At 46.7% G+C, this 71,074-nt stretch overlaps 4 protein-coding genes and 1 pseudogene across 4 annotated transcripts; 4 read left to right on the forward strand and 1 right to left on the reverse strand.

Annotated features, from left to right (window-relative positions):
* Nucleotides 1-6,597: 6,597 nt before the first annotated feature.
* LOC133892550 (uncharacterized) lies at nucleotides 6,598-10,515 on the forward strand (annotated as a pseudogene).
* Nucleotides 10,516-30,970: 20,455 nt separating this feature from the next.
* Nucleotides 30,971-35,056, forward strand: LOC133893193 (vacuolar protein sorting-associated protein 24 homolog 1-like). The gene is made up of 6 exons (XM_062334166.1): nucleotides 30,971-31,301; nucleotides 31,655-31,731; nucleotides 33,164-33,266; nucleotides 33,934-34,055; nucleotides 34,213-34,404; nucleotides 34,719-35,056. Exons 1-6 carry the CDS (start codon nucleotides 31,190-31,192, stop codon nucleotides 34,800-34,802), a joined length of 690 nt encoding a protein of 229 aa, XP_062190150.1. The 5' UTR covers nucleotides 30,971-31,189; the 3' UTR covers nucleotides 34,803-35,056.
* A 4,756-nt stretch (nucleotides 35,057-39,812) lies between these two features.
* LOC133892135 (uncharacterized) lies at nucleotides 39,813-40,205 on the forward strand. The gene has a single exon (XM_062332865.1). It carries the CDS (start codon nucleotides 39,813-39,815, stop codon nucleotides 40,203-40,205), a length of 393 nt encoding a protein of 130 aa, XP_062188849.1.
* Nucleotides 40,206-61,905: 21,700 nt separating this feature from the next.
* Nucleotides 61,906-65,551, forward strand: LOC133893571 (serine carboxypeptidase-like). Its single transcript, XM_062334627.1, has 9 exons — nucleotides 61,906-62,361; nucleotides 62,475-62,643; nucleotides 62,797-62,916; nucleotides 63,213-63,356; nucleotides 63,440-63,590; nucleotides 63,792-63,880; nucleotides 63,959-64,217; nucleotides 64,699-64,832; nucleotides 65,147-65,551. Exons 1-9 carry the CDS (start codon nucleotides 61,988-61,990, stop codon nucleotides 65,273-65,275), a joined length of 1,569 nt encoding a protein of 522 aa, XP_062190611.1. The 5' UTR covers nucleotides 61,906-61,987; the 3' UTR covers nucleotides 65,276-65,551.
* Nucleotides 65,552-65,822: 271 nt separating this feature from the next.
* Nucleotides 65,823-70,214, reverse strand: LOC133893572 (mannose-P-dolichol utilization defect 1 protein homolog 2-like). Its single transcript, XM_062334628.1, has 8 exons — nucleotides 69,935-70,214; nucleotides 68,153-68,306; nucleotides 67,956-68,028; nucleotides 67,730-67,796; nucleotides 67,588-67,647; nucleotides 67,073-67,133; nucleotides 66,731-66,772; nucleotides 65,823-66,299 (listed from the first exon to the last, which is right to left on the reverse strand). The coding sequence occupies exons 1-8, from the start codon at nucleotides 70,094-70,096 to the stop codon at nucleotides 66,196-66,198; spliced, it is 723 nt and encodes a 240-aa protein (XP_062190612.1). The 5' UTR covers nucleotides 70,097-70,214; the 3' UTR covers nucleotides 65,823-66,195.
* Nucleotides 70,215-71,074: the final 860 nt, after the last annotated feature.

Consider the following 71,074-nt stretch of genomic DNA (forward strand, 5'->3'; position numbering starts at 1 on the left):
TCTAGGAATACTTCAAGCATTACTTAGGCCACTATATGGCCATATATTACCGCTGTGCTCACAAAAAAGTATCTCGTCCCAACGATCACGTCTTGGCTATGCGCCACCATTATGCCTATTATGGTGTGCCACCTAGGCCCCAGCCCTCCCGGTGCAAATTTGCTATAGAGCGTGCATGCGTAGCAATGCTCGACTTCCAACAACTGGAACGAGTTGGGTACTCGACTTCCAACAACTGGAACACCACGGATAGCACCCCTTGTTGTGACAGATGAAGACGAAATCCTTCCCACGCCTATAAATGGGGCTGGATGAAGCCAGCGAGCGATGAGTTTTTTTATTTTTATATTTTTTCGATTAAAAATTTAAATAAATAGATTTCTCGTCGAAATAATTGCACAAATAGGCACCTGCAGCCCCCCTGAGAGAGCGGTTAAGCCTCCTTATTGCCCCCTGAGAGGGCAGGTGGCCTAACCTCCCCCTCAGAGGGCGGCTAGAGCCTGCCCGCTCGCGCCGACCCCTTACCGCCTCCTGAGAGGGCGGTTAGGGCCCTTGTCACCCTCTCAGGGGGCGGTAAGGAGGCTGCCTGCCCACCTCCCCCTTCTCTATAAAAGGGCCAAAATTGAGGAAAAATCCTCATTTTAATCCGAAAAAAGAGAAAGCTCTGAAAAGGGAGGAGAGGAGAAGAGAGGAGAGGAGAGGAGAGGAGAGGAGAGGAGAGGAAGAGAGCGCGGCGAAGCCCTGCTGCATTTGATCCGTGGATTTGAAGATCACTTTCCGGTAAGTTCTTGTATACTTTTATTAGTACAATAGCACTGTATGACATAGGATTTAGACATGTATGACCTAGGGTTTAGGAAATGCTGTATTTAGTAGAAAATTGTCAATATTACTTACGACATAACATGATAGCAATTAAATACAAAATATTATTTGTAGTATAGTAGTTTTGAATATGTAGATTGTACATAGTAATAATTGTAGGGTAGTATTGTGTGACATAGGAATTAGCACTGTATGATAACGTTATGACCTAGGATTTAGGGTTTAGAAAATGCTAATATACTGTGAATATTAATTTCGACATGGTAGGATAGCTATTAAATATAGATTGTATAGAGTAATATTTGTAGGTAAGTTTGGTTTAGGGTATTATTGAAGAACCTATTGTTAGGCATGAATCGGTGTTGGTAAATTTTTTAGTTCCGATACTCAGAAATATAGTTTGTCGGTCTTAACATTGGTTATATTTGTGGATGTTTCCAGAGATGGCAGATAAATTAATTTTTCAGATATATTATGGTGAGGGTGAAATTAGGTACGGTCATAACGGTGTAGATCTGTCTGGATTTCGTCATGTCATGAAGGGTCTTAGTAAAGCTAATGAGAGGACCATTGCGGGTGTGTGCAAGTGGCTGATGCGGTTTTTCCAACTGGATCCGCAGCAACATGATCTTAAGCTGAAAGCTGTCCTCAGCTGTGCTAGTCAGGGATACTTTGGTGAGATTGTTCCGATCAAAACCACATCAACTTGGAGGCAGTATATAGATATATCTTGTGAACGTAGCCTACCTCTGATTTTGTTAGCTGAGGCGTACCTGAAAGATCAAACAGAGGTGAACTCTGCGGAAGCAGTAGCAGGATCAAGTGAGGCAGTGGAAGATGAATCAGATCTGGCAAATGTCGAGACCAGGGCAGATGTTGGGAATATTCCTGAGATGCAACCGATGGGTGTAGTCGATGAGGGGGAGCATATCCCTAGAATAATTGAGAGATGGAGTTAGAGGATCAAGAGCTGGAGCAAGTCGTTGCCGATGGGGATTCATCTGACAAGGAGGATAATGCTCCAGTGCCTGCAGAGTGGAGGGATCATGAATTTTCAAAGCTGGTGGTTAGCGAGGCTGATGGCACACCGTGGCAGTATCATGAGAACGAGGTGTCTCAGGATGCTATGTACCCTACAAAGGAGACTGTTATTGATGCAGTTAAATTCTGGTCGCTGTCTCTTCGGAGGTAGTTCAAGGTTGTTAAATCTAGTAAAAGGGAGTATGATATGAAGTGTTTGGTGTCTCAATGTCTGATCAACGTCATGCATCAGCGCTTTGGCCCGGTTGAGTGGACAGACGACGCACCCCTTTACGTGCCTGAGTTCTTGTCCGATCCACGAGGGCCAATGAAGAAGTGGATTCTACAGTTCCAAGTACCATACAATGCAACCTCTCATTTACTATTCGAGTATCTAGTTATGTTCCTTATTACCACATGTCATACTTGCAGCCAGCGTACATGCACCCGCAGGCCAACGCATACTCGGTGTCCAGGCATTTGGAGGCCTATTTGCTTTAGTTGTTTGGCTGGATTATGTTCACCAGCGGCTAAGGCTACCTGGTTGCGAGGACCCTTGTGCCATACGCCAGGTTGATAGCAGATGCTGTTGGTGAGGAGGCACCACAGTTCACTTGGGCATCTGCTGTCCTTGCTGCAATGTATCGGGCGCTGTGCGACGCGTGCACGAAGAAGGAGCCACTTGACACTTTTGCTGGGTGCTCACTTCTTCTGCAGCTGTGGTCCTACGAGCGGTTCGCCATAGGCCGACCAGTGGTGGACCGCTCCCCGTACCCTGAGGAATGGTATGGCAAGCCCGAGGAGGACGCGCCTACCATGACCTCGCTTTAGTGTCGACGCCGGGTATGTACTTTTTTTTAACACTTTAACTAGCACCTGTTATTTCTTATAAATTCTAACGATGTTTGTCACACAGCCACACTGGGCGCATGAGCAGCTTCGCAGCGCTTATGAGCATTTTTGGTGGCAGTTCGACCGGCTTCGTCCGGACGACGTGATATGGCAGCCATACAGCTTTTTGGCTGTCCAAGGCCATGCGGGTTTGGGTCTGTCGCCGTTGTGTACCCGAGACGAGTAGTACTGGCTTACGAAGACACCGCTTACCTTCGACACCTACGTCGAGGAGTACTCACCCCGCGTCATGTGGCAATTTCGTCCACATTCGCACTGTTTCAGTGCACGTCTACAAGTTAATATAAAGAATTCAATAATTCATAACATTCGTCTTACTATCAATTATATTTAACATGGTTCACTTGCAGATATACATGCAAGGGCCAGCCGGCTAGCAACCTCTGGGCAGATCGTTTGGCCCCGTACGTCTCACCATAGGCCCAAGGCCTTCAAGATGTCATGGAGGAGGCGCGTCCCTTCGATGCGCAGAGCTTTGAGGACTACCTACGGTGGTACGTGCCACGTACACGCATACGAGTCACCTACACCCCAGAGTGTGTCCGGCCCCACGTCGTGTCAACTACAGAGGTGTACCCGGTCCATTGGGACGAAGACGCTACATTGGTGGTATGTGTAATTTACATGTCATTTTAGTACTCCATACTGGCGTAACAATGACTGTAAATTGAAATTGTTATTTCTTGTTTGTTTCCAAAGGTTGGTATCATTTATGATATCCATAGAAGCGCAGCTGGTACCATGGACCGCCTTAGGCAAGGGGTGCACCTCAGTGTGTCGGATATCGCGGGGTTCGTCAAGCGGGTTTTTGACAAAGCTTACCTCATGACGGTCCACCACAGACATCGCAGGAGCGCCTCCCAGGTCTAGTGGGGTCCACACAGAGTTGTCCAGGAGGTCTGATGTGCACCGTTGTTCATCGCTATCGGCACCCACACAACCCCTTTTACCACGCCATGCAGGCTCGAACCAAATAGGTACGGATTTTTTATTTGCACAGCGTTTAAATATATTCGTTCCTTACTGGTGCATTGATTTTAAACAAATATTAGGTGCACCTACACACGTCTCGATGCAACCACGTAGACCGAGCCCTGTGACTCCACCCTCAAGTACTGGGCAACACCACATCCCCGTATTCAATATATTCAGCAATACATCTAATATTGTCCACAGGTTATTTCGGTGATGAGGCCGGCTCGTCTTCAGCTGCCCCGCGACCGATCTCACCACCACCGTTCGAGCCCTACTACGACACGCCCGCCTGACCATCTTCTGCTGCACCGGCATACCACACAGGTACAATAGTGCATTTTGTACAACTACTTTCATTTCCACATTTCCATATATAATACAATTATTTGTTCGTAGGCCCCTCCAGCAGGTACACATGGACGCCAACGGATCCTTCGCAGTCTTCGTACCCTAGTCAGAAGGATGAGGCTAGCCCGGACCCCGCATACGACCTCGTTCGGGACTTCTTCGGGGGCACACCAGACTACGACATCCTCCAGCGGTCCCAGGTACCCAGTACTCGACTTCGGACATAGGCCACACAGTACGAGGCCTCGACACCGGTGCTCCCTACTAGATCTACCAGGCAGGTCGGTCCACCCGACCCCCTCACCTACTCCATGGGCCACGTGAGGGTCAACTAGCGGCAGCGGCAGCGGGACCATGATAGGGGGAACGACCGACGGTAGCGGGGGAGACAACAGTAGGATTGTACATTTGTTTTTGTAACTTACATATGCATATTCGATTCGCGATGTATTCTTACGTATTCGGACACGTATAATCTTTATGGTCCACTTACCATATCGTAACTGCATTTCTTATTCCAATGTGATCGCACGCTAGTTGCATTTCTTAATCCAATATGACCATACGCTATTTTCTATCGTCCTCGCCCATGTATGAACCGTTCACGACAGACCTAGAAAAGTATATCTTATAAAGCTACTTATACACGAAGTAACCGCTTGATAATTCTGTCGGGAGTCTAACTTTACTCACGAAGTGACCACACTACTGAACTTCAACCATTAAACGACATCACCTCTTTCCTGGCGTAATCTGTAGAAATGATATGACCGCTCAACTTTAACTATGAAATGACAACACATGTCTCCTTGCGCAGGCTTTAGACAAGAAGTGACAACACGAGACAACTTTTACCAAAAATAAATGACAACACATATACCAATACACATGGAATCTCTGTCCAGCATCAATGCCATAACTTTCTCATTCTTCAAGATGGAATCCAATGCTCCTGCCACCCTTTAAGCTCTTCCACTCACTCCTTTCTTCAAGAGGGAATCCAATGCTCCTGCCTTCCCCCACCATAAATAGCCCAACCTCTATACATTGATGCGTCACTCATTTCTCAGATATCTCAAGTGCAATATCTTCCTCAGCTCTACCAAACCCACCAAAGAAACATTGGGGGATTTTCATCCCTCAAAGGATCAAACCACCGATGTGCTTCTGTGGTGACCGTTGCAGGCTTCGCGAGTCACAGGATATCTCATACACCTATGGGCTATGCTTCTTTATGTGTATCAACTACCAATATGACAAGCATCAGCATGAAACATATGAGTATCCACTGGTATAGCAACAAATATCAACCACATCTTTACCGATTTCACACCCTGTTTTACTATCCTCTCATCTTGTTCTATTTGTTTAGTCCCCTCCACCGATCTGTGATTTTATTTAATGGCTCGACATTGAGCAAAATGAGGAACAGAAGCAGTGGGTCGATATGACCATGAGGTGGAGAAGGAAAGCTTACGCACATCGAGAGTATGAGCAACAACAAGAGGATCTTCGCCTGAAGCGGCAAGAAGAAGAGCGCATGTGAAAGGAAATGCACGACCATACCATGGCTCAAGTTCGGGAGGCTGAGAGGGTAAGGAAGCGGGAGAGAGCCTGTTGCGCTAAGGCGGCAGGTCCCGATGCCCTACGAAGTGAAAAATATCCTAGATACACTTAGTAGAGAGTATCTAATGTAACCCGATATGTTTTCGCTCCTTAAGGCATGTTATGATTAGGAGCGGCGCACTAATAAGTAGATTTTTGTGCGAACTGTATATGTCGCCTTTTTTTTTCTCGTCGTATCGTCATGGTTACAGTCTCATGTAATATTTTTCACCATATGTTTAATCTTATGTTTGTCGCCGTTCGCAACCTCATACCCGTGTAATATACTGCGAGTACTTCACATATACAATTTGTTCACAAATGTTGATTTTTTATCCTCCGAATAATACATAATCTACTCTAAATTCTCGTTTCCTTAGTATACCATCTTTAGTACTCTTCAATCATTTTAATTACAAATTTTACAAAATCCCTATTTTAAATTTTGAGCAAAATAATATGTCATAACCGCCAGTTAAGAGGGTGGTAAGGTTGCTAACCGCCCTCCTACTGGGCGGCAAGGTTGCTACCCATCCCCTCTTGTTGCTCTCTGAGGAGGCGGTAAGGAGCCCTAACCGCCCTCTCAGGGTTCTTCAGACGCCTATTTGTACAATTATTTCGACGAAAAATCTATTTATTTAAATTTTTAATAATAAAATATATAAAAAAACTCGCGAGCGATTTCCACTCGGCGGAGACGTGAGCCCAACTACGAGCTGCGCCGCTCCTCGTGTCTCGCTCCTCCCGGTGTGCCCCACCGAGCCGGGTGGCATCAACGGCTGTCGTACCGTCGCACGGATCTCGAAGAGCCGCGAGCGCTGGTCAGCGGAGTTAGTTCCGAGGGGCCGGTCCACGCCCACGGACGACGACCCACGACCTAACACATTCCACCTTCCGTCTTTCCGGCCAGATGTCACAACAAATTCCTTCCACCTCTTCTCTCCTCTCCCGTTCTCGCGTCGTAATTCCTTTCTCCCTCTTTCCCTACAGAGGAGCGGCCGGGCGAGCGAGTAAAAGGCGATTTGGCTGCTTCTCCCCTTCCGGATCGCCAGGTTCGATGCCGAGCTCCTCTGTTTTCGTATGTATTCTGGTCTGATTTTTCCTTCGATTGTTGGGTTGAGTGGTTACTGGGTTGTTCCAACAAATGGGTCCGATCCGTTGGCGGGCGGACTATTGGAATCTTTGGCGCGATTCCGAGGCGAAGGGTGGTGCCCGTGGTTGCTCCTGCTCATCTTTGGTGTGGTGCAGCTTAGGCTAGTTCTAATCCTGCTACCTATTCTACTGTTTAACTTTTACTGAGTTGGTAGGTTCTCTGGCAAAGTTAGCCTTCACGGGATTCGTGAGTGGCAATCTTGACTGCTAGACAGTTTTGATAGATTCGGTGCAACCGGAGGTGGGGTGGACATGCTTACCGCGGTGGATTAGTTTTGGCTTTGGTGTCTGAGGGTTAGAGAAGGATGGATGGAACTGTCAAATTTATCATGTAGCTGCTCTTTGTTTCTTTTTCTCTTTTTTGGGTGGGTTGGGGGTGTTAAAATGACTGCTAGAACTCAGTGGGAGAAAAGGAATGTAGGATTTGAGCAATGAATGACGAATATGTTGTCGAAGTGAGAATGAATTTTGCTTAAGAGTGTAGTGGTCATTTTCTGGGAATGCAGATATTCGTCCTTGACGACCTGTTATTAAATTAGATTATGCAGCAGCGTCATACTAGCGCATAAGTCGGCACATACTTGATCTGCATTATGTGGTTCATAACTGTGGTTACTGCCTAAAACCTCATCCGAATCAGTGGATCAAGTTCGGCATTTCTTTTGTTGATTTTGTTTCTTTTAAGACCCTGCAGCTTCCTTTCATTCTTTAGCCTAACGAATTCACAGTTCCAATTGCTTCACAATTTATATCGCATGTTGCTTCTTATCGTCCTGTATTGATTTGGAATGTCGTGGCACTACAGGGGGAGTTGATTAGTCTTCGGAGCAATTGGGATACTTGTAGTTTTTCATATTCATCTAATTCTCGTCCTTATTGTTCTTATTGATCATATATTTGTTGAAATTGTGGGCTATAAGCTTTGCATGGTTGCATGGCATATACATTTAGAGTTTGATTTGATTTCTGTTTCGCATGGCCTTGGCTATCTTACTACTATGCGCTTGTATTTCATATGTAGTGTTATGTTATCTCTATTCTATCAACGCCTTCATATTATCAGGGTTAGGCAATTTCGCTATCTATTTGTCTACTATCCGCATCTTATTCTTACTTTACTATTATGAATTTGGAAGTGGAAAAGCCAATGCGACTTGGCATCATCGTCTAGTGAAATACTTTGATGCTGAAACAAGCATCCCAATAAGTGTATGATGTGGGTGTCTTGCGGATGGTGTCCATGAGAATGTTAAGTGGCTTTGATTCTCAATATAGATATTATCCATCTGATGAATTGTCCTGCATTGTCTACTCTTCGTGCTTTTCATATGAAAATGCAGAAAATGGTATCTCAAAACAGAACCCACTTTTTATTTCTTCAATATCAGTACCTTCTTTAAGGTAGGGTTCTGAAATATTCTCTTTTTTTTTTCAGAAACAAATGTGCTGTGCAATGGATATCTGAAGCATGAAAAGTTAAACCATCTCACTTTATTTAACGGTCTCATGGCACACTGAATGGCTGATCTGTTTGCATGACATCCTTTTTGAGCTTATATGGGGTAGGTGTCTCTTCATATATACCAAAAAAAGATTTAGTATGATTCCATCACATCATAAATCTTATTTTTGCAACACAAATTATAATTATAGAACATCCTCTTTTTGGTCTATGAAGCTTTTAAATGCCATCTTTTGAGCAAATCCCACCTCAAGCATATCTGATGTTTAATTTATGCAGAACAGTGGCTGTATTGGTAATTTAAGCAAATCTCAGTCACTTCCAGATTCTAAACTGAAAGGATCTTTAAGAAAGAAGTCTCAGTATTCATCTATTGGAAAAAGAAGGTGATGGCTAAAGGGCCTAGAAACAATGGAGAACAATGTTAGCATATCAGTTTCTCTTGAGGGGAATATCTCGTCAATTCCCAACTCAATTGTCAACGATTCTAAAATGTCAATGGAAAACGGGATAGATACAACACTCATTAACCATGGTATGATTTTATTCCGAATTCTTGGTATTTTTAGTTGCTCTGTGAATAAATTTTATCGATGTTTGAATGCTTACTGCATAAGTAGATTGAGAAAGGTGGCCTCATTATGTGGTAAATGTGTTTGCAGTCTTTTAATCCATTAGATTGTAAAGAATCTCCATTATGTAGTCTGGTGAAATCAAATGGCTAATTGTGCTTGTACCAAGGCCAAAGTAGTACACACATTATTTTACCCCTTCTCTTTGAACGGAAAGAACTGTACATATAAGGTTTTTTTTTTTCCTTGGATGTTAATGTAAAACACATGATGTAAAGGGATTTAATTTGCAGTGTTAAGTCAGTTTTACAGAATGTTAGAATAGGCTACTCTGACCAAACTTCTAAGGCGAGGATCTCCTTGAGTTCTACCTTCTCGTTTACTTTAATTTTTGTGAGGGAAAGCTTTTGTTATCTGTGAATTTCTGCAATTAGCTTTTCAGGTGATAACACAATCTTTTTAGCTAATACCCTTGCCATTTGCTGACCATCTATAAAATCTCTTTCTGAAGCTGCTGAAGCATGGGCTGAGATGAGAAGGCAATGGGTTGGACATCAGGCAGAAGTTCCCAAAAAGGCTTCTCGGGAGCCAGTAATAAGGTTTCTCATCTCTTTCATTTGCCTGAACCATAATTTTCTTTAGAACTTGATATCCAGAGTACAGGAATCTATAGATAGCTGGTCTCATTGGCTTGGGCAGGTATTTGGTAAATTGGCTAGTTTGAAGATAGATCTCAAGGTTTTTTAGTTCCAAGTTAATGCTAATAATTCTGCAAAATTTCGTAATAACCCCTGCAAATTAATGCATTGATTTACTATACTTTTCTACCAAAATTAGAAAAGAGGTATTGTACCTAATTTCCTAGCTAGTTTCAGACTGAATAGGAATTAACCTTGTATCCTCTTCATGTTCAGCACCTGATGTACTTGTTCTGGTGGATACTTTAACAAGCTGTCGGGCATCTAACACAATTAGCACTTTTAGTTTACACTGAAGGAAACATACCGCTAGCTAGATTCTTCTTGATCCATGGTAGGCAGCAAGCTATACTTCTAAGAATCGGTTAGATTTCCCCTTATTTTGCTGGGTTCAGAATTCTCAGCTCTATTGTGTCTTTTCAACATCGCAGTTGGTGCACAACATATGATGATCTCTTGTCGAGTAGCGAGCATTTTCCACAGCCAATACCTCTAGCTGTAAGACCCCTGAGCTAAAAGCTTCTTTTTTCTTGGATCATTTATGTTGTTAGCTTTTGACTTGCAGAATTCTTGTAGGAGATGGTTGATTTTCTGGTCGACATATGGCATGAAGAAGGGCTCTACGATTAGCTGAACTTCAGCTTTCTTTTCACCTTGCTGTTGGAAAATGTGGCCACCTCCCCCCCCCCCCCCACCCCCCAAACAGAAAAAAAGATGTAATCACCCGAACAAGCAAAGAAACTACAGATTAGCCCGGATTAGTCTCAACATTAGGAAGTGGAAAACCGTTAATTGTAGAAGGTAGTGGCCTGGTATTATCCCTGAAATTTTGTCATCAGCTGTCAGCTTTGTTTCTTCTTGCTGAAGGACTCGATGACCTGTCATACCGAAATGAATGGTTGTTTAAGAATCGAAAGGGGAAAGGGCGTTGTCATCTTCTGTAATATGATCATTGTGTTGTTATTGACAAGTTGATGTTTTGTCAATGTTGGTCATCTAACATTTCACAATATTAGTAACCAAAAAGGTATGCCTGCAATATATTGGAAAACGTTGATTCCCTATGTCGTGCACTTGTAAGGTGGCTTCATCACAGCATTTGGATGTCTAAAGATCAATGTGGTTAACTGAAAATTGAAATGCCTTAGAAAATTAATTCACTTGCAACTTTATTGGTTCTCTACCCTTAAAAACCAGTACCTTTTGATGTTCTTTTGGTAGTGTGCTTTTTGCTTTTGGCATTCGGATTTCCTGTTGTTAAGAAAAATTCGAAACATCTAAGTCACATACAGAAAAAAGGAAAACAGTAAGGAACTAGGAATCACTATTGAGCTGAAGTTGCAAAATTTCACAAAAGATTTTCATCGTGAAAAAATCTCGAGATTCTTACACAAGATATTGGAAATTGCGTAAAATATTCATGAGACTCCTGTAGGGTAATTTTATGCAATCAACTTTCAAATTATTATTTTTAATTTATGGCATTTTTTTTAGATGGCTTTGACTAGATGACAAAAGCATAAGAGAGATGCACACTACCAGAAGAGTGAAAAGAAAAAACAAACATATATTTTAAGAGAGAGACTAGTTTTCAAGCGTTAAAGCGTGCATATGTTAGATGGACATCACACACATTATGATTGTCGTCAGATTGCGATTGCTTCTTCGCCCGAACGCCTGTTCAAGCCATCCAGAAGATGGGTTGACCTTATCCCTTCCAATGCCGTATTCAGCATGGGAGATGAACACACCGACCTCGCCCTTGCGCTCCTCTTCTGGTCCCAGACCCACCATCATGACGCTCCAACCCTCTCACCCACTATGCGCTGCTCCGCCTTCTCACCCGCTCTCGTCACTTCGACGCCCCAGAGGCCACGCTCCAGTCCATGTCCCTCGGGGACGCGCTATCGCGTCCATGCGCACCTGCCTCAGTGTGCTCGCCGCTGCCTACGCCGATGCTAGAATGGACGGAAGGCTGCCGAGATGTGTGAGCTCTCCAGGGAGTGGTACGACAAGCTCCTTGAGGGCTGAGGCAGCCCACTGCAACCGCCTGCTCAGGCTTCTTCTGTAGCACCGCCGCTAGGAGGAGCGCCTACAAGTTGTATGATGAAATGCTTGCTGAGGAGCAGCATGGATAATTACAATATGTGTGGCTGGTCTGAGGGTTGTGCTTGGAAGGGTGGGTGGAGGAGGAGAGGAAGCTAATTGAGGCGAGGAGGGGAGGGCTGATTGAGCACTGTACGTGCTTTTTGGCATTTGTACCAATTTGCTTCTATTGCTTCAATTTTTACTAGCAAAGTACATTAAACTGTTTTTCGAATTTTGTTTGTAGATGTACCAATTTGCCTATATCCTGAACCAAATTTGCTTAGCAAAATACATTAAATTGCTTTTCAATTTTTATTTGCAGTAATCCTAATTTGGTTTCCGAATCAACTATTTGCATTCAAATGTTATGTTGATTTCTTTTCTTCAACTAATTTGTTCATCCTGTGATCTTGATTTGCTCAAATGTTTTGATATGATTTGCACCCAAATTTTAAACCAATTTGCTCCTCCTGATATCTTAATTTGCCTTTTCAAATCATCCTTATTTGCTCTTTTAGAACCCTTTATTTTTTTCTTAATATCCTGATTTTGCTCCTAAAAATTCAACTGATTTGCTCTTGGATTGTGAATTTGCACATCCAAAATATGTACACATTTTGCTCTTATTTTTGCAGCATTTTGTCCTTGCAATTTACACGATAACTTTTCCTCTGAATTTTGTGCTTGAATTTTCTCCTAATTTGCTTTTCGAAGTTGTATTGACTTGCCCTTAAACATGCATAAAATTGGTATCACAAATCACAGTCTTTTCCATTTTCTCATTACCCCGTCTATTCGAATGCTTGAGCAAGCGAGAGAGGGACCGAAATGGTTGCTTGGGGGCAGCGAGGCTGGAGATTGTTTTTTGCCTGTTTTGTTCGAGCAGGTGAAAACTTGCCAAAAAAATAAAAAGTTTGCGTGCCGAAAGAAAAGATAAACTTGGAAGAAGTAACCACGCCTTAGAGCATCGAAAAATTGTTCACTAAAAGATAATGTTTGGCTTGTCTGTTTGTTTTAATTGCATCAGAGATGTCCTATTTATGTAGATATTTTGTTTATTGCATTACATATACCTTTTTCTATTGGAACCTAAATGCGTTGTTCTTTAGGAACTTTTTGAGCTAGATATTTGCAAATGTGTTGCGCTGGAGCCTTTGTTTGGAAGTGTCAGAATATATAGAGTTAGCCCATGATATTCAAGGATAATTCTCAATAAATCTCAAATGATGTCATGTGAACGTAAGGTGCAGTTCTTTAGTTTAATGGAGGTGAAGAGAGGCCAACTTAATGATATGTCATCCCTCATTAGCTCATGTGTATGAGAGGATAAGAAGGACATATATGCGCTCGCTTTTGAGATTTTGCACCGAGAGATGACGAATAAGGTACTTAGGAAGTGCTTAGCTCGACTACTCGTGACCTGCCTGCTTTACGTCTTCATCGTCTTCTTCATCATTGTCTATTGCCTCATCATCACGACTTCCTCTGCATCTCTTGTTGTTGCTACCTCCTCTGAAGGAGATCCATCTCCTGCCGCCACTACCTCCTCGAAGGAAATTGGTATGTTCACTGCAATTAAATCTCTTAGGGCCTGATTGGTTGCTCATATGAGAGCAACATGGTCCAACAGATGCATATAATCTCAGGGAGAAGCATGTTTGGTTGCTTACATGTACTGTTCTTGCTTGACTTGGCGGATGCAAATGTAAGTCCGTAGCTTGGCCCGAAAGGGAAGCTCAATTCCCTCCGCAACCTAGCACGACGGATGCAGGCTACTGCATCCACTCATGTAGGCGGTCCACTTGTTAGTGTCATAAAATTATTTTCATGCGAGCAATCAATCACAGGCTCAACTCTTGCATCCGCTCATACGACCTTAGATTCGGTCAATCAAATACAAACTCAACTTAGCCTGTCTACACAGATACAACCTGTCAACGATTGGTGAACTGTTGTCACATCCCAAATCCTTAATTACGCAATTAAGCATAATCACACTTCTTAAGCATTATGTGTAATTTTGTGTAATTTTATTTCAGAACGCTAATGCAATTTGTCTAAAGTCAATTGAATGAGATAAATGAATTCGGGAGAGAAGATAATAAAATTCGCAGTTAAAACGGACCCATTCTTTAACATGTGGGCCCACCACCCTAACCACCTAGAGGGGTAGCAGCCACCTGCTCCCTCTCTCTCTCCCTCACTCCCCCACGCCTTCCTCTCCCTCTCCAGCTAGCCAAAGCAAGGGAGGAGCTTCCCCTCTCACTCTCTCTCAAGCATTCTCTCCCTCTCCCCAAAATCCGACCTCAAGAGAAGGATTTGAGGTATGCATGTGGTATCCACATGATCACAAGCTCATAAGCAACTCATCTATCCAATTCGTTTTCGTTTTCAAGGAGGAATCGAGTTGTTCTTGAGTTTTTGGAGTAAAATGTAGTTTTAGGTGAATTTGAGCTATGAAGTCATGTTGCTAGGTTGATGAGTGAGTTTCTGACTCCTTGAAATATCCCTAGCATGTTTCTCTTAGGCTTGGAGAGGCTCGCAAATCAAATCGACCCTAAAATCCCCTCGAAAACGGCTGTTTTGGACAGCCCGGATACTCCGGGTAAACCCGGATACTCCAGGTTCAACAGGAGAAAGCTCATTGCATTGTATTAGAAAATCGTTAGGGTTTAGGGTGCAAGTTGGGTCTAAAATCCTTTGGATAGGGTATATACATGTTTATATAACATAGATCTGTCATGCGAGTCGAACGCCTGAGGAAATTTTTTGAGAATGTCTAAGTCTACCCCACTTGGATAATCCAGGTAAGCCCGGAGGTTCTGGGTTAAACCGACGGATTTAACCGAGCACCCTCGCCCGGAGCCTCACCCGGAGTGTCCGGTATAACCTGGATAGTCCAGACCAACCTGGAGGTTCTGGGTTAAATCGAAAATGGCTAATAAAGAACCCTCCCCTGGAGGTTGGCCCGGAGGCTCCGGAACCCGGATACTCCGAGTCAACCCAGATACTCCGGCTCCTGATATTTTTTCGACTTCATTTAGATTGCTTAGTGTGAAATTAATCCGTGTGTCTTGCACATCTAACATGTTATGCATATTATGGCATGCATTGTTGCACTTCAATCATACTTATCATTGCATGCATTCTTCTCTATTGAGCGGAGAACTAGCGTGTGACCTGGTAGTGATTGAAGACGACGCCCATCTCCCCAAATTTTGCGAGTGTTGTGCGGGTAGCATAAGACAAACTCCAGAGCAGTAAGGCAAGCATCTAAGCATATTTACCCCAATACTTTGGATCTCGTATGGTATAAATTGATAAATATGCCTTATGTATGTATGCATGAGTTTGAGTCGATCTCGGAATACGATGGGTAGAACCTATGTAGATGCATGATCTTTTTCTTCAATTCTTGTTGATCCATATCCTTATAGCACGGGCATAATCGTGTTAATGCCTAACTTAAAATGTGATACGAGTTGCTTAGTATTGCATAGGTTTAACGTAGAAGTCGAGTGGTGAAATATTTCATCGTTCGTGAGCATAGGCTTAATAATTACTTACACAATGATATTGATGATGAGTTGATGAGTGGTGAGCATGATACGAGATGTGAGCAGTGTTAGGGGTATCATCTACCCTGGAGGAGGTTCCTGGGGTATTTCGGGGAAGGAGCCCGGATATCGTAGACCGCTTTGCATCGGTTAAGCACCGATCGTTGGCCGCTATTGGCTTAAGCACTTATTGTACTCACCACATGCCGATCCAATGGTAAGGCTAGCCGAATACCTTTGTAGCTGTGAATATTTGGGCCTAAACATCGACGGTGTGAGCGGGAGGGCTTAGAAGATATATCTAGTTTGCTCCGGTAGTAGTTCTAGATACCTCCACGCCGAGCGATGCATGTATCAAATGGTTGGGGCTTATTGGGAAAGGTTGTCATGAGTACCCCCTTGTGTGCACTTTAGCGGGTGACACAAGCCGAATGGTCCTCGTGTGATGTGGGTAAAGAAGTATCCCCTGTAGGGTGTAAAAATATTTTGAAATACCACGCCCTTGATCATGAGCATGTCTTCTGTCCTTGCGCACCATCGTAAAGTTCCTTTGTAGATTGTGGTTGGTTATGTTGGTTATGGTGGAGATGGTTCGTGTTACATATATGTTCGTGTACCCCCTTATGGTTCCAGTTACAATTATGTACAATTGGTCTTTGCAGGGTATAGTGTTTTGTTGTTAGTTAAGTTTAGGTGCTCACACATGTATGTGTCAAGTTGCTTTCGCATGTAAATTTTACTTAATCATATAGTCGTTTTCTTGCTAACATCCAAATGAATGATCCTTGGAGTTGGGCTAAATTATAAGTTTCCTATTATGGATTAAGTCTTACGAGTACCTTCGTACTCAGCTGCTCTACAGGTTTTGCAAGTGAGGAGGAGTTGGTCTTTGGCTACTTCACGTCTACCGAGGGTGGTGGTGGGCATGAGTAGTGCATCCTACTCTGTTGGTGTGCTTTTGTGATGGTACTTAAGGGCATGTGGCTCAATCCTGCTTTTGTTGTGTAGTTTTAGTCTTCCGTTGCATAGTTTCTTTTACAGGTTAGGAGTTGAGTAGGTTTTAGTCTCCTCCTAACTCTCTTTTGCTGTAAATTGTAATAACTTGGTAAATCCTTAAGAATTTGTAATGTAATTTAATTACTTACTTTTTCTTAAGCTGTGTTGTGATGTTATATGTTGTAAAGGCATGTGTTCTGATTCTGGAAGTAAACACGTGCTGGGACTACCAGAATGGTATTCTGGTTAATCATTGATATTGTGATTGTGAATAATGATTCTCCTAGTGATTAACTAGAATACTGTTTGGACGGTTCCCCTACAACTGGTATCAGAGCCTGGCTTAAGGAAGTAGCCTAAAGATGCATAGAACGTAGGTTAGCAAGTGTGTTTAACCCATTAAAGCAACCCACTAATTTTTCTTTTATGCCTCCTCATGATTATAAGAATGAACTTGCTATACTATGCCCCTAAGTATAACGAATGTTTGAGTGATGCACATTTGCTTGTTTGCTTATGCATTGTGTCTTTTCCTTTTATGCATTGTATAATTATGTTGCATTGACACATCCCGATAGCGGTCAGTATCGGGGGCTCAACTGGTGCGGGGTAGGGGCCCGGTGTGTCCCGTACGGCGATGGTATGGGAAGTGAATACGTGGGCAACCACGTATGAAACGTCTCTTATGCGGCGAGTGGCACAAGCACCATTCACGTGAACGCATTTTCTTTACGCGCGAAGGGTGATGATTGATGATTTTTATGTATGCATGCTTGTGATGATTATGGGGAGAGATGCATCCGGGAAAGAAACATGAAGATAAGAGTCGAGCATACTTGCATGTTCCTTGTTTTCTTGCACCATGTAGCAAAAATGGCCTTATTAGGTCATGATTGTGATTTTGGTGATTAATAACAACATAGTCAACGGGACTAACATGTTTGTCAAGAATATATGTTAGTAGGTCTCATGGATGCAATACATGAAGAAGCCACTACAGCCGGGACAAAGTTTGATTGAATTGGAAAAAGTCCTAGAGAAATTGTTCTCACCAGAAGGTCCGGCATTGGAAGAATTGCACTCATCGGAGCATTATGTCCAGAGGAAGTTTGCCTGGATGATCCGGTGATAAGGAATGTACATGTCAGAGCAATTCTGTCAAAAGAAGTTCTACACACTGGAAGATCCGATGATGAAGACAGTGCACACCGGAGGCTTTACCGGAGTATTTAACAGAGTGTGTGGAAAACCCAAAAAAGAAGAAGTTCTACACATCAGAAAGTCCGGTGATGAAGACAGTGTACACCAGAGTATTTTATGCAGAGAAGAAGTTTGGCACGGTCTGGCTCAGGATAACTTACCGGATAGTTCGGTGATGAAGATGATGTATACACCGGAGTATCCGGTGTTCAGAATAACTCTAAGTGGAGTTCCAACAGCTAGTTTCTGATAATGTACACACGGGATGGTCCGGTGTTTGTACCTCTGTTAACACCGGATCATCCGATGTTCATAGAATATTTGAGTCGTTGGGATAACGGCTAGTCCGCGGGGTTGAGGTTATAAATACCCCTCCACTCATTCATTTGGAGTAGCTGTAGTCCAGAGAAACCCTTGTACACCTAAAAAGACATTCAAGCCATCCAAGAGCATAAAGCGTTTATCCAAGGCAATTAAGCACACTATTAGCGAGTGATTAGTGCTTATAGGCTTAGAGAGAAGAGTTGCTAAGTGCTGCAACTTAGAGTGTGGATCAAGAAGTGATCCAAGTTTGTATCTCTTGGTATGCCGGCACCTTGGAGTCTTTGTGACTCACTGGTAACTTGTTGACCCTCCGACTTGGTGTGGAGCGGTGACAAGAGGATTGTGCGTGGATGCGGAGGCCCTTGTCCTTGTGACTAAAGCTCCAAAGTGAAGATAACGTACAAGTGACCGGAAGAGAGATTAGTGGTGAGACCTCGCCTTGCTAGCTTGGTGGCTCATCATGTTTGAGGCATTGTCTTGGTAACTTGGTATCTCAAGAGCTGTGACCGAAAGAGACTTGGAGATCGGGAGCATATCCTTTGTGGAGCTCTAACGTGGACTAGGGGTGGTTTGTGTGCCACTGATACCACGAGATAAAAATCCCTTGTGCCGAGTTTGTCTCTCTACCTCATTTATGTTTCCTCATTTACTTACTTGCAATTTACCTTGCAATTCTCTTAAGCGGTAGAGTAGACATACTAGATAAGCCTAGAGCACATTTAGATAGAAATTGAGATAGGCTTATCTTGTGAAAGTTCTCGAGCCAATAGTTTTAAGTATCCTAATTCACCCCTCTCTTAGGACGTCCTCGATCCCCTTCACACCATACCCTTGAGCATACATTTTTTCTTGTCAAGATCTAAGTCTAAGTTTTTGCTCAAATTCTTGCGAACTCTCCACACCTGATAGGGAAGTCTAAGTTTTTTCTCAAATTCTTGCGAACTCTCCGCACCTGATAGGGCCTAGAGTTAATGCATCACTTGCTATTGTTATCTGACTAATACTACTTCGATATGTTAGAATTTGACTTTTACCTTTGTGTCTTATCGTCACCATAGGATGAGAACCCACGGCACTTTGGGAGAACTTCCTGAGGCCTCGAATGAGAGCAACCCTCCGCCGCCTCCACCGTTGAGTATGGCGGATGTGCTGATGCAGATTGAGTAGAACTGCCAAGCCCAAACAACGATCCTCAAGGCCCTCGTGCACAACACAGCCCTTCATGGAGGAGGTGGGGCAGGGCGCCACGATGACTTCACGGATTTCCTTCGAACTCAGCATCCCACCTTCACGCGGGCTGAGGATCCCCTCGACGCCGATCACTGGCTAAGGACGATCGAGCAGAAGCTCACCCTTCTTTGATGCGAGGACCACGAGAAGGTGCTCTTCGGTGCCCATCAACTCCAAGGCGCGGTGGGTGCATGATGGTCCAACCTCTTGGCCATGCACCCCGCCAATCACCAGGTGTCTTGGGCGGAGTTTCGCTAGGCATTCCGCGACTTCCATATCCCTAAGGGCCTCATGGAGATCAAGAGGCATGAGTTCGTGGACCTCAAGCAAGGAGGTAGATCGGTGATGGAGTATGTGCAGGTGTTCAACTACCTTGCATAATATGCTCAAGATGAGGTTAACACCGACGAGTGAAAGCAATACCGCTTTGTGAACGACCTCAACTCTAAGATGCAAGACTGGCTGTCGGCGCATGAGTTCACCGACTTCAATAAGCTAGTGAGCACCTCCCTCACGGTGGAGTTCAAGTTGAAGAATCACCAAGAGGAGAAGAAGCGCAAGAGGGTTCTGCGCCTTCCGTGGCGGGAGTTCTCAATGCGCTTTCACGGAGAGTCAATCTCCACCATCTCACATGTCGGCCTTGATAGCTCCACAACCGATGTGGGTGGTGCGGTGCCCGTCTTTCTCCGCCCCTCAAGGGCAGCCCACAATCTGGCAGGGGAGTGTGACAGGTGGCCCTGGCGACCTGTGCTACAACTGTGGCCGTGTCGGCCACTATGCATGTGATTGCCCGTACCCGAAGCCTGGAGTCGGCTTTGCATGTCCCCAAGCGTGACTGAGCATGCCACACCACCACTGATGAAGTTCACGAGGGTGACAACGTGCTGATGGATACGTTGAGTATGTTTTTTAATTCTGTCATCATTTCTGCAGTTGTTCTTTTTGATTCTAGGGCTTCGCACTCTTTCATAACAACAAGTTATACTCGGCGATACAGATTGAAAGTTAGTGCCACCCCTACACCTTATCTCATAGATGCCCCCGAAGCTAAGGTTCTTGTTAATCACTGTGTGCCCAGAGCATCTGTTATTATCAACGAGATTCCCTTCGATGCAAATTTATTGGTAATGGAATCCAAAGGGATAGACATCATTTTGGGAATGCATTGGCTCACCAAGAATGAGGTAGTCCAGGATTGTGCTCATCGGACCATCACCCTTAATGGTCTGTCAGGCACAAGAGTTCAATTGGAGCTCAAGGGCACTGATCCTTGTGTTTATGCCCTGAAGTTTGTCACCACCATGGATCTCATGAATATCCTGACGGTGTGTGAATTTCCTGATATCTTCCTAGAAGAATTGCTAGGAATGCCGCCCGACCGAGCAGTGGAATTCTCGATTGATCTTTTGCCCGGAACGGCCTCGATTTTGAAGAGGTCCTACAAGATGCCACCTAATGAATTGGCAGAACTGAAGAAGTAGTTGAAGGAGTTGCTAGAGAAGGGGTTTATACATCCGAGCTCCTCAGCTTGGGGATGCTCGGCACTCTTCATGAAGAAGAAGGATGGTACCCTGCGGATGTGTGTGGATTACCACCCGCTTAATGAGGTCACGATCAAGAATAAGTATCCGCTTCCTAGGATTGATATTATGCTTGATCAGTTGACCGGTGCCTGAGTTTTCTTGAAAATTGACTTGAGGCTGGGTTACCATCAAATCAAGGTCCGACCGGAGGATCTTCCAAAGATGGCTTTCTTGACCTGTTATGGGTTGTATGAGTTCACCGTCATATCATTCGGCATGACTAATGCTCCGGCTTTCTTCATGTACTTAATGAACACTGTGTTCATGGAGGAACTTGACAAGTTTGTTGTGGTCTTCATCGACAACATTCTTGTATACTCCAGGACTGAGGAAGAACATGCATAGCACCTCCGTGTTGTTCTTGGCCACCTTCGAGATCACCAACTCTATGCCAAATTCAACAAATGTGAGTTTTGGCTCAAGGAAGTTACTTTTCCGGGATATGTATTGTCTGGATATGGTGTCGTAGTGGACCCAAGTAAGGTGCAGGATGTGCTCAATTGAGTTCTGTTGAAGATTAGTTCCTGACAATATGTCTGTAAATTGACTAGGTACCTTCGAGTGCAGAGATTAATCACGAGACAAGACAATCGATGTATACAGGTTCGGGCCTCCGATTGGAGTAATACCCTACGTCATGTGGGGATGTTGTTGCCGTATATTGATGATCTCGAGTACAAGCACTGCGGCTAAAACTATTACAGAGAGTAGATCGGATCTAATCTAACCTAAGGCTAAAGTCGCATTATCTTCTCTGCTAGGGTCTTGATTCTTTCCTCGAATTCTCTTGCGTGTTTCGTGTTGTTGTCTCTCTTGTTGTTCCTCCCCAACCTTTGCGCCTTATATAGAGGTGAGGTACCTACTCCTATCCAGTCGTAGTCGATAGGGAGTTGTCTTTCTTGACATCCAAGTAGATAAATCTATTTTGAATACTGATCGTATTGGGTTGGGTAACCAATCTAAACCTTCCTGATATGTACTTTCTTGATTCTGGATATATCAAGTATCGTTGATTTGGTTCCGTGATATCTGAATCTTCCTAATATGTGTTGCACATACCATGTCTGTGTGTGATGTACTCCTTATGCGTATATACCCCATAGTTAGATATTTGACAGTTCAACCCAAGAATGTCACCGACATCCAAAGTTTTCTCGGACTTGAGGGCTATTACCTCCAATTCATTGAGAATTTCTCCAAGATTGCCAAGCCAATGACTGAGCTGTTGAAGCAAGAAAGTGTATTTGAGTGATCAAATGACTGTGAGTCAGCTTTCCAGACCTTGAAGAAACTGCTCACGACTGCTCCCGTTCTTGCTCAGCCTAATGTGGGCAAGAGCTTCGATGTCTATTGCGAGCATAGATACAGGAAGAAGAGGCTGCAGCTAAGGTGGAGAAAGAGGAGGCTCCATTAAAGACGGCAAGATCACAACTTCTTCTTCACCTTCATCTTCGAGCGACACCGATAATGATAGCTGAGGAGGGAGTCCAAAGCTTCCACTTCATCCTCATCCTCCATGACGCGGATGATAGTGGCGGTGGCCGAGGAGGGGGAAGAGGAAGGAGACACTTCCTTGATTGTTTTCTTTCCTCCTCATACTTGGCTTCGAGTATATCTTAGGGCTTCTTTAAACCTTCTTCATTCTCTTTATCATATCTATAACAAGAGCTCAAAATCTCATTAAATGAAAAACTTCCTAGTTCAACTGCAATACCTGTATATAACTATGGGTCTTTTCAGATACATGGAACATAAAATGAGTTCTTGCCCTTTAAAATGTGTCTTCCAATTAGTTTGGGAAATATCGTAATCACTTGTCACGATATTTCTCGTGAATTGCCTTAGGTTAGACTTGAGAAAAAAGCATCGTAGATTTTGAGCACTCGTGGACTCAATAAGGTACTTCACGACCCCGAAGTGGTGTCAAATGGTCATCCCTTATCGTCACAAAATGTTCTTGCGATACGCACACGAATATTTGTGGTCCAAGTATGTATGAAGCCACCAGCTGGTTATCAGGGAGAATTTCTCGAATATATAATCCAGAATCCCGAGTGCGTGCATGGGCGTGAGTTCCTGAATAGTGGTTTACCTCAGTTTAAGACATTGGAGTGAGATAAAAAAAATGATATATATTGATCTATTTAGTAATATGACAACTAATATTACACAATATATCAGAAGTACTTACATATATAACTGATGAAGCTGGTCAATATTTCAAGAGTTTTTAAGAACTTGACCATCTTCCATAGCTAACCTATACGACCCTGGATGATTAGATTCAACCACTCTATAAAGACCCTTCCACTTCAGAGATAGCTTGTTGTTGTTTTTTTTTGGCCTTGGATGAGTTGTAGAATCAGATCTCTGGGTTTGAAGGATCTCTTTTGGATGTTCTGGTCATGGTAGCACCGGAGAGCTTGCTGGTATTGTGCTGATCTCATCAGCCCCTTGCATCCTTTTTCCTCCAGAACATTGAGGTCATTCTGCCCTCTCGAGATTTTATCCTTGTCAGCGTATAGTTCAGCTCAGGGGGATTTGACCTTTAGTTCACAGGGTAGCATTACTTCAGCCCCATAAACTAGGAAGAAAGGTGTTTCACCCATTGTTCGGCTGGATGTCGTCCGGAGTGCCCAAAGTACGTTAGGCAATTTGGAAGCCTAGGCTTTGGCATAGGCAGATAAGCGGGTCTTGATTCCTTGGGGCACTGGACCGTTGGTGCACTTGATCTATCCATTGCTTCATGGATGGACCACAGAGGCATAGAAGATCATGGTGCCTAGTCCTTCATAGTAATCGATGAATGTCGTGCTAGAGAATTGAGTGCCGTTGTCGGTGACGACGCTTTTCATGATGAACTTCTTAGCTACAACCGATGTGATCTTGCTGACTGGCTCAACTTCAATCCACTTGGTGAATGCGTCGATTGCGATGAATAGGAACTTGAAGCTACCGTGCGCTACCAGTAAGGGCCTTAGAATATACAGCCCCCACGTCGTAAATGGCCACGACTGGATCGACTGTAAGGCTTGAGCGGTTGATGTACACGTCTATTGCGGAATTGACAGCTGGTACATTTTTTTTTACCAACTTCCTAGCATCATAAATAGTTGTAGGCCAATATAAACCTTGTCTAAATGCTTTCCCAATCAGGGTTCAGAAGGAAGCATGGATTCTGCATATCCCTCCATGGATTTTTTTCAAGTAGTTTTCTACCTTGCTTCTGAGAGATGCACCTCATGAGTACTCCATGAGTCTCATCAATACAGGACACCATCCACCAGGGTATACATCCTAGATCGACGAAAAATCTGCTCGGATAGTGTCGGAGGGTGAACTCCTCAAGCGGGGATCCGGAGGGACCCCCTTTGAGATTCGACCGGGGGGATGATTCTGAATCCGTTTTGCGGGTGAAATAAATGGGCGTAAATGCGATGCAGGTGGAGTGGAATGGTCGGATGCAGGAGGCAGTAAATGCTCAGGGAATTTTTAGACAGGTTCGGATCGCACTGAGCGTAACACCCTACTCCTGTGTGTATACTATAAATGCTCTGAGAGTCTCTCTAAATGTTTGCTGGGTTACAAGAATATTTGTCTACCCTAGAGCTTCGTGCTCCTAGTTCTTCGGTGCTCGTCATCTGTTGTCTTGATCTCCAGTCGGTTCGAACATGTCTCTGGTTGAACTGAACTTGACTTCGTCCCTTTCTCCGGGGAGCCCGCCCCGTCTTTATACCCGCCGGGGCGATAGCGTGCCCAGAAAGGATGGCGCTAGTTCCGAGGTGCCATAAATGGAAAGCAACCATCATGGACTGCTGCGCGAGGTGACGGGGCGGGTTGAAAACGCGCCCCGTCCGATCTTGTTCGTCATCATACCGTTTTTCAACGGGCGCCGCGGGGAGGGCCCACTGGGCAGCGACCGAGCAGCCAGGCGTGCCCGTCCGATCAGAGTGGGCCTGACACAGCAGGGCGGCAGGCGGGGTGCTTTGGGCTTCGTGATGTTATCCCGAGGTGCACCGGAAGTCCCGTGATGGGACCCATGCATTAAATGTCCCCACGCCTCCCTGCTAGGCCGTGGCAGGGACTGACAGCACGCGTGGGGGGAGTAGTTGGAGGTGACAGGCCACACGCCCTCTTAAATGCAGCATCGGGCCTCTCACTAGTTGACACCTCACCGCTGGGCCTCTGTGGGGACCACCGGCGAAGGACTTCTCAGGCCCTCGGGGAACCGAGTGCTCGGGGGCCACTGTTCACAACCCCAAGCACTCTCTCTCGGAACTGGCTGTTCGGGTCCTCGGGGAACTGAGTGCTCGGGGGCCACTGTTCACGGCCCCGAGCACTCTCTCCCGGAACTGACTTCCCTTGGGTCCTAGGGGACTCGGGTGCTCGGGGGCCACTGTTCGCAGCCCCGAGCACCCTCTTCCCAGGACTTGGCTTTTCTTGTCGTCGGGGGACTTGAGTGCTCGGGGGCTACTATTCACAGCCATAAGCACTCTCTTCTCGGCACTTGGTCTTCTCGGGTCATCGGGGAACTCAGGTACTTGGGGACCACTGTTCATAGCCCCGAGCATCCTCTTTCGGAACTTGGTCTTCTCGGACCTCGGGGAGGTAAACCCTCGAGGGAGGGCGCCACGTGGCACTCTGCTGTCCTGGCCTCGGGACTCGGGGACCCCTGGTTCTTGTGTCATCGACAGATAGTTCATCGTCTTTAGGCACAAATCAATCTTGAAGGTACTTGTATATTGGGTCTATCCATGAAACTTTGCTTTTGAACTAAGCCATGAGTTCCCTCGCGACTCCTTTTGGGGCATCGATCCCTAGAGAACCCCCGAGCTAGTTATAGATCTTGTAGACTACCACTACTTTAGCTGTGGCATCTGATGATTTCACATACAACTTTGAGAGTTTCTTTATGGAAATCCCGATTTGACTTGGAGAATGTGAGGATGCTAGGTGGGCAAGACTATCGGTGATGCAATTATCCTTCCTTGGGATATACTTGACCTCAAATTCGACAAATTTCTTTTCCAGCTTCCTCGCATCCGAGGTAGTTTGTCATATTTTATCCAAGGTTTGATACTCCTTAATGATTTGCTTCACCACCAACTGTGAATCCCCTTTCATGAGAAGGCAAAGAATTCTAAGAGTAGATGCTACTCGGAGACCGGCGAGTAGGCCCTCATATTTGACCATGTTATTCATGGCTGGGAAGTCAAGCTGCAAAGTGTATTGCAGGCTTTCTCTTGTGAGACAGATAAGTATGATTCTAGCCCCACCGTCTTGAAGCGTAAGTGATCCGTCAAAGAAAAAAGTCCATACATCTGGTAAGTTCTTTCCATTCAGCAACAAAGTCAACGAGTACTTGTGACATGATCACTATCCAAGGTACGAAGCAAACGTCGAATTCCTCGAGCTCAACGACGCACTTGGTGAATCGGCTGATTGTGTCTCTGTTGTGGAGGATTTCCCCGAGTGGAAATATTGATGGTATGGTGATCTTGTGAGCTTTGAAATAGTATCACAACTTGTGAGATGTCATCAACATAGTGTATAGTAGCTTTTGCACCTGAGGGCAGCACTCTTTCAGACCATGGAGTACTTCACTGACATAGTACACCAGTCGCTGGCTTTTCTCTTGCTTGTCGGACACTTCCCTTTCCACCACCTACTTCGCTCATGGTATGTGGTCCGACCGCTTTGTATAACAGGAGATCATCATTTGGGTTGTAAAAGCGACTAGCACAAGGGGGGACGAAAGATACCTCCTTAGATTTTTGAATGCTTCGTTTTCTCCTTTTGACCATTCAAACTTGTCGTGTTGGCTCAGCAATTTGAAGAAAGGAAGTTCTCGATCTTCAAGTTAGGATATAAAACGACTGAGAGTTGTCATGCACCTAGTTAATCTCTAGACTTCTCGTACTAACCTAGGGGTTGCAGTTCTTCGATTGCTTTGATCTTCTAGGGATTAACTTCAATCCCCTATTACGACACCAGGTACCTGAGTAACTTTCCCGTGTCAACTCTGAACACGCATTTCTCTGGATCCAACATGACTCGATTCTTGCACAAGTTGTTGAAGGTTTCTTGCAGGTCGGAGTGGAGATCTTGCTTCTTTTTAGTTTTGATGACAAGATCTTCGACGTAGGCCTTGGCATTTCGACCAATCTGGTCATGGAGGGTTATCTGCAAGCCTTGTTGGTATGTAGCGCAAGCATTCTTCAATCTAAAGGCTATCTTGATATAATAGTAGATTTCGAAAAGAATAATAAAGGAGGTTTTCTCCTCATATTATCGATGCATGCTAATTTGGTGATAATTGGAATAAGCATCTAGAAGGCTTAGATAGTCGCATCCGAAGGTGGAATCGACTATTTGATCTTTACGTGGTAGAGGGAAGGCTTTCTTAGGGTAGGTTTTGTTGAGGTTGATGAATTTTACGCACATTCACCACTGACATTTGTTGTTTTGACCATGATGAAGTTGGCGAGCAACTCAGGATGGTCCACGTCTCGGATGAATCCTGCCTTAGTAAGCCTTTCGATCTCCTCTTTGATGGCCTCCTTCTGGTTGAACGTGAACTACCGGAGCTTCTACTTGATTAGTTTTGCATCAGGTCAGATAGCTAATTTGTACTCGATCACCTCCCTAAGGATCCCTGGCATGTCAGACGATTTCCATGCGAACACATCATCGTTTGCCTGGAGGAAGTTAACGAGCACAAGTTCCTATTTGGGATCAAGGTTGGAGCTCTGCTGGACGATCTTGGATGGCTCTGCTAGATCCAAAGGAACGGTTTTGACTTCGCCGTGGGACTTTATGACCGCTTTAGGTTCTGAGTTCTTCGTTTCCTTGTCGGGTTGGTGTTATATTGCCATATTGAGACTCCACTTGTCGCAGCGGAGGCCTACTTTCAGGTAGCCTCGGACAATGATGACTCTCCCAGGTCCCGAGATCTTCACACACTGGTAAGTGTAGTGCACAATAGCCATGAATTTGGCAAGGGTTTGTCGTCCCAAGATGGCATTATATACTGACTCAAAGTCGAACACATCAAACAACATCTTCTCTATAGGGAAGTTATCATGCTTTCCAAAGGTAACAAGGAGCAATATCTTGCCAATGGGAGTGGCTAAGGATCCGGGTACTACACCATGGAAGGCTTGCATAACTGGCTTGATGGCAAATCAGGAGATCTCCATTGCTTTGATTGCACTTGTGAAGAGAATGTTGAGGGAACTCCTTACGTCGATAAGCACTTGGGTGAACCTACAATTGTTGATCGTAGGCTCGACCACTATCGGAAAGCGGCTGGCCGTATGAAGTTTTCAGGACAGTCCTCCTGGCGGAAGGAGATCTCGACATTCGACTACTTGATGGCTTGACGACCCTTATGGATAGCAACCAAGATTTCTCGGACCACCGTCAAGTATTACAGCTTGGATTCATAGGACGCAGAACCATCATACATGTGGTTGATAATCCTTTCTTCATGATAGTAGGACATCGTGTCCGAGTCGTCCTCACTAGTGTTGGAGCTGGAGTCCCTACTTTGGGTTACAACCTGAGTCTTCTTTCCCTTGGTCGCTTTCTCGATCTCGGCTTTGACCATCTTCTTCCAGAGGCGATACTCGTGGAGGCTATGGTTGTCAGTCTAGTAGAGATCGCACCAAGGTTTCCCATCTTGTTCGCCAATGCTCAACGTGCAGCTCTTGCTCCGGGACGAGCCAGAGCGCTTGTCGGGATGAGTGTCGGATAGATCTTCAAAAACTTTGTTAGCTTTGACCTTCTTGCCCTTACCTCCCTTGGAGTTCTTCTTGCACTTACTCTTGGCCATGTTGTTGTATAACCCGAGCTCGAGGTGTTTGATGCCCCAGGCCTTGTCCTTGATAAACAGGAGTGCCTCTTCGACCTTGGCTGCCATATCGATGATCTTCATGAGCTCTTTGACTGTCTCGTGCTCCTTCCTGGTGATGTCTTCAATGCACCGTTGGCTCCTAAACCCTTGAGCAAATGCTTGGATGACATCATAGTCACTGATCTTGGGGATATTGTTCCAGGTGTTGCTGAAGCGGCATACAAACTCACGTAAGGTTTCTTTTTTCGTCTGCTCACAACGGTAGAGATTATTTTTTGTGCCAGGGCAAACGTATATATCCTGAAAGTTAGTTCGCAATACATCACAGAGCTACTCCTATGAGTAGATTGTTCCTAGCGATAGGTTGGTCAGCCAGGTTCTAGTTGCCCCTTCAAGGGTTGTGGGTAAGTAATTCTCCATTACCTTCTCATCCCCACCAGCTGCTTGGATTGCCATGGTATAGATCTAGAGAAACTCGGCGGGATTTATGCTCCTGTTGTACTTCTCAATCGACCTAGGATGGAGTTGTGGTGGCTAGTTCACATTTTGTAAACCTAGAGAGAATGCCTATCACTTGTTGATGGCACCTTACTTGGTCCAGGTGGCCTCAGGAGTTCTACCCACGAGGGTCGGAGATTGGCCCTAGCTCAAGCGATGTCGGGGTGCCTCCTAATTAGACCACTGAGGCATAGTTGATGCCTCCTCAAGGGTATTCGAGCACCTATGTTGGTTGATGACTTCGCGTAGATCATTGATCATATGATGTTTGACCGATGAGGTCCTTCAACGATTGTGCTCTTGGTTATCTACCCAAGTCGTCTTGTTCTAGGGATCGCATCTCTCAAAATCTGATCCATCACGAAAATGGATGGTGAGAGACTTCCCCCTATTAGAGCTGTTCCTAGTGATGGATAGATGGGAGTTCTCGGCCTGAATGAGAGCCTCCTTTGCCATGCCGGTCATCAAGGTGATCCAGACCCTAGCAGGGGTTATTAGATAGCCCCTCGTCCGAAAAGCTGGTCCTCGATGCAGGTTTGGGCGAAGCTGACAACATACCATGTGTAGATGTTTCAACACCTATTTCATGATCCCCATAAATGATGCTGGCTGTTGACGATTGGTGAATTGCCGATCTTACGAATTTGTAGAAGAGGTAGGAGATTCTTCATGTACATAAATCACAGAATACACAGAGGATTTTTTATACATGTTCAGGTCTCTCTTGTGATAATAGCCTTACACTTTGTTTGTCTTGTATTGATCTCCTGTATTGTTACAAGGTGGTGCGTGGCTAGTCCAGAGGGGTCTAAATCTAGTTGGACGGCTTCCTTGTACATAGTTGGACGAGAGGGGTCTAAATCTAGTTGGACGGCTTCCTTGTACATAGTTGGAGGGAAATGCTAATACAGATCTAACTGCAAAAGGCTTGGAAATGCAGAGCTTCCGCATGCTTGATGCCCCTTTTGGATAGGGTGTGACTTTAGAAATTTTGGGAAAGAAAGTTCTACCTAAGGAAATGACTATGGCTGTTGAAATTTTGGTTGTTGACTTTTACAACAAACTTTTATCTTCTCCGCACACGAAAAGTCAGAAAAGTTCATCTGAGACTGTTTCTCAAACTCAGTTCATTTCAGCCACAACTGCTTCCTCAGCTAGTCAAAAGCCACCATAAACCGGTGCCAAAAGCTAGCCCTTTGGATAACTTTTGGTTTTTTTTTTGGAAAAAGCCAAAAAAAACACATCCAAAAGGGGCCTGAATGACTTGTGGGAACTTGTACGGCTTGTTCTTCGATTGGGTCCCCTAGCTCTCTATATATAAGGGGTTATCGTACAGCCTTTGGAGACACTCCTTTCTAGTTTTAGTCATAAACTTTAGTGTTTACAAGATATCCCAAATATTTGTAGGTAGTTTTTATATATCTAGGGATTCCTTTTCTGAAAATAGAGATATACCTCGAGAATACATGTAGGTAGTTTTTTTATACGAGTAACTTTCCGGTTATGAACAGTAATCATGAGCTTAAAATGCGTAAAAAATATGTCCATTTTTGTACATGCTCTATAATTCATAAGCAACTCATTTTAACTATATTCACCTAAAAATCTTGTGTAGAATTCAAATTAAAATTCTTCAAAAGGTGCTGCTTTTACAACTTCTAGCATTTTTTAAATCCACACAATAATTTCAAACAATCTAGAAAAATTCACAAATATTCTTCTAGTGTGATGTAATAATTTATAAAATTATCTCGCACCCTAGGTTATAGGGTGCGAGATAATTTACATTATAGGAATATTAGCGATTTTTTTTCAGATTTTTTGGAATTTTTGTGAGGACTTGAAAATTGCTAGAAATTATAAAAGTAGCACTTTTTGAAGAACTTTAGTTTGAATTTTATACAAAATTTTTAAGCCTTTTTAGGCTGATGGTTACTGTTTACAATGAGAAAATTCTAACGGGAATCGGGAAAACCGGGTTTAAACAGTGTTTGAGTGGTAAATAAACGAAAAACTCATTTGACGTACGGCATGCGGTAGGATGGAAAAAAATCAAAATTGCCCCATGCAGGCAAACACCAAAGTCGAAACACGGATAGAAGCGGAGAAGCCTGCGCCATTTACGATTTACTCGCCCGCCGCCGACCGCAGCGACGCGGTGCTCGTCGCTTCCTCCGGATTCTTTCCCCCCTCCCGAGCCTCTCCTCACCGGGGAGGGAATCACCCGGCAAAGCATCCGCACCGAATCGAGAGGGGGCTTTGGATCCGTTCCCCGGACTGGCAGCGCCGATGGAGAAGGTGAAGGGCCTGCTGAAGCCGCGGCCAACGCCGCAGCAGCAGCTGCGCGAGTGGCAGCGCCGCCTCCGCAACGAGTGCCGCGTGCTCGACCGCCAGATCCGAGGTCCTCCTCCTCGCACCCGCCCACCTCTCCTTCTTTCTCGTCCCCCTACTTCTCTTTCCCCCACCCGGGCCCCGATGTGGTTCGCAATCAAGGCTTCTCGTTATGTTCGCCTGGGCGGGGTAGTAAGTGATTGAGGTGGCCTTGGATTGATGGTTGGTTGTTGTTGCCTTGGATTTGCCTCAGAAATCGGCAAGATTGTGACTTGATTAGCCTCGCGGTTTTTGCGATCGTTGGGGTTGGGCGCCAAACCCTTAACCCTTATCCGTAGCATTGTTGCAGTTCTTGTGATCGTTCTGGGTAATATGATTTTGAGTATCATTTATTCTTACTTCCCTTTGTCTTTGTTTTCGCAGACGTGCAGAGGGAGGAGAAGAACGTGGAGAAAGCCATCAGGGAGGCTGCTAAGCGCAATGACATGGGATCCGCAAAGGTGTGACTAGTTTGATCTTGTATTCTTGTTGTTTTGTTTAACATTCCTCTCTGCTTGCTCGCTTGTAGCATGATCTTTGGGCCTCTGAGAGTAGCACATATTTGCAGTGCGGATGTAGGAGCTGCAAACAAAAACCAAATTAATATCCTGCCACTTTGTTTTAGGAGTCGATATTCAGTCTCTTCTGTTCTGTGGGTTGAGTGCTATTCGTTGGAAGCAAGGTTACGTCTGTTCTATTTCTGTTCATCGAGCTACATGATGCGCCTTTGCTGAAATAACTTTGCTTTAGACCTTAGCGTAGGAAGATTCAACCTGGTAGGAGGGAACACTTTCACTGAAGGAAAGAATACCTTAACCTTTGCATATCTCAAGACGATCATATAGCAGTACATATATTATAGTTCTTGGTATAAAGCTTCAGACCTGACAATTTAACATGAACATTATTTTCCCACCCAAAAGAAAAAAAGGACCATAAATGAATCTGGGTTCGGTCCAAATTTAACAAGCTTAGAATGTTTGAAATTATCACTGTTTCTTACCTTGCTTAGGATGCCGTGTGGTTATCCCTCCTCTCAAATGTGTAATCTGAACCCACTCATGGAAATAATGGAAAACATCAATGTATGATTGATCCTTGATGTCAAAATTTTCTTCCAAAAATGATTTCTTGTTGATTCTTGATGGGTTCATCATAAGAAAGAAATGAAAACTACTGTACGAATAATTACTAATGTTAAAACACAAGTTTTGTTTATTTTCCTGTCCCTAAATAGTTGCCTGTCATGACTACTTAGAAAGGTAATTGGTGGTGGTGCTAGTAGGTTGTTGTCATCCTAGTTCTCAAGAACATCATCAAGAATCTGGTGGCTAGGGTGTTACAACAGCAGAGAATGACGAAAGCACACTCATGCCATTTAGAAACATGTCCTTGAGTACTGAGATTGTAAGTAGTTAGGGGTTAATGGAAAAAAGGGCAGATTACTTGTCCACCAAGCCATCATGGTGGTGTTGATTGCTACTATTATTGTAGAACTAGAAGAACAAACCATTTTAAATTATCAAAAGAGTTAGAAACTATTCCCACCAGCAATGCTGTCATCCCAGTTTTCAGGAATATTATGGTCATCAGCAGCAACGGCATTATGGGGGACATGGCCTAAAGCAGAACAATTATCCACGGAAGGGTCACTAGTATATGCAGTAATCTTGAACACCACAACGCTACAGAGAACTCATTAGCTCCTGAACACATGAACACATATCTCATTTACATGTACCAACTCTTCTGCTTGTTTTAGTCCTTCACATATCATGTTTCAAGTTTTAACAGACATAATACAATGTCAAATTTTCATCACTGACCTTATCTGTCAGAATAAGGCTAACAGTTTGATGTACTACTGATGTTATGATTTCCTTTGCATGTCAGGCGCTTGCTAAGGAACTTGTAAGATCAAGACGTGCTGTTAACCGTCTTTACGAAAACAAGGCTCAACTAAATTCAGTATCGATGCACCTTGGAGAAATTGTTGGTATGACCTTTTTTGTTGTTCTGAGTTTTTGTGTTGGTTTGGTGCATGATATTGTCCATTAAAACTATGTCCTTCAACTATGAAAGAGTGATTCTATTAGCTAATATTCAATGGCACACCCTCTACTATCTTGTGGACAATTACTGTAGTATTAAGTATCAATATCTACTAGCTGAAATTTCTTTTGGGCACAACTTGTCTTTTGGCACTAATACAGGAAAGCACTGCCATTTTTTTTTTGTTGACGAAAGCTTTGACATGTTTTGTACAGTGAAAAGTATCAACCCTTTGTATTTGGCACTAGGTACCTCATTCCAGAGTATTTTTTAACTGTTTTTTCTGTGACTGCAGCACTTCATGCTTATGTTATTTGAACTTGGGTGTGGGCTTCTTTTAAGATTTACTTGCTACATTTACCATTGAACTTATATTTTGAAGCAATGACCTATAAATTAGCAAAATGACAATTGACAACATAATGGTCCATGTTCCACACTTGCATTTAAATGTGCATTTTAGATAATTGAATTTCCTATTTCATTTCACCTTTCATTTTTGGCTTTAACATCATGCAACACTTCAACCATGACTAGAGAGTAATGCTCTCAGTTTATGTATTCTATTTCCTTGTTTTACAAACAAGTATTTTGGTGGATGCAATTTTCAGCAACTGCAAGAACAGTGGGTCATCTGTCCAAAAGTGCTGAAGTGATGAAAGTTATTAATAATCTAATGAAAGCTCCAGAATTGTCTGCCACAATGCAAGAATTTAGCAAAGAAATGACAAAGGTAATATGTTACTTGTATTTTATCAGTGGTTATACTAATCAATAGTGTCCATTTCTTATGCCTTGTTTTGATTTGAATCCTTCAGTGAAAGTGATATATCTTTAAACATTGACACGTGTGTCATAACTCAACTGACATTTTACTATTTGGATTCTAGGCGGGTGTGATGGAAGAGATGGTGAATGATGCAGTTGATTCAGCTTTAGACTCTGAGGACATGGAGGAGGAAATTGAAGAGGAGGTTGACAAGGTTCTTGCTTCAGTAGCAGGGGAGACTGCCTCCCAGCTACCAGATGCTGCCAGGACCCAGAGGATACATCAAACATCAACAAGCAGGGTTCCAGAAGAGGTAAATACTTTTGCCCTTCAGTTCTTTTTTGTATGTTAGTATCATGTATATGAACCATCGAACTGTGCCAGGGAGAATGCTATTACTTTCAAGAAGTTATTGTATGAAAAGTTGCTTTCAATGAATTAGGTTGTCCACTGCTGTATTGTTGAGTGTCGGATCAAAATGATTTCGTTCCTGATACTCTGGTAGTATATCTCACCTTTGTGCAACTGAAGTGTACCAAGTACTACCTGATGAGTTGGTTTTCATTGTGAATTTTATGAATTTGGTTGTGAGATCATTCTTTTAATTTTTTCCTGTACCTTTTGCAGCGACAAGCTGTTGCAGAGGGTGCTGATGACGACGAGGAAGACCTAGAAGAGATCAGGGCACGGCTTGCTAAAGTGAGGTCATAAATCCATGCACCCCTGGGCCACGTAACTCGGGAAGTCCATATCTTAAAAGATAGAACACCCAAACCCTTACGATGCACTGGGTTGATGGAAGTGTAGAGTTCTCCCTCACTTGACCCTGTTTAAATTGGCAATGTATTGTTTGTATAGTAAGCAATGCCATGAGAGCGATACGGATACTGACCTATCTCAGATTTGATCTGCGATGTAGGTTTAGCACACAAAAATATTTGATAATGGTATTTCCGACCGAACAATGGTGTATCTACTGTTTTACTTGCACTGAGACTATACGCACGCATGAGGTAAAGTACGTATGGTATAGACGCTGCTGGGCCCCGAGTGGTTGGTTTCTGAGCTGACAAGCTTCCATTTCCAGCCTTAGTGTTTGTGCAGATAAGTAGGCTGCAGCTGTCACATTTTTCCAATTTTTGATAGTGTCTTTGGTATGTTTACCTTCTTTAGAAGTAAAAAATGGTGGCTGGTTTAATTAGCGAGCTGATTAGCGGCATCATTTTTCTTCAAAGATCAATTTAGTTGCACTTGTCGCTTCCAACAAAATGAATCAGATTTTTCGATTTCCTTTTGCACTGATTGGACCATATAGGCAGTTGCACCATATGCAGCAATTTGTGTAGTAGGATATGAAGGTTAAGAGCATGTTCCAAATCCATGAGTTTCCTTGAAAACTTCCTATGAGCGTCTCTAACCATCCATACCAACTAGCTATAGGGATACCTAATCATATTTTTTTCAAAGGAGAGAAAAAACTAGTTACTAGCATTAGACTATAGTGCATTTCAAGATATATGTAGACTTCTACTATCCTATTAAATGTGGGCCCATATTAATTTAGGAGAAAATGATATTGAAAAGGATCGGTGACATTCTAAGAGAGGATGAATTAGGACACTTAAAAGCTTAAACCAAATCAGCTCCAAAAAACTTCACAAGATAAACCTATATCAATTTCTATCTAAATGTACTATAGATTTATCTAGTGTGTCTATTCTACCGCTCAAAAGATTTGCAACCTATAGCCAATCCTAACAAACTATTATAGGAAAGTAAATGAACAAATGTATATTGCAAGAATGTAAATGCGAAAGCGTAAAAACGGTAGAGAAAACAAACTCGGTACAAGAGATTTTATCCTGTAGTATAGATGACATGAATACCACCTCTAGTACACGTTGGAGCTCCATCAAGGATATGCTCCTGATCGCTAAGACTCTTCCGGTCACGGCTCTTGAGTCACCAAATCACAAAGACAAGGACTCCATTCGGATGAGCCACCAAGCCACAAAGATAAGGTCTCACCACTAGCCTCTCTTCGAGTCACCTGTCGTCATCTTCACTTCAGAGCTTGAGCCACCAAGGTAAGGGTCTCCGTGTTTCCATACACGTGTCTTGCCGTCGCTCCATACTAAGTCAGAGGGTCAACAAGCTTAAGCAACTCTGGCTCAAGATGCTAATGACTCACCAAGACTCTAAGGCGTCGACGTATCACTCGGTACAAGTTAGAATCACTCATTGATCCACTCTCTAGGCAACAATCACCTAGCAACACACTCTCTAGGCCTATAAGCGCTAATCACTCACTAAATGTGTGCTTAATTGCCTTAGATGATCACATTAAGCACTTTGGTGATTTGGATGTCTTCTCAAGTGTCTCTGTGTTTCTCTGGGCTCTAGCAGTATGCTACACATTCAAATGACTAAGTGGAGGGGTATTTATATCCTCAAATCCGTCAACTAGCTATTTTCCCAACGGCTCAAAAAAGCTGTTAATACCGGATGATCCGATGAGAATAGTAGTTCTAACACCGGATCATCCAGTGAGCATATCTTCAGAAACTAGCTGTTGGACTCCCACTCAAAGTCATCCTGAACACCGAATACTCTGGTGCATACTTTATCTCCATCACCGAACTATCCGATGAGTACATTTGAGCCATCCGAGCCTCTGCAGCCTCTCTGTATAAATTGCTCCGGTGTACACATCACATATCACCAGACCATCTATTGAGGTATTCTTCGATCTTCAACTCTTGGAAATACTTCTGCAGGAAATATTTCGGTGTGAAGCATCCAGTGTGTACAACACAGGCACCGGACCTTCCGGTGAGTTGATCTTTATTCTTCTGTGCTTGGATTCTTCTCTGCAAGAATTAGTCCAGTGTGATCCTTCGGTGATCACCAGACCATCCTGTAAAGCCATCTGCATTCTCCCATTTGTCAACAATGCTCCACTGCTTCTGTCCATTTGACACCGGAGCATCCGATGAGGTAAAGTTGCCTCTGGGCACAAAGCTCCGGTGCGTACAATTCTTCTAGCACCGGACCATCCGATGAGTATATTTTTCCTGGGACTTCTCCAATTCAACTAAATTTTGTCCCAGCTACGGTGGCTTCTTGATGTATTGCATCCATGAGACCTACTAACATATATTCTTGACAAATATGTTAGTCCTAATAACTATGCTGTCATTAATTACAAAAATCATAATCATAACCTAATAGTACTATTTTGCTACTGTTGATGTATTGAGTAAAGGGGTACCCCGGCTAACAGGCCCCACGAAGGGTGTAAACAGCCAGGGGAACATGCCTCCTAAAAAGCTGATCGGTCATGCGACCAGGGAAGGCTTACCACGACCAGTGCAAGGCCTCCCGCGACCCATCTCGCTACACCTTCACATAAACCCACGACCAACCCCACTAGTCGCGGGACCGGATTAGACGCAATCCATCCGAAGCGTCTTTATTTGGCACCCGCTCGAACGCTTCTCTTCACCAGGCACCGGCTCCGGCGGATAAAGTCGTGGGTGGTGCAGGGGGCGTTGTCCTTTCCCGTAGCATTAAAGGCTACTGAGTGATACTTTATAGGCCGGCGCAGTGTCGCACAACAGATGGGACGTTGTCAGCCACCCGACAGGGCAAGTGGACGAGAACGGTGCAGAGTGGCAAGTGGACGGGAACGACGCAGAGAGGCAAGTGGACGGGGACGGTGTGGAGAGGCAAGCGAACATGGATGGTGTAGAAGGGCACCGTCCCGTCTCATCACATTAAATGCGGTGAGGTAGGGCTCTATGGGCTAAACACGACAGTGCATGGCAGCTCGACATACAATACCGTCAGGTCAAGTTGGCATACTTGGTCCTCCGTAATGATGATTTGAGTTAGATATTAGAATGAGCAGAGGTCATCTGTGTAGGGCCCACATGTAAGTTCTCCCCCTCCATACTATATAAAGGGATGAGGACCCTATTTCTAAGGTAGAGAAATCAATTCTGGTAAACTGCTAGAACACCATCTGTAACTAAGTGAGATCTACGATAACACAAACACATGACGTAGGGTTGTTATCCTCCGGGAGACCCGAACCTGTATAATCTTTGGTGTCCCCGAATCTGCCATCTACACACAGACACACCCAGTCCCTAAAACACCGTTCACGCACCCACTGTCCAGCATACCCCGAAATCACTGTCAGTGATTTACCCTCGACATTTGGCGCACCATGTAGGGGGCGTGTTTTCGTCATTTTAGCAAGTTTGAAAAAACTTGATTAGGCTACCCATGGCTGAATCCACGGCAACCGGTGAGTCCCATTCCAAGGACCCTGGTCATTGCGACGTATTCGTCATGGGGTACCATCCGGACGAACCCGGTGTACTCCAGGCATGGGACACCGAGCCAGAATCAGAAAGCTCTGAGACCCAATGCAAGGTCTGCATGGCGGCCCACTCCGCAGGGGGCGCTGGAGGGCCCCACGCCTCAAACATCGGCGGTGAACCACCAGCTTTTCGCCAGAGGGAAACTAGCCTCGAGCCGGACAAGCATGTGCTCCAAGACAGTCCCAGCATTCCCAGCACCGTCCCGAGGAGCCATTGCACAGGGCATTTTCTATAGTGGCTTCTTCACCTAGGCCATCACGCCGCCCCAACACTGGGGGCTCCCCACCTCGCGACCTATTGTTGCTCCACTCCCAGCGTCTCGACTACGAGACCATGATGCCAGCGTAGAACCTCCAGACCCTATGGGTTCTCCTAAGCCACCCTCTGGTGCCCGTATCGGAGGGCTCGCCGGTGGCATCATGGCTATGTGATCTTGCCCTCCTGGTCGAGACCGCCCGATGCCAGACCACTTCGACATGCACCGCACTTGTCACAAGGTCTGGTGAGGGTCGCAGTCGCCATGGGTCACAGCCAGGCCCGTGACGGAATAGGTCCCACGCTCCTCCAACCACGGAGAGTACCCGTGGGCCACCACCAAGTCGGGTTGGCCAACCCTCCAACCTACGCGACTCCCTATGCCAACGTGACCTTAGAAGCATAATCCAGAGCCAGGTGGCCACTAGAGAGGAGGAGAACAGGGCTCGACGGTTGCTAGAAAAGGGCAAACGGCCCTACTGTACGCCTTCCCCCTGCAGGGAGGCATCAGACGACTCCACCCAGTCACTAGGACCCAGAGACCGCCGTCTCTCCCCCAGGACACGCGTTGCCACCCAGCAACGAGCGGCGCCCCATTACAGGACAGGGTGTAACGCCCTGTCCGCCAGGTTATGGGAGGTGCGTTGGCCAGACTCCTCCAACCACGGAGAGTACCCGTGGGCCACCACCAAGTCAGGGTGGCCAACCCTCCAACCTACGCGACTCCCTATGCCAACGTGACCTTAGAAGCGTAATCCAGAGCCAGGTGGCCACCAGAGAGGAGGAGAACAGGGCCCGACGGTTGCTAGAAAAGGGCAAATGGCCCTACCGTAAGCCTTCCCCCTGTAGGGAGGCATCGGACGGCTCCACCTAGTCGCCAGGACCCAGAGACCGCCGTCTCTCCCCCAAGACATGCGTCGCCGCCCAGTAATGAGCGGCGCCCCGTTACGGGACAGGGTGTAACGCCCTGTCCACCAGGTTACGGGAGGTGCGTTGGCCAGACAAATTGAGGCCGGTCCTAGCTGAAAAGTATGATGGCTCGACCAACCCGGAAGAGTTCCTACAGATCTACAACACCATGGTGCAGGCCGCCGGAGGACACGGGAAGGTCATGGCCAACTACTTCCCTACTGCCCTGACCGGTTCTGCCTGGTCTTGGTTGATGAATCTCCCTCGCGGGTCGGTTCACTCTTGGGAGGACCTATGCGACCAGTTCGTTGCCAACTTCCAGGGAACCTACACCCGATCATGGGTCGAGGACGACCTGTATCAGGTCCGACAGCAACAAGACGAGTCATTACGAGACTACATTCGATGCTTCACTGAGCGCCGGAACACCATTCCGAGGATCACAGGAGAATCCATGGTCATAGAGTTCAAGAGGGGGGTCAAGGACCAGAAAATGGTCGAGAAGCTGGCCACCCGGGTAATCCGAAACACCACCGAGCTCTTCGAGCTCGTGAACAAATGAGCACAGGCCACCGAGGCTCGGGAGCGGCAGATCAACTCCAGGTTGCGCCTGGCATCCGACAGGCCCGCCTCTTCCAAAGGAGCCGACCGAAAAGACAAGAAGAGCAAGCGGAAGGCCGGACCTCCCGAGGTCTTGGCAGTCAAACAAGCCGGCCTTACATGCCAACGCATCAAAAAGAAGGACGGGAAAAAGGGTCGGGGCTACTGTCCGATCCAACATACAGATGCCCACGATCTAATCGAATGCAAGGTCGTATGGGGCATCAACGACTAGGAGATCGGAGAGTGCAAGCACAGACGCGGCGACCACGATGAAGGCCAGGCTGCCCCCGACCAGTCGGCACTGGGGTACCAGCAGGTCGATCGCATGGTCCATCACATCTTTGGAGGGGCCACGACATATTCCTCTAATAGGGAATACAAGTCGATGGTCCAGTAAGTGTGGGAAACCGCACCAGACCCGAGCCCATGCCTCAAGTGATCGGAGGTCCCGCTCACCTTCAGCCAGGCCAACCATTCGGCCTGCGTTAGATGCCCTGGTAGCTAACCCATCGTAGTCGAACCCACGGTACAGAACATCCGTCTAGGCCGCATGCTCGTCGACAGTGGGAACCCGATCAACCTTCTCTTCACCGATGCACTGGAAGCCCTACAAATTCCGAGAAGCTCATTAAAGCCATCTCCACCTTTCTTCGGGATCACCCCGGGCTCCTTGGCCAAGCCGCTAGGACGAATCGAGCTACCGGTCACCTTCGGCTCGCCGGACAACTTCAGGACCGAAAGGGTCCTCTTCGATGTGGCCAACTTCGGGACTGTGTATATGGGAACCTCAGGCGACCGACAATGGCCTAGTTCATGGCCGTTACTCACTACATGTACCATGCAATCAAGATTCCTGGGCCAACAGGGACCATCACTGTTGCTGGCAATGCCAAGACGGCCCTGCACTATGACAAGAGGAGCCTTGACATGGTTGAGCTAACTCCCAGGTCGCAGCCCGAGATCGCTGAACCCAGCAGACGACCAGTAAAAGTCTAGGTCGTCGCCATCCTAGACGATCGACTCAAAGCAGTAAGCCTGAACGACACCAACCCGACTAAGACAGTCCAGATTAGGGCCTCACTGGACCCCAAATAGGAACTCGCGCTCATCACCTTCCTCCGGGCGAACATGGACGTCTTTTCATGGGGTCCGTCTGATATGCCCGAAGTCCCCAGGAATGTGATCGAGCACAAGCTGTCTATACGGTCGGACGCACGACCCGTCAGGAAGAAGGCCCATCGGTTCATGGCCGACCGGAAGGAAGCACTTCGACAAGAGATCGACAAGCTCCTGGAGGTAGGCTTCATTCGGGAGGTGCAGTACCCAGAATGGATGGGTAACCCAGTCATGGTCCAAAAGCACAATGGTAAGTGGAGGATGTGCGTCGACTTCACAGACCTGAACAAGGCATGCCCGAAAGATCTTTTCTCCCTTCCCTGAATCGACCAGCTGGTTAACTCAACTACCGGCAACGACCTGTTATGCTTCTTAGATAGATTAGCATGTGTAGGGGAGATGAAGCAAAAACGGCTTTTGTTACACCCTGTGGGGTCTTTTGTTATGTAAAAATGCCTTTTATCACGAAAAGCACTGACGCCACTTACCAACAGTGCATTCAACTCATTCTCCGACCACAGCTCGGGAGAAACATCGAGGCATACATGGACAATGTGGTTGTCAAAAGTCAGATCAAGACAGACTTGGTCACCGATCTCCAAGAAACATTTGATGATCTCCGGAAGTACCGCATGAAACTGAACCCAGAGAAGTGTACGTTCGGGGTTTCGCTTTTCTTGCTCGCTCCGCTCTCTCTCTTCTCTTTTCGCCCATGCTCGCGTCGCCCATGGCTCTGCGCCACGCAATTTCCATGCCCGCGCGCGCGTGGACGGTGCATGCGCCCATGCCACGGGAAATGCGGCGAGCTTATCCTGCCACCTCCCTGCCGACAACCCTTTGACACCCACGAACGCACCATCTCTCTCCAGCTCCCTCTTTTGTCTATAAATAGCGCGCTCGACTCCTTCTCCTCACCCCTTTTCCCCATTCACCACCGCTACTGCACTGCCTTGCGACCTCGCCATTGCCAATCCACCGTCGACATGCTGCCGAGGAGCACCAGGGAGCTCTCGCCGTCCCTGTGCCACCGTCCGTTTGCCTGAAGCCCGGTGGGAGCCCGCTTGCACCAGTATCTGATCAGCGCCACCACCGCCTCTTCAATGGATCACCGGTTGCTGCCCCGCTCGTCGTCATTCTTACGCTCGATGAGCCTCCCAGTCCCCTCGTGCATCTGTGTAGATAACGTGTAGTCGCCCCGAGTTGCTGATTAGCGTATAGCTGCGCACCGCTGCGTGTTTTTTTTTTCCGCCATGCTTTTGCTCGTCACCGCCGTGCTGGTGCTCCATGACTATAGCCGGCCTTCGTGCCGTGTTGCCTAGGGGCCTCAGGCCTCGTTTCTTTGCAGGATTGGCCCCTCCCCATGTAGCGAAGGTGCTGCCCAATCCTTCTCACGCCACTGTCTCCCCTCCGGCCGTCATCTAGTGCTCCCTCTAGAGATGGCCAAATGGGTCGTTTGGACTGGCTCGGCACGGGCCCGTCTAGGCAAGGCTCTGCTACGGCCCAGCCCGAGCGGCCTAGGTACTATTACGGGTGGTGTCGTGTCTGCCCGCGTGCCGCCCCCTCGGCCCATGGCACGGCCTGTCATTCACCGTGACGTGCCGGGTCAGGGAAAATTGAAAATATAGAAATAATAGAATTGATTTGTTGAAGTGGGCAAGTGGCTTTGGAGTTTGGATCAGTGGGAGTTTGGCATATACAGATAGTGGCTATTTATAGGCCAAGATGGGAGGTGAGCGGCGGGTTCCGGGCCGTTTTAAAAAAAATAAAGAATAATAATAAAAAATTCAAAAATAATAGGGAGACATAATTAATTTTAAAAATGAGCTTTATTGATAGGTTTCTTCATTAAAAACCTTTCTAGCAAGGGAAGAAAGAGTACAACCTAGCTGAAAAAATTGGAAATGACACGTTCTCAAGTGTCAACAACATCTAGATACAAATTTTCGAATGAAGCTTCAAGCTCAGTATTCTTTGCAGTGTGTTGCATTCACACTTCAGCTTGTTACCAGTCTTTTACTGTGGTGAGTATTTCCACCATCTCACTTGTGAGATTTATTCTTCTCTTCGATTATCCTTTCATTAAGACTGAAGGAAGCCTCAGAAGAAACTGTAGATACTGGAACTATTAACAAATCTCATGCTAACAGTGAAAGCATTGGATAATTCGTCTTGTGCTCATGCCACCATTGCAGTATGTTGAAATTTTCTTGTTCATGGCTGATAACGTTGATGTCGATGAAGGTAGTTAGCTCCCCTCCTAATGTTGGAATTCCAGTGCTCGTAGTCATAGACGATCGTGACGAAGAGTCTGAACTTCTTGATGAAAAACCTCCACCAACTATTTTTCCCCACGTTGTCATCTTCTTACTTGTTGTGGGTGCTAGTGGAGGTCGTTGCAAGCAAACTCCGGCATACTTTGTTTCATATTTACTATAAACATCGAATAACTTAGAACTAATATTAGTATAATAAGTAGAATAATCATGGCCAAGAGCATCACCTAGAATTGCGAGAACTCTACAAAAACCTGCGATTTTAGCTCTAGGATCGAAAATAAAGGCAAATGCATACAATAAAGGAATTTCATTCTAATATTTTAAAAATTTAGATTTCATTGGAACTACACAATCTCTTAGAAGATTGTCATTTTCATACATGTTTAAATGAGTAGAAATTTCAAAAATATTATGCACTACTAAACAAGATGTTGGTTAATAAACTTCTGATAAACTCACAATTGAATCATAAAAAAATTAAAGAAACTCTAGTATCCTTTCGGCAACATACCAATACGCTTCCATGAGTAAAGTTTGACTCCCATGCTGATGATAGTGTGTATGAATAAACACACCAAATATGCTCTTATATGGTACAATATTTTTGAGCATCAAGAAAGTAGAGTTCCATCTTACCGGCTTGTCCACAGCAAACTTACGTGAACGCACACCCATTGCAACACAATATTGCTTATATGCTGCAATTTATTGGTTAGAGAAGTTTACAAAAGATATTATAGTACGAAAATCATCTAGGTATTGCGACAACCTCTTCAAACCGAATTTTACTATAAGATTGATAATATGACAAGCACATCATTGATGTAACAAGAAAGATTCAGCATATGTACTAAACAACGGAGTAAGAATATCCATGGCTCTAGAGTTTGCAGCGGCATTATCTAAAGTGATAGAAAATATTTCATTTGTGAGACCAAAGTCTTCAATTACTTGAGATATTTTTTCAGCAATATTTTCACCGGTATGCGCGTTGTCAATCAACCTGAAACCTATTATTCTCTTTTCTAATTCCCAATCATTATTAACAAAATGAGCAACAACGCTAAGATAATCCTCTCTAGCCCTACCTACCCATATGTCTGAGGTCAAAGCAACTGAAAATGTATATGTTTGCAACATTTCTTTAAGCTTGCTACGACACGCATTGTAGTATTTTACTATATTCCTACTAGTTGTCTGTCTAGAAACATGCGTGAACCTAGGATTATGAGCTTGATTAATCTAATCTTCAAATGCAAGAGACTCACCGATGTTGAGTGGTAGATCGGCTCTTGCAATGAAGTGGCATAACTCTTTTTGAGCATTGGCAAAGTCATACTCCCAATGACGAACAGAGCCATCAGGGTTGCACTGCAGCATCATCTGCTTCATGGCTGCTCCACTCTTTTGCTTGCAAGTTGTGGCATGCCTCTTCAAATGTCTCGTTCCACCTGAGAGCTTTGCAGATAATTCATGTTTGCAAATATAACACATAGCATACCTGACACTTACCACATCTTCCTCTTTGTAGAACCTTTCAAAGTCTTGCCAAACTTCGGAAGTACCGGCTCTTGATCTTTTAGAGCCGGTGCTTGCTGATACGTGTGCAGTTGTAGAGCTTGACAATGGAGATGTTGCTGCATCACTTGCATGTTAACCAACCGGAGGTTCACCATCGGGTCCATCATCACCTGCAGCACTGGTATCAAAGGGGCCGTAATCCCCTGTGAGTCCTGGAGAAAAAAATCATGATCGATGGATGCATTATGATCATGATCACCGGCATCCATGATCAATGTCAAATGGCACTAAAAAAACAAATATTCAGAGTTAGAAATAATTAGATAATAAAACAAGAATGAACAATGATGCAAAAACAAACACCAAGATTTCTTCAACGTCAAGATAACAGGATGATAGTTTTCGAATTGCTCGGATTTTTGGCAATAATTCAAACTAATTTTGCCAAATTATCACTAATTCTCAAGAACTTTGAGACAAGAATGAGAGAAGGAAACAAGAGAGCAAATGGTGTTGCTGGTGTGCAATGGAATCACAGGGTGATCCTCTATTTTTAGGTGAAAAATAGTAATTTTTGCAAAATAATTTCGAATTTTTTGGAGCTCAAACGGTCACAATACGGCTATAAAATTAAAAAATACCGGGTTAATAGGTTAAATGGGCCATTTTAGGTAGGGGGGTTAAATCCCTGAATTCGCCTTGTTTTCTGCAGGAAAAATGGTAGGCGGACATCGTCTTCAGCGCACTGGCTCAAACTCGAGCGAGGAAGTGGAGCACGTGGCTCCTGTTGTTCCAAAGCAACAGCAGCAGCCGGACCGTACGGCGCCCCCCTCCCTTGGGGACAACGGCGCTGGGCCCAGCAGGGCCACCGCCGCTGCAGGCGGGCTACCCAACCCTCAGCAAGGTCAACGTCCGGACAACGCCGAGCGCCATTACGGCGTAAACTCGCCTCTGTGACGCCAGCCCTGGGAGTGCTTTGCTTGCGGCGCAAGCAATCCTTAGGCACTCGCCTGTCCAGGCAGCGGGGGAAACACCGGAGGGCCGTTGGCTGCAGGAGGTGGATGCCTTGGTGGGCACGGCTCACCGGCAAGTACTCACCGAAAGTTCCCGTTCCAGCTCCCACCACGGTGCAACAAAAGCCAGTCTATCTTCGGGTGGCGGCAGAACCGGTCGAGGGGGCTCCAGACGGAGTGCTGCCCCCTTGGCCACAATCGGAGCTCAGGACCTCTGCTTGCACCTCAATGAGAGGAGGGCCGTCGAGGATGCGCACGTCATTCTCGAGCGTCACCGGGAGTCCCAGCGCGAGGCCGAGGCAGAGGACCAGGTTTCCTCTATGCCGACCCGCGACCGCCGGGGTTCCCCGGCGCGCCGACGTTCGCCCCCTAAGGGCATTGCTGGCGCCATGGGATACGGCACAGGCTACCGCGTGTTCACCGATGAGCTCCGCCGGGTCAACTGGCCCACGAAGTTTTGGCCAGAGCTACCAGAGAAGTATGACGGGTCCATCGACCCCATTGAGTTCCTCCAAATCTACACCACTGCCGTCCAAGCGGCGGGCAGGAATGAAAAGGTTACGGCCAACTACTTCCACGTAGCCTTGAGGGGCTCTGCCCACTCTTGGCTGATGAACTAACCCCCAGGATCTATTAGCTCCTGGGATGATCTGTGCCACCAATTTGTGTCTAATTTTCAGGGCACTTTCACACGCCTCGGCTTGGAGTGTGACCTCCATGCCGTTAAGCAGCAAGAGGGGGAGACCCTGAGGCGCTTCATACAGTGTTTTAGCCAGGTCCGCAACACCATTCCGCGGATCACCCCCACGCCATCATAGTTGCCTTCCGGCAGGGCGTCCGTGACGAGCGGATGCTTGAAAAGCTAGGTACGCATGAGGTCGAAACCACCGCAAAGCTCTTCGCGTTGGCCGACAAGTGTGCCAAGGCGGCGGAAGCTCAGGCGTGGCATGTCCCGCGCCCTGAGCAACCCGCTGCCGACAAGGCAGGTCCTTCCCGCTCTGACAAGTGGGAAAAGAAAAGGAGAAAGATGCGCGATGTTGCCCCTGTCGTGCCGGCGGAGGGCGCTGCCTGCAGGCCGGCGCGCCAGGCGACTGTCGACAAGAAGCCTGCTCCCGCGAGGCCCAAGCCAGGAAAGTGGTGTGAAATCCACCAAACTGACTGGCACGACCTCACTAAGTGCTGATCGGTTAAGGGCCTGGTAGAGCGGCGCCAGAAGGAGCGCGAGGGGCGCCATAGGGGTGGAGATGACAAGGCCGCCCCCGAAAATATAGAGCTTGGGTTCCAAGAGCCCGAGCACACCTTCGCCTTCATCAACGGAGGTGCATACACACCCTCCTCTCGTCACTGCATCAAGACAATGCAGCGTGAGGTGTGCTTGACAACCCCGGGCGTTGCGGCCGTAATGCCTCTGAAGTGGTCGGAGACCCCGATCACCTTCAGTCAGGCGGATCACCCCACGAGTACTGCAGGGGTGGGGCGACTGCCTCTGGTAGTGTCCCCCACCATCTGCAATGTGAAGGTCAGTCGGGTGCTGATCGACGGGGGCGCAGGCCTGAACCTCCTGTCCCAGGAGGCATTCAAGAAGCTGCAAGTGCCTTTGAGGTGCCTAAAACCGTCCCTCCCCTTTTATGGGGTGACGCCGGGACACACACTACCCCTCGGGCAGGTCGAGCTGCCAGTGACCTTCGGGAGCTGGGACAACTTCCGGACGGAGAACATCGTCTTCGATGTCGCGGAAGTCCCTCTCCCCTACAACGCCATCCTCAGGCGCTTGACGCTCGCCCGGTTCATGGTGGTGGCACACTATGCTTACCTCACGGTCAAGATGCCAGGCCCTATTGGCCCCATCTCCGTGCCCGTCGAGACCGGCAGCGCCGTCTCCTGCGTTGAGTAGTTATACTCGGCCTTGATCTCTGCTTGAGCCAAGGTCGAAGGACACCCAGGGGCGCATGACCCTCTTCATCCAAACCCCGACTCGCCGCCGATGCCTCCATCCGCACGAAGGAGGTCATGGTGGGCGAAGACTCGTCCCAGGTCATCCAGATCGGAGGTGACCTGGGTGACAAATAGGAAAGCGCGCTCATCATCTTCCTTCAGGCTAACATTGACGTGTTTGCATGGCAACCATCAGATATGCCCGGGATCCCTAGGGAGGTGATCGAGCACCACCTTGCCGTGCGCCCAGACGCACGGCCAGTGAGGCAGAAGGTCCGCCGGCAGGCGCCCAAGCGCTAGGAGTAAATCCGGGAACAAGTCAGCAAGCTCCTCGATGTCGGCTTTATCCGAGAGGTCCTCCACCCGGAGTGGCTAGCGAATCCCGTCGTCGTCCCGAAGGCCAACGGCAAGCTGCGGATGTGTGTCGACTACACCAACCTAAACAAGGCTTGTCCAAAAGACCCTTTTCCTTTACCCCACATAGACCAGATAGTCGATTCCACCGCAGGGTGCAATCTTTTGTGTTTTCGAGATGCAAATTCGGGTTATCACCAAATTCGCTTGGCCAAATAGGACGAAGAAAAAACATCTTTTATTTCCCCGGTGGGACCTATTGCTATGTGTCAATGCCTTTTGATTTGCGCAATGCTGGATCTTCATTCTAGCGGGCCGTGCGCATTACCCTTAATACGTAGGTTGGTCGCAACGTTGAAGCTTACGTAGATGACCTCGTGGTCAAGTCCCGAGATTGGGCCACCCTGCTGGAAGATCTGGCCGAGACCTTCAATAGTCTTCGCACCACCCGCCTAAAGCTCAACCCCGAGAAGTGCGTCTTCGGGGGTACCCGCGGGCAAGCTCCTCGGTTTCTTCGTTTCCAGCCGAGGAATCGAGGCCAATCCGGAGAAAATCCGGGCCATCGAGCAGATGCGTCCCTCGGCTCGGCTGAAGGAGGTTCAGCGCCTCGCTGGGTGCATGGCGGCCCTGGGGCGCTCCATCTCCAAGCTCGGGGAGTGAGGGCTCCTGCTCTTCAAATTGCTGAAGAAGACTGGTTATTTCGATTGGACACCGGAGGCTGAGCAGGCCTTGCAAGACTTGAAGAAATATCTCACCTCACCGCCCGTACTGGTGACCCCCTCCAAGGATGAGCCTTTATTACTCTACGTCTCGGCCACTCCTCAAGTCGTGAGCATGGTATTGGTGGTGGAGCGTGATGAGTGCTCGATGCAAGGTGCTGAGTCTGAGCTCCCGGCCGCCCCCGAGCAACCTACAGGTCTCAGGGCTCCTCCCGACCAGGGAGTCGAGCCCGAGACCTCGGCTCCTCCTGACTAGGGAGTCGAGCCTGAGACCTCGGCCGGCCCGGGCCCGCTGTGACAAGTCCTCAGCTGAGGTCGCAGTCTGGGCCCGCTGGGTACAACGACCAGTGTACTTCATCAGTGAAGTCCTCCGAGATGCCAAGACAAGATACTTCCAAGCCCAGAAGATGCTTTATGCAGTGCTCATCGCTTGCAGGAAGCTACGTCACTACTTCCAGGCGCACAAGGTCTCGGTGGTAACCACATACCCACTGGGGCCAATCCTCCGGAACCAAGAAGGCACTGGGCGTATCGTCAAGTGGGCGGTTGAGCTCACAGAATTCGATATGCCCTTCATCAGCTGCCAGGCGATTAAAAGCCAGGCTCTATCCGACTTCGTGGTAGAGTGGACGCCGGTCCCCAAGATCGACAATGAAGAGTTGTCCGCATACCCTGGGCAAGACGGGCCCGGGTACTGGGTTATGCACTTTGACGGCTCCCTCACACTGAAAGGCGCGGGGGCTGGAGTGGTGCTCACCTCTCCAACGGGTGAAGTACTCCAGTATATCGTGCAGTTGCATTTCCGAGCAACAAACAACATGGCGGAATACGAAGGCCTCATCGCTGGACTCCGAGCAGCAATAGGTCTCGGGATCCGATGGCTGCTTGTCAAAGGTGACTCCCAACTGGTAGTCAACCAAGTATCCAAAGAACACTAGTGCACAGACCCGTAGATGGAGGCGTACGTGTAGGAAGTCAGGAGGCTGGAGCAGCACTTCGACGGCCTGGAGCTGCAGCATATACCTCATCGTGACAATGCTCTGGCCGATGACCTCTCCCACCTGGCCTCTGCCTGGGCGCTTGTCCTGGTCGGAACCTTTGAAGAAAGGCTCACACGCCCATCCGTCCTGCCTGCCGACCAGGATGAAGGGGAACCCTCGAGCCTAGTTGGGGGAACCCAGGCAACACCCTCAGTGGGAGGTCCCGTCAGGGTGCCGCCGCCTGGCGAGTGCGCTGCGCTTGCCGGTAGTTCTCAAGAGGCCTCGTGGATCGACGAGATCTGAGGGTACTTGAAAGAAAACATCCTTCCCGGGGATGATGCCTCTGCGGAGAGGATTGCACGGTAGTCCAAACGCTATGCCATTATAGATGGGGATCTCTACCAGCGCGACATGGATGGTGTCCTCCTGAAATACATCACCCGTGCAGAAGGCAGTGAGCTTCTCACTAAGATCCATGAGGGCGAGTGCGGTGGCCATGCATCATTCCACACGCTGGTCGAGAAGGCCTTTCAGCAAGGTTTCTACTGGCCTACAACACTCCAGGACGCTTCCGAGTTGGTTCAGCGCTACAGGGCGTGCCAGTTTCACGCAAAGCAGATTCACCAGCCAGCTCAGGCTCTTCATACCATCCCCCTATCTTGGCCCTTCGCGGTCTGGGGGCTGGACATCGTGGGTCCATTCCTCCGAGCAATCGGGGGCTATGACTACCTCTACGTCGCCATCGACAAATTCACCAAGTGGCTGGAGGCGGTCCCAGTTGTCAAGGTTACCAAGAACACGGCGATCCAATTCATACGCGGTATCACAAGTCGCTTCGGCGTCCCTAACAGAATCATCACCGATAATGGCACCCAGTTCACAAGTGCCATGTTCGGTGAATACTGCGAGGACCTCGGGATCAAGCTTTGCTTCGCCTCTGTCGCTCATCCTCGGAGCAATGGGTAGGTTGAGCGTGCAAATGCCAAGATACTGAAGGGGCTCAAAACCAGAACCTACGACGTGCTGGCAAAGCATGGGAAAGGGTGGACCGACGAGCTGCCTGCTGTGTTACGGGCTAACCGGACCACGCCAAGCCGCACCACTGGGGAGACACCTTTATTCCTCGTTTACAGCACCGAGGCGGTCCTCCCCTCGGAGCTCACACTCGGCTCCCCTCGGGTGAATGCTTACTCAGAAGGCGAACAGGAACAACGAAGACACGACGACGTCGAGTACTTGGAGGAGCATCGGCGATGAGCCGCCAGATATCAGCAGAGCCTGCGGCGCTATCATTAGTGCCACATCCGAGCCCAGTCACTCGAGGTTGGGGATCTTGTTCTCCGACGCGCCCAGACGCGCGAAGGAAAGAATAAACTCTCCCCCATGTGGGAAGGCACCTTCATCATGACCGGTGCTCCGCGGCAAGGCTCGTTTCGGCTGACCACATAGGATGGGCAGCCTCTCCCAAACGCATGGAACATCAAGCACCTGCGCAAGTTTTATCCCTAGGTGAGCATGTTTGTGCTCGGGCCAACCAGGACAGGGGCCTTACCCCTGCCCAAGTTGGCCGAGGGCTACCACCAACCATGTAAGTTAGCACTTCTGTACAAATTATCAATATACGCTCATATTACTCTTATTCCGAGTTTTTTCCTCTGGAATCCATATGTTTAATCTTCTTGGTCAGATGCTCGATTTGTGCGAGAAAAACACGCTCTCTCATTTTTCCCGTTGATAAAAATGAATCCCGGTCGGTATGCGCGCAGGCAGTGATTGCTGACTTAAGTTTGTTGTGGTAGGCTGTGGTGCCCGACTGCATGGCAGTACCCCGAGCACTACCGAGCCTCTGGGGTTCTCGGGTAATCCTACCACTCGAACATGAGTGGTCGGGACCACCTAGACCCCAGGGGCGGGCTGTCGGTGTTCAGCCTGGTCAGTCCTACCTCGGGCACCACCGAACCATTGGACCTCTTGGTTATGCCTCTGTCTATACACTTCGCCGGTCCGGGCATTCAAGAGGTCTCAGGCCAAAAACGAGAGCAGTCTATAATGAGTACCGCACGAACAGAGCGCACCAAGCAAAGAACTTTTTGCCTATTTTCCAAGCTTACAGATCAATGCTCAAGAACCAAGCAGCCCAACTACAAGGGCCTGAGTGCCCAAGGCACTGCTCGAGCCTCTGGGGTCCTCGGGCAATCCTACCGCTCGGACATGAGTGGTCGGGACCGCCTAGGCCCTGGTTCCATTACCGGATTTCCAGTGCTCGGGTGCTAAAAAGACGTCCTGGGAGCTTAGGCACTCTGCACTAGGGAACCCATGTTCCTGGGCGCCCCGAGCTCAGGGCATCTACCCTTTCCTGGACCGGTCGGCCGGAAGCCTGACAACTACCCGGTGAGTTACTAAAGTTATATGAATCTCCTTTCATATATACGCAATAAACTATTGTTCCCGAGTTATCCTCGGGAACCTCGCATGCTAATCTGTTCAGTGAGACAGTCTCCTCGCACGCAAAACCCCGCCCATGTGCTCGCTTTTCCAAAATGACAAAAACATACAGTAGTCGGTGTACCGTACAGGCGGCGATGGCTGACCCAGGTCTTTTATGGTGGCCGTGGTGCCCGGCCGGCTTGATAGTACCCTGAGCACTACCGAGCCTTTGGGGTTCTCGGGTAATCCTACCGCTCGAACATGAGTGGTCGGGACCGCCTAGACCCCAGGGGCGGGGTGTCGGTGCTCGGCCTTGTCAGTCCTACCCCGGACACCACCAAACCGTGGGGACTCTTGGTCGTGTTTCCGCCCGCACGCGTCTCCGGTCTATTTGTTTGAGAGGTCACAGGGTGAAAAGCATTCACTGGACGTGGTGTGTACCGTGCCAGATGGATTTTTCTCCCGAGCAAAGAAGTTCATGTCTGTGTCTCTTGACTCTGCAGCCGCGCGCTCGCGAGGGCTCGGGGGCTGGAAGCTCGGGCGGTCTCGCTACTTGAACAATGAGTGGCCGGGGCGACATAACTTCTCGGGGGAAGACTGCCAGGCCCAACCTAGCCAGTACCTCTCGGGACATCAAGGAAAAGCAAACAACATAAAGAACAAGTACAGAGCGGAGTTCGATTCCAAGAATGACTTCTATTATATTAAAAGGAACCGTTAAGAAGGGAATCACTCCCATATTTACCACATTTCAAAAAATGAAAACCCTAACTATTCATAGGCTAAGGAGGAGGGCACGCTTCGCAGCCGCTGTCACTGCTCGGGCCCGGCTCCCGAACAAAATATTCCACCACCTCGGTGGTGATGTCGCTGATGACTGCCCGAGCGGCGGCTTCCTCTGCCTCAACCACACCCTACCGAGCTGGCTCCAGCGGGAAGGCGGGGTCTCGGCCACACCTTGGGCCAGTGCACACCCCTCCCAGGTTGCCAGCTCCTGGACAGCGGCAGGAAGGGCCTCGAGGCGCCGGGCGATCTCTCCGAACCCGAGGGCGATGTGGCCTATCGTCTCCGTTTCCAACGACTGGTCACCCACAAACACACGACCAAGCCCGGCTACCTCCACGGTATCCCACGCCTGCTGAAGGATATCCCGCATCATCAGCTTCACGTTCGTCTGCTCTGTGAGGACGACATCGAGCTCATCCTCAGCGTTCTTCAGCCGGGCCTCGAGACTGCTACCGTCGGCGACACTGATAGGGATGCCCCTCATGGTCGGGACCTCCCGGCATTGGGCGGCCACTGAGGTCTGGGATCGCTCCAGTTGCTCGACCCGGGACTTGACGGCCTGCTCTCGGGCAGCCAGGTCGGCCTCCCGGTTGGCGACCAGCTCCTCCCGGGTGGCGAGTGCTGACGACGCCAAATCTGCATCCGCCTTGCGCCGCTCGATCTACACCTCCCGGGTGTCAAGCGCTAACGACGTTATGTCGGCGTCTGTCTCATGCAGCGCGACCTGCTCCTCCTGGCAGAGGACGTCGGTGCGGTCGCACTCGAGCTCGTCGTTCTGGCGGCAGAGGTCCGCCTGGGCAGACCGCAAGGCCTCCTCCCTCTTGCTGGCCGCCTCCTCCCATGAAGCAACCAGCCGCTTGCGAGTGAGCAGCTCTGCGGCGCACCTCCTCGATGCTTGGTCGCGCTCTGCCACGAGCCGCTCTAAGCGGTTGGCTTTCTCCTGCGCAGTGACGGCCTTGTCGCGGGCCTCCTCCAGTGCCTCCTGCTCCACGAGCACCTCCCGCATGGACTTCTCATAGGCCGCGCGAGCCGAGGCCACGTGGGTCTCCAGCAGCTTTCGGGCCTCTTCCAGCCGGCCCCTCTCGTCGACTAGGGTGGCGCGCTCTTTTTCGAGCTCGGCCCGCTCTGCCGCAACAACCGCTTCGAGCTGCCAATGACCTCCCGGGCGCTTCCCAGCACATCGGGGAGGGGTTCCGGGGCCTGGCCAGAAAATGGTTGGGGGCTGGGTCCCCTGCGGGTCCTCTCAGCAGAGGCGCTCGGGGACCTCGACGGCGGCCGCGCCAGCGTCACCCTTGTAGCGACCACCTCCCCGGCAGCTGTTTGCTCCTTCCTCAAAGGGCTTGGGGCAGGGCTGGCTGGGGCCCTCGTCTCGGGGTCCGTCGGTGCGCTCGGCTCAGGGGCAGGGGCTGGCCTCGGCTACTCCGGGGGCTTCTGGCCTCCTGCAGAGTCCTTGGGCGGCCTGAAACGAAAGTAGGTTAACAACTAGCCAAAAAACCAGGCAAAATGTGCTCGAGACAGAAAGGGGGCTTACTTGGTTTTGGGCCCGCGGTACCGCCATTGGGACTGCGGGATCCAGAACTCTGGGCCCTACAGCTTCGGCTCTGGCCCGGGCTCTGGCTTCCTCCTTTTCGGGTGAGGGCTCTGACCCTCGGGCAGTCGTGGGCTGGTCCCAGCGGCCGCCCCGGAGCCTGCTTCCGAAGGCTGGCCGGTCCGGCCACCAGCTGTCGCATCGCCAGCCGGACTCTGGCCCCCGGGTTGTCGTGCGCTAGATCCAGCCTCCGGCCCGAAGTCCACTCCTGAAGACTGGCTGCCTCAGCTACCCGCCGTCTCGCTGCCTGCCGTCGGCCGTTGTCGCGGAGGTGATGGCGACGAGGATGAAGATGGTTGAGGGACGTACGCCCAGGGATGCCTCCCCTTGTCACCTCGGGTCGGTGGCCTACTGTCATCGACGGCGGCACCCCACCCTCCATTGTCGTTCGCCCCGGGGATGTGCAGAGTCCCGGGGTCCCGGCACCCCGAACGGTCAACCAGCCCCTGGGCGTCGAAGGCCGGCATTGACTCCTGCAGAGCCGCCCGGGCAAGGTCGTCGACGCCAGTCACCACCTTCAGCAGTGTCACTAGGGGCCCCTCGTCGAGGTCCCCCTCCTCGCCTATGCACGTCCTCATCAAGTCGCTAGGCCCGGTGTACATCCAGGTGAAGCGGGCACGTTCCCGCAGAGGGGCTAGACGACGGCGCAGGTAATCGGCGACCACCATGAGCGAGGTAAGCCCCGCCCGGCGTAGGTCTTCAATATGATTCAGCACCGGGCGCAGGCGCGCATCCTCGCAGGGGTCGCTTCCCAGATCAACTTGTGGGGCTCCGCCGGTGATTGGGGCAGCGAGAGACGGTCATGAGGACTGATGTCGATGTAAACCCAGTCCTGGCACCAGTCGTCCCACTTGCCGTGCAACACCTGCGGGATGTAGACGTCGCCGAGTCCCTCCCGTAGGCGAAAGTTGCAGCAGCCGATAACCTCTACCTCGTCAGATCCTTTCTTCTTCCCGGCTGCTCGAAGGATGAAGAAGTGCCGAAAGATCGCAACCGACGGTGGAACCCCCACGAACATCTCGCAAAAGTGGGTGAAGATTGCCAAGATGACCACTGAGTTCAGACTTAGGTGGGCCAACTGGACGCTGAAGGTATCCAGCACTTGCAGAAGAAAAGTCGAGAACGGCGGCACCAGGCCGGCGGCGACGAAGGATACGAAGATCACGATCCGCCCGGGCCTGTGCGTGGAGGGCGAAAAGTTGGTTAGCGTCACAATCGACGCCTCCCGCTGGCCAGCAGGGAATATCAGCTTTCAGACCTTCTCTGCCCCCTCCTCGTTCATGAGGCGGGACCTCGGCAGGACGCTGCTGGCACTCAACGCGTCCTGGTTGCCGCTTCCTGCCCTTGGCACCTTTTGGGGTGGGGAGTGCGCTGGGGAGGCTAGAAGCAGGGCGTGCCGTGGGCTGGAGAGAAAGCTCCCGATGCGCAAGGAAGACGAAGGCAAAAGACGGCAACTGCAAGAATGACATGGGGGGTAACGGTTCGTTGCCCCTCTCCTTTTCTATCGTGGGAATTCAAACGCCACATTCCTCAGCGCAATTTGTGAGGCTCATCTCCCACGATCCACGCGGTTGCCAGGCGCGCCACCCTCGATCCGCGTAGTTGCCAAGCGCGCCTCCCGCCTCATTATCACTCCCCTCGAGAGTCGGAAGGGCACGCGCCCTTTCGGTTTCCCATTTGGGCTATACCAAGGGTCTGGGCCAAAAAGCTGCAAGGCCCGCAAGATTTTGGCACCTGACGATAAGCCACGTGGCGCCAGTGCTGTGATCGGCCTCGAAGAAATGGGGCCCCATCCGCAGTCTTTGCTGTCGGTGACATGGGAACCAAGGGTCCCCGAGTCCCGAGGCCAGGACAGCAGAATGCCACGTGGCACCTTCCCTCGGGGACCATCTCCCCGAGGGCCGAGAAGGGGCAGTTCCGGGATGGGGTGCTCGGGGCCATGAACAGTGGTCCCCGAGTACCCGTAGTTCCCCGAGGACCTAAGAAGAGTCAGTTTCGGAGAAGGTGCTTGAGGCCATGAACAGTGATCCCCGAGTACTCGTAGTTCCCCGAGGACCCGAGAAGAGCCAGTTCCGGGAGAGGGTGCTCGGGGCCATGAACAGTGGTCCCCAAGTACCCGTGGTTCCCCGAGGACCTGAGAAGAGTCAGTTCCGGGAGAAGGTGCTCAGGGCCATGAACAGTGGTCCCCAAGTACCAGAGTTCCCCGACGACCTGAGAAGAGCCAGTTCCGGGAGGGGTGCTCGGGGCCATGAACAGTGGTCCCCGAATACCCGTAGTTCCCTGAGGACCCGAGAAGAACCAGTTCTGGGAGAGGGCGCTAGGGGCCATGAACAGTGGTCCCCGAGTACCTAGAGTTCCCCGAGGACCTTAGAAGCCCCTTGCCGGTGAACCCCACAAGGGCTCATCGGTGAGAGGCCTGATGCGGCATTTAAGAGGGAGCGTGGCCTGTCACCTCCAACCACTCCCCCCACGCCTCTCGTACTGAGTACGTCAGTCCTTGCCACTGCTTGGTAGGGGCGTGGGGGCATTTAATGCGATGGGTCCCATCGCACGTCACCCTGCGGGGCCCATGAAGGAAACGGCTTGGAATATCATCACTGGGCTCGAGGCGCATTGCTTGCCCCCCCTGCTGTGTCAGGTCTGTTCTGACCGGGCAAGCATGCGGGGCAGTTCGGCGGCTGCCCGGTTGGCCCTCCCCCCTACACCTGCTAAAGTTGGGCGATGGGACCGGCCAGAGACGCATTTTCAACCCTGTAACGTCAAACTACAGCCCCATGACATTTGCTTTCCATTTATGGCTCATGGGAACTTGTGCCCCCGTTCTGGGCACGTCGAGCCTCCCCCGACAGGATAAAAGGGGGGTGCACTCCGAAGAAGGAGGAGCTAAGTGGACTCGGAAGAGAAGCCACGCTGAGCAGAGGTTTACCAAGCTCGAAGCAAGACCGAAGCTCTAGACTTAGATAAAAAAAACCTTGTAACATAAGAGATTCAAAGAAAGGCATTCCAAGAGCATTAATAGCATATCATACATACAGGAGTAGGGTATTATGCCCCGTGCGGCCTGAACCTGTCTAAAATCCCTTGAGCATTTACTCTCACTGGCCGACGATCATCCGTCCCACCTAAATCTCACATATTCGCATTAAATCCACGTACGAGGTAGATCCAGAATTAGCCCCCCGGCTGAATCTCAAAGGGGGTCCCTCAGGATCCCCACTTGCGGTGTTCATCCACCGACACCCCCTCCTCTCCCTTCACCTACAGCCCCACCCTCCCCCTCACTCTCCCCCATGCCCACTCTCTCTTTTCCAACCGGTCAAAGAGCAAGAGCTGCAGCACCCTCTTCCCTCTCCTTCAAAACTCTCCACTTCCTCACCCAAAATCCCACTCAAGAACAAGGATTCAAGATATGCATGTTATACCACTGCATTCCTCTCCTCTTTAGCTTCCTATCCATCTAACTCTTGTTCGCATGCATGAAGATTTGAAGGTTTGGCAATTCAAATTCATCACCCTTCCTCATTGAAATTTTAGCAGTAGGGTTTTCTCTTTGTCGAGCTTTTCTCTCTGATTTCTTCTCCAACTGACGATCCCCAACCTCCATAAGTACCTTGGGTAAGTCCCTTAGATTACCCTTAGTGCGAATGCACGCTTTGGTTCGGTTAAGTTAGAGTTTTTGAGCTATGAACAAGTGAGTTGCAAAGCATTGTTTGCTCGTTTTGGGATGAACCTAGTGTGAGATGTTTGAATGAGCAAGAGCTAGTGAGTCGTGTTGGTAGAGTGAGTAAATTAGGTCTAGAACCCTTACATTAGTGCATATACATGCCTATGTGGGTTAGATTTTGACATGCAAATCGAATCAACCTTGGTTTCTGCGAAATTAGGCAAATTGGAAGCATTGGAAGTTCCGAATTTTGGATTAGAACTTCTAGTTAACCTCAAGTTAACACAACCGAGAGCCTCATTTTCGTATAAGTCTAGAATATTCGACCTGATTGAAAGTTTTGACTTTTATACCGGAACTTCCGATTGAATAGAGCTACAACATGATAATCCTATTTTCGTAAAGCACCGGATGCTCCAACCTGAGAGCCTGTTTGTTTGAGCTTTTGCTTTTGAGCTTTTCTAAAAAGCTGTGCTTTTAGCTTGTCTGAAAAGCTACTTTTGGAAATAGGTTATTTGCTTCTACAACAAATTTTTGGTTTCTCAGCACATAGCTTCTTAGAAAAACGTCTCTCAGCGAGCTTCTCAGCTTCAGTTTATTTTCCTCAGAAGTAGGCTTCTGGTTTCTCCAAAAGCCACTTCTCCAGAATCTCGTTTATTCTGACTTCCTGGCTTCTAGCTTCTGGTAGCAGTAGAAGCAGAACCAGAAGCAGAAAACAAACAGGGCCTGAGGATCGGAACTTCCGAAGTTACTGTTCATTAGACAATTTTCCCTTTTTTTTTTACTTTTCTGATAGCTTGTATATTTTGTAATTAATTCATATGAACTACAAAAATCATGAAACTAGTTGTGTTAGCTTCGTATGAGTATGAACTACATGTTAAAAATGTTGGAACTCCTGAAATACTTTTTGATAAATAATTAAATGAATATTAGTTTAATTAAATCACAGTTAATTAATATCATGTCCTAAAATTATAGAACCACTTGGTCAATTCATATTATGATCAGTGCTATCGGGGTAAAATATACTTTGATATGAAAGTGCTATTTAAATTGTTAAAGCTCATTTAGTCTTGATAGCTAGATTAATTAAAATCCTTTTTGGACAAACCTTAAATAAATCATTTTTACCATGAGCTTATGTACTTAAATTCGAGTGTTTTTTGTTGTATTATGTTCATTACCTAGTACCATATCCCTATTAAAATTTTGTAGTATTTTCATTACATCTCTTTCATGCTCACCATAGCATGCGATCTTTGTTAGTGAACGAAGGACTGGAGGGTGACGCGGGCTTGATCGAGGGTGATCCGGAAGTTGTTGCTTGTGAAGCTTTTCAACAAGGCAATCATCTAAGCATTTTCATCCCATTACTTTGGATCATATATTGTGTCATTTAATAATTTATGCTTTATGCATGTTTGCATATCAATGAGTCTTATGTCGGGTTTTGGGTTAGATTCTATTAGTTGTATTACCCTCCTTTGACATTGTTTATTGCTTGATCCTTTGTAACTTGGGTTGTTCATGTCACATAATGGTCTAACTTAAAAAGAATGTGTTATGCTTAGCATGATATAGGTCTTCGGTAGAAGTCAAGCGGTGGTTCGGCTATCGTTCACGAGCTTAGTGCTTACTTTATATCACAAAGATAATGATGATTGAGGATGGTGTAAGTTAGTGAGGATGAGCCGGGATTCAGGCGGGTAATAGAGATGACTCTAGAAGGGAGTTTTGGATGCTATAGTTCTGCTTGAATCGATTAAGCATCGTCCGTTGTTGCAGTTGGCTTTAGTATTTGTTCGTACTTACCACGTATCCATATATGGGACGGATAAGCCAAATAACTTATGTAGATATGATCTTTTGGCGTGCTAGTCTCAGGTAGGGGTATCTAGTTTGCTGTGGGAGTAGTTCTAGATGACCCCCGCATGCTGAGACGCATGTTCAAACCATTGAGGCTTATTTGGGAAAGGTTGACATGAGTATCCCTTGTGTGGACCTATGTGGTCACGCAAGCCATATGGTTCTCAGGTCATGTGGGTAATGAAGTACCCCTGTAGAGTGTAAAATAATTCGAATTGCCATACTTTTTCGGTTATGAGCACACTTCTGTCCATTTGTATCAATCGTAAAATTCCAGTTATAGTCATGATGGTATGTTGAAAAATATATGGTGATGATGTTGAAGTTCTCATACGGTTCAAGTTATAATTATAATATGGTAATGATCTCAGGACAGAAAGTTGTTTATGGTTAGATGTAGATACTTACATTTGAGTCGAAATTGCTCTTGCATATGAAATTCACTTAATCTTGTGGTCGAGTCCTTGCTAATTATCCAAATTACATTCTTCTTGAAGTTAGGCTATTTATAAGTGTCCATTATAGATTAAATCTTGCGAGTCTATTCGTACTCAGGTGCTTTGTTTGCTTTTCAGGTGAGGAAGGTTTAGTTTTTGGTTACTTTACGCTTGCCGATGTTAGCGACAGGCATGAGTAGTGTCATTCTACTAGTGTGTTGTTATTTTGGGGTGGCGCCTTAGAGCAATGGTGCTACCCATCTTTTTTTTGTTGTGTAACTCTTTCCGCTGTGTAGTTATTCTAACAATGTTCGGTTTATACTTTTGTTGTAAAATTAATCTACTTAAAGACTTGTAACTTAATTTAATTACTCGCTTTTTATTATGTCTTATGATGATATGCTTGTTGTAAAATATATGTGTTCAGATCTTAGATACAAAACACAGGCCGAGACTATCAAGATGATATTCAGGTTAATTATTGTAGTTGTGATTACACAAATAATCGACTTAATGATTAATTAAAATATTATCAGGATGGTTCCACAAATCATACCTATTGTTCTTAAACTCATTTATGAGTTTCTCCTTTTTAAGGTTTTCTCGTATGAGTTTACAATGAGACAATAATCAATATATATTGTATCAATTTTTTTATTTTTCTAATAAATCTTAAAAAAAATTAACAGTATAAAATTTTCTCATAAGATTTTTAGATAACTTCTCAATATGATATATAGAAAGTATTAGAAAATTGGCGACCATCCGATAATCGCTCAACAACACCTGTGTGACGGTATCCGTTGTTCTGTACGGACCCGAACACACACGTATGCCACTTTCCACCGCTGCCCTTTCGTTCTCGTAGCCTCACTGATCGGAAAGATCTCGTACAATTACCTTCCTCACTGACCGATGGTCCCACCCCACCCCTGGAAAAAATCTAGGCACTCGCTCTTGACTCCCGCAAACCGCCGAAGTCGTCTTCTTACTCTTCCCACTCGCTTGCCCCACTTCCGATCCCGTCGATTCACCTCACCTCACCACCGGCATACCATGGGGCCCACGGGTCAGAGATCACCGCTCCCGATCCTCCTCCTCCTGGCCGTCGCCGCCGCCGCCGCCGCCGCCGCTTCGCCGGAGGACGGGAGCCTCCTGCGCCTCCCCTCCTCCTCCCTGCGGCACCTTGCCCCGAGGTCCCCTCGCTCCGCCGCCGCTGACCTCATCCGCGCCCTCAACCTCCACCCAGCCGACGACGCCTCCCCTCCCCGCCACCCGGCCGACGGCTCCCCCGAGCCCGCGGGTACCCTCGTCGAGAGGCCCATCCGCCTCGCGTCCCTCGCGGACGGCGGCGTGGGCGGGGCCTCGTCGGCGAAGGACCTCGGGCACCACGCCGGTTACTACCGCCTCCCCAAGACCCACGACGCCAGGTGAGCTTCTTCGTCTCCATCTCCTCCCCTTCCTCCTATGGCGTGCTACTTTCAAGCGTCCTTGCCTCGTTGACGTCAACCGTGCTGCTTGCTTGCGCGGTCGTGCTGTGCAGGTTGTTCTACTTCTTCTTCGAGTCTAGGGGGCACAAGGACGACCCAGTGGTGATCTGGCTGACAGGTGGGCCTGGATGCAGCAGCGAGCTCGCGCTCTTCTACGAGAACGGCCCCTTTCACATTGCGGGCAACTTGTCGCTCGTCTGGAATGATTTCGGTTGGGACAAGGTATATTGTACTTCTTCTGCGCTTACCGATCTAGCGTTGAAGTTTCTATTTTTTTTTTTTTGTCAGGGTCTGTTACTTTAGATGTGTTGCAGTATTATTGATTGGCAGCTCCGTGTAATCTTCTTCTGTTTGTGTGTTGGCTGTCTTTTGCAGGCATCGAATCTTATATATGTTGACCAGCCCACCGGAACCGGGTTTAGCTACAGCTCGGACTCAAGGGATACCCGCCACAACGAAGCAAGCATTAGCAATGATCTATATGATTTCCTGCAGGTAATGATTATCTTTGTTGGGACATGATGCATTCAGTTGTGAAGTTGAAATTTCGTGGTATTTGGTCTCGGTCAAGGTGAAAGTTCATTTCGCACGGAATAGCCATATTGGCTTAGTTATATAATGCAAAATGCAAACTTCTAGTAGGACATCAACGATATGTTGTATTTTATTGTTGCCATGATGTTGTTCTAGAGTGACAATCGTGAACTTTAGCAAGAATCTAGAAGCAAATGTGGCCTTTTGTATTTTTTTCCATGAATTCGGTTACTTGTATCTAACTGTTATATTATTAGGCTTTTTTCGCTGAGCACCCAAAGTATGCCAAAAATGATTTCTACATAACTGGGGAATCATATGCTGGGCACTACATTCCTGCCTTTGCAAGTCGAGTGCACCAGGGAAACAGGAACAATGAGGGCATTCACATTAATTTGAAGGTTTTGGTTTTCTCTTTCTAGAAGCATCTACTTCGTCCTTCGTTACAATACATGGTGTAATCCTCACTTTATATGATTTTCAGGGTTTTGCAATTGGCAATGGACTAACAGATCCAGCAATACAATACAAGGCCTACTCTGATTACGCCTTGGATATGGGGTTAATTACAAAATCGCAATTTAACAGGATTAATAAAATAGTTCCAACTTGTGAATTTGCTGTCAAGCTTTGTGGTAAGTCTTGCTTTTCTTGTTTGTAAACTGTAAACCTGTTCCATTATTAGTATATTTTGCCTCTTGGCCTTTCAGAACTATTAGCAGTCTTAAATGTTTCTTCAGCAATTATTTCATCGCATCTTTGCATCTTTGCTCTTTGATGCCAATTATTTTCTGTGTTATTGGTTGATGAAACTTAACTCCATTTTTTTTTTGCAGGTACCTCTGGCACTGTATCTTGTCTTGCCGCGTACTTCGTTTGCAATACAATATTCAGTTCTATCAGGACAATCATCGGCAGTAAAAACGTAGGGTGGAAAACACAGCTTCATTTTGTGTCACCATGTTTTGAAACATTTTAATCAGTGCTCATCTTGTCTTTGCAGTACTACGACATCAGGAAGCCATGTGTTGGAAGCCTGTGCTATGATTTCTCTAATTTGGAGAAATTTCTCAATCTGAAATCTGTCAGAGAGAGCTTAGGAGTTGGAGACATAGAGTTTGTTTCATGCAGCCCTACTGTCTATGAGGCCATGCTATTAGATTGGATGAGGAACCTTGAAGTTGGAATCCCTGAACTCCTTGAGAATGACATCAAAGTGTTGATTTATGCTGGAGAGTATGACCTCATATGCAACTGGCTTGGTGAGTGTCTTGCAACTTCCAGTTAGTAAACACTGAGAACCCTATGCTTGCCATTTCGTCAACAGCTAGTCTCACTTTACACTGATAATCATGAATTCACTATGTAACCTTTTTTCATCTGAGACCTGTGCTTTGCTCCTTCATGATTGGGTTTTGTGCGAGTTGTTCTTTAGTAAATTAGTGACTTAAGTATCTATTATAGACATTTAATCCTTATTTTGGTCTGTAGTATGAGCAGTTGTGGTGAAAGCTAAAATTTTGAACATGCTAGGATTAGACAAGTTTATTTGAACATGTAACTTTAATCTATGTCGTACATTGAACAGTTTTCATGTTTTGTTGTACACAATGGTGAAACTTGTGAATGGATAACAAAAGGTAGAGAATACTGTTCGAGATTATTTTTACCCATCATTGTGGTTTTGTTGATTCTACCATTGCTTTGCTTGATGTGTACATAATCTGTTCTTGATTTGGGCAGGGAACTCGAGATGGGTAAACTCCATGGAATGGTCTGGAAAGGAAGCTTTTGTCTCCTCGTCTGAGAAGCCCTTCACAGTTGATGGAAAAGAAGCTGGGGTTCTTAAAAGCCATGGTCCTTTGAGTTTCTTGAAGGTTAGTTCTATACTACCAAAAAACGGGCTCCCTATAGATCACCAATATTCTTTGTTCCTGAACAAAAATAGTTACACTGTAATTTGTAGACATACCTGCCTGTATTCACAAATCTTTGGTATGTAAAACCAAATCACATATGGAAACATAGAAATGCAGCAAACTGAAGATTTGTAACAATTGTGTAAAGGTATTCGCGATGCTTCATTCTATCCGCAATAAGTACTAAAGTTGGAGTCTCATTGCATTTCTAGTCTTATTACTTTAGCTATTTGCAGTCACTTGGAAAACTTACTAGAGGTGCTGTGCAACAGGTTCATGATGCTGGTCACATGGTACCGATGGATCAGCCTAAGGCTGCTTTGGAGATGCTGAAGAGATGGACTTCCGGAAACCTTTCGAACCCATCTTCAACCTTTCAGAAGCTTGATTTTACAATGTAACCGACACGCTGTTTCTCCTATGACAAAGTGGTGTGTAACTTAGTGCTGTTTCGGGGAACGAAGTCCTGCACTCATCTCCTCAGACTACTGAGTAATTTACCGTGTACTTCAGGGTGATCTTAGGTGATGAAAAGCTCGTCGCGACCGTACAAATGTTATTTGCCTTGTACGGTACTAGTGCTGGTGACATGTGGTGTTACGACCTCGATCAGCATGTAATAAAGCTTTCAAAGAATTGCTGTGCCGGACAAGTTTTAAGAACTAACGTTTCAAGTATCTTTTGTGATGCGAGGACCGTTGATGTCAATTTTTCATGACCTGCAGCTCTTGCATGAAAACTACCAGTCTTCTTGGGAGACAAATAAATCATCCAACTTGTTAAAAGTCACCTGGAAGAAACTGATGAATATAACACTCTAGTTTAAGTTCTCGATGGCTTGACGAGGAATTGGAGAATGAATTTTGAAGACTTCAAAACGAGGAAAATCTGACGACATGACGTTTTTTTTTTGGAACAAGTGACGCCATGACGGTTCAGTGGTTACTGTCTGAATTTTGCCTCTGCTGACATCTCTATATTTTTGAAGTCAGTCTCTGCGGCCATTGTTCAATGTTCCCGCCGCTAAGCAGCTGATGAAAACGTAGAATGAAACTCAAACATGGAACGGCATAATTAAAAGGAAAACTCATACATGCCAAACATCCATCAGCAGCAGCTTATACAGTTACACACAGATTGACAATTGTATGTAACTAGATCAGTCATGGTACTGAGCTGAAAGCAACAACACATAAATATCCATAGGAAGACTATTCTGCCTATCGTTTTCCTCATCAAACAAGTTGCCAAGAAGATGGTAAACCCTTCAACAAAATCCTAAACCACCAGGATGAACTTTGTGCAGTCTCTTGTGTGTTGCTTAATCCTCTTTCTTCTGTTTCTTCGGAGCAGGTTTTTGGTACAATACAATCTGACCCAAGATTGTACCATTCATCACGATACCAATTGCGGAGCCCATGATCACTTTCCAGGAGTTAAGGTCAAGAAGTATAATGACGATAAAGTGATGTAGAGAATAGGCTTCTAGGTGAATAGAGAGGGAAAATCACTTGTGGTCCATGTTTGATATTATCAAGGCAGCAAATAATGTCTCTATATTTCACTGATTACCAGTACTCTATTCTTTTGGAAGCATGTTGAGCCACACAGCTTTCAAACCAACTTTAACTACTGAGAATTTTAACGAACAGTTGCGCAGTTACGACAAGCAGAATTATTCAATGCACTGACAAAAAATTATTCCGTAAGCCGAAGCAATCACGAATCAAGTGAAAAATGCACATTGCAAAAGATCTATAAACTACCTACATAGAGGCGCAATAGAATGCCACATGATAACAGTAAACAAATACCATCAGTACGGAGTAAAAATTGTAATCAGAACCAAAGGATACCACTCAAGGGAGTCTTCTCCTGGATGCTGGTGAAAACTCTTACTGCAAGAGAAGGGTGTCAAAGATTAGTAAACACGCCATATGAACAGAAAAGTTTCACAAAGGACTACAATACAGTGTGGAAAGTTTATTGATCTCAAGGGAATGAGGTACTTGACCAAATATAAATGTGATGAACTCAAGTCAGGTTACCTATTCACTATTTAGTACATATGAACTCTACAAGTTCCAATATTGTTTATTTTCAAAAATATCGCTGTAAGTTAGTGATATCAGTATAAAACTGTCCACAAGTATTGAAATAATGGATTGATAACTAATTGGGCATCTACTTAAGCTTACCAATTGAACCAGCAAAGTTCATGAAACAGGTCAAGAAGCTCAGCTGGCCAGTGCCCTTATTCTGCACAGTATCAACAAGGTAACAACCATTTTGTAATTGAAAGTCTCTTTACATGAAAGCAGGCTCTGAAATAGTGCTAGAAGAAAGAAGGTTCTGATAAAGTGCCAGGAAACAATAAATTCAAGTGGCTCAAATCCAAAATATAGCAAAAAAACAATGAAAGCCTAGGCTTCTACTCAAACAAGGTGCTGTCCTAGATAGAGGCAGCACACAAGCAAAGTGTTTTACGAGCTTACTCTTAAAATTTGAATGTTCCATTAATGCACTAGTTAATTCTCAAAGTACTTGCTCTAGATTCCAAACTGCAGCCAAATGTTTGAAGCTCATATATATTCAATGCTACAGATTCAAATGTTTTTGTCACACTCACACCTAATTCAGCAAACTTCCATAAAAATGCATGAAATTATATAGCTTTATGTAGTATGATACAACAAAACAGGCAACAACAAACCATAAAATTCTTCCATATTTGTGGAACTCTAGCAAAAAAGAAGATAGCGTGCTGTGAAGCCTGCACAGTATTTTAAATCAAAAGGTTAGCACAATCGTTTATATCAAGTGTCAAACAAAACAAAATACCACTCACTACTTACATAAAGGATTTCAAAAAGAGCAGGGTCAATTTTTCCAGACAAAACAGTTGGAGCCAATCCACAATATCTAAACAACCACTGTTTAAGGAAGCAGGTCAAAGACTGAAATTAGACAGAATGCTTATAAAATTCAGTGACCTTTTCGGACTTTTCCATAAGTATTGGCACATCATAATTGTCAGAACACAAGAAGTATTGAAATAAATGCAGGGAAACTGAAGGATACAATAAAGCTTTCATCCATGTTTTGGTTCCCACTGGTGAGGAGTAATAATAAATGATGGCAACCAAGATGATTGCTGCATATCAGATATAAACATTGGTTAAGAAGATTGTGTAAGATACTAAGCAGCTTTAGAAATACAAAAGGAAAACTATCATATGCATATGCTGTACACTCAAGACATAAGGCCAAATACAAACCTTGGATCAACAGAAAAGCTAGCTCTCCATAAGCTGAAAAGGGCAATCCTTTATGAATACAATATGCCAAAGCAATCGTGTACCCTACAACCTCAAGCTCAAAGGATGCTACGCTAAGTCCTCTAACACTTCCATGCTTCAAAATTTTAAGTATCTGCAATAGGAAATGTTCATAGTTATGTTAGAACATAAAAAGATGTAATCAGTCCTACAGTACAAGTAAGATTTTAAGCACATGATCAATACCAAAAATCTTGGGATTGAATTATGTCCTTTTCTTGTTACGCATATTGACAAGAATTTCGCACATCCAAGTGCAAATTAATATAATAAAAAGCCAAGAATGGAATCCACGTGATCAACTTCTTCCTTATGTTAGATCATAAGCAACCTCCTTCCTGTAATATAGACAGCATCCTGTGTGTTTGGAATCTCTAATCTGATTGTCAGTCTATGCAGGAAATAGAGTATATGTTTCAATATTCCTTTCATAACTTATGCACCCATTAATACTGTGCTCAATTTACTCATAGTTTCCCTTATCTTGCATTAATTCATTCGTTCTATTGTAGTATTTGTACAACAGAGATGCTACAGCAGACATTGGGTTGTGGTTGCGTAGTTGCTACTGTAGCATCTTCGTGAAATTTTAGAGACATAGTTGTTCATTACAGTCCACTGTGGCACTGTGTAGTGCTTCTTCACAACAAAATACATATACATGGAGCCATATCTGCTCATTACATTCCACTATGTACTCATAAATAACAACACTATATTGCTGATTACCACTTATGGCATGGTTCATGTAATACACACAGACATGACAAAAAGAAATTCAAATGTGGCCTTGTTTCTAAATTCCTTCTGAAATTTGGCGACAATCAAGCTACCCAATACCAGGCAGACATTATTGCACGCATATTCATGAGAAGAAGCAAAGAAGCCAAACTAGTTCTTAATTCTTAATCATGAGTTCATGACACCAGATCAAGTCACCTGAGGGAGCTTGCCAACGGTGGATGCAGCGATGACGGTGTACCCAAGGACCTTAGACAAGAAAGGAAGTAGGATCTTAGCATCCAAAGGAACCGACAGGAAGCACCCTAAGTTCATGACCATGCTATCCAGCTTTTCCCCTGTGTCAGGCTTCTTCCTCTTTCTCATCTCCAAGGCATTCGAACCTTGATGACTTGGCAATGATGGGATTATTGTTGCAGAAATTAGTGTGCAGCAAGCCATCGAGGATGAGGGTTCCCTCGAGAGTTTTAAGAACCTAAAAGTGCGGGCTGTAGAGTATATTGTTTGGTGGACTGGCCATGGTTTCAATGCGCCAACGGCGATCTTAGAGCAGAGCAAGGGGATCACCGAAACCATGTTCACTGATCAATGTCTATATTTGGCCAGGGACTGGCAACTGAGAATTGCTGATGCTTCTGAGCAGGGGAAGCTTTTGGGCAAGAAAGTAATATGACAATTCATGCTCAACACAAGCATCAGAAAGGATCACACCAATCGACAACCATCCCACAAACCAACAAAGAATTCCATCGGCTTCCTCCTTGATTCCGCTGCTCCTTTACCGCGCCGCGCCGCGCCAAGATCACAGCCAGTCCACACAAAAAACGCAGCCTTCATGCAAAATTCCGCACGCCATGCTCACGCAAAGTGCATGAGATCCACTCTCAACCCACCAGGCGAGCTCACCACAGATCGAGACAACATACAAGCACGCATCTTCGCATTGGGAAAAACGAACAGGATCCGAGACGGAAGGAGAACCTGGGGGAGCTTGACGGTGGTGGATGCGGCGACGATGCCGTAGCCGAGGAGCTTGGACACGAGGGGGAGGAGGCAGCCCTTGTCGGGGATCTTTGCGTCCGCGAGCGCCGCGAGGACGCACCCGAAGTTCATGCCCAGGATCTCCAGCTCCATCGCCCCCATGGCCGTCTCCCTCCCGTGGTCGCGCGCTGGTTTGCCGCGGCGTCGGCGGTGGAGACGGCGAGCAGCGCAGCCCCACACGCCAGGCGCACCACCAAGCCTCTTCAGCGATATGGGCCGACGCAAGGAGGGCCGCGCAGCTATTCGTATTGGGCTTGTGAAGAATTCTGGGCTACGCTACCTGTTTGGAAATCGGAATGCCAAGAATTTCATCACACGAGTGACAACACAAATCTACAGCGCAATTGCTAAACATCGCTCAGCTAATAATTTTGGAATATAAAAAAGCTGATAATTTTGTTGATTTTAGTCGAACCCTGTCCCATCAGATATGCGCTGCCATTCGTGCGCGCTAGCATCGTGGGGTTTTGCTTTGTGGGATTCGAGGGCTGTTTTTCCTTTCCCGGTTTCGCTACTTTGCTTCTTTGTGGGCGTGGACTGTTTATTTATTCTTTTTTTTAAATACAGTATAACTTGTAGACGTATACACATTTATATTATAACAAGTGTTTTGTTGTCGGTGGGTACTTTGTCTACCATTAAATAAAATTTGATATATACTCAGCTTGTAGTTAACTTTAACATGTACCTTTTTTTAACTTTTTGAATCTTGGAAAAATGATTTAGAGCTGTATATAACCTAGTTTTTTGTGTTGATTAGTTTTTGTTAGTCATTTCTGCAGAACAATCAACTACAATAAAAAAAAAAGTCCAGCCAAATTTTTAGTCACCAAAAATGTGCTCGATTACGTCTCCTTTTACTATTGATCAGATAATTCATTTGAAATCCCTAATTCTTTTTGTCGATATGCAGGTAAACACTCCGACTTATGCCCTTCAACTGTGTATTACTAATCTAGTGATTTTTATATACTTAAACAAGTTGTCAGAATGAAACCCTCAAAGATAAAGAAAACAAAATCATTATACCACTATGCGAGACTTTGGGATCAATCAGTGACGCATATCCATCGACCATTC

The sequence above is a fragment of the Phragmites australis genome, chromosome 15 (assembly GCF_958298935.1).
Source record: "Phragmites australis chromosome 15, lpPhrAust1.1, whole genome shotgun sequence".
NCBI classification, from domain to species: Eukaryota; Viridiplantae; Streptophyta; class Magnoliopsida; order Poales; family Poaceae; genus Phragmites; species Phragmites australis.

Coding starts and splice junctions, on each gene's coding strand:
- LOC133893193 (XM_062334166.1), top strand. CDS start 31,190: ATGGAGAAGGTGAAGGGCCTGCTGAAGCCGCGGCCAACGCCGCAGCAG. Junction 34,056..34,212: donor TTAGCAAAGAAATGACAAAG/GTAATATGTTAC, acceptor TTTGGATTCTAG/GCGGGTGTGATGGAAGAGAT. Junction 34,405..34,718: donor CAAGCAGGGTTCCAGAAGAG/GTAAATACTTTT, acceptor TACCTTTTGCAG/CGACAAGCTGTTGCAGAGGG.
- LOC133892135 (XM_062332865.1), top strand. CDS start 39,813: ATGGTGCAGGCCGCCGGAGGACACGGGAAGGTCATGGCCAACTACTTC.
- LOC133893571 (XM_062334627.1), top strand. CDS start 61,988: ATGGGGCCCACGGGTCAGAGATCACCGCTCCCGATCCTCCTCCTCCTG. Junction 62,644..62,796: donor ATGATTTCGGTTGGGACAAG/GTATATTGTACT, acceptor TGTCTTTTGCAG/GCATCGAATCTTATATATGT. Junction 62,917..63,212: donor ATCTATATGATTTCCTGCAG/GTAATGATTATC, acceptor TTATATTATTAG/GCTTTTTTCGCTGAGCACCC.
- LOC133893572 (XM_062334628.1), bottom strand. CDS start 70,096: ATGGGGGCGATGGAGCTGGAGATCCTGGGCATGAACTTCGGGTGCGTC. Junction 66,773..67,072: donor GAACTTTGCTGGTTCAATTG/GTAAGCTTAAGT, acceptor CTTCTCTTGCAG/TAAGAGTTTTCACCAGCATC. Junction 66,300..66,730: donor GGAGAAGACTCCCTTGAGTG/GTATCCTTTGGT, acceptor ACTCCTGGAAAG/TGATCATGGGCTCCGCAATT.